Below are 72,089 nucleotides of genomic sequence, written 5' to 3'. Positions count from 1 at the left end.
ATATTTATGTATTAGGTTCTACATAAAGAATGACTGCCATGTGTTTTTCATCAGAGATCTTCACAAGTACAGAGAAATATTATATCTAGGCCATATACATAAACATATTTATGGGGTTTTTGGAGGGGTTTATCTTGAAAAGATTAAGCAATGAATTTAAAATAAACAAATACATATGTCAACTATTTTCTTAGTATATTTTTAATACATTTCATTTTTAAAAGTTTTTGTTTACAGAAAAATTGCCAAGACAGTACAAAGAGTTCCCATATACTCCACACCCAGTTTCCCCTATTTTTTAAAAAAGATTTTATTTATTTGTTTGTCAGAAAGGGAGAAAGAGAGAGAGAATGAGAGCACAAGCAGGGGGAGTGGCAGGCAGAGGGAGAAGCAGGCTCCCCGCTGAGCAGGGAGCCTGATGCAGGGCTTGACCCCAGGACCCTGGGACCACAACCCAAGCCAAAGGCAGACGCTTAACCAACTGAGCCACCAAGGCACCCCTCCTCTATTTTAACATAGTACATTAGTATGGTACATTGGATATAATAAATGAAACAATATTGATAAACTTTTATTAACTAAAGTCCATATTTTTTTCACATTTCCTTAGTATTTACCTAATGTCCTTTTACTGTTCCTGGATCCTATCCAGGATACCATATTACATTTAGTCTTTGTGTATCCTTAGGCTGGTCTTGGCTGTGACTAATTCTCAGACTTTCTTTGTTTTTAATTTTGAGGAGTACTACTCTGATATTTTGTAGGATACCCCTCTATTGGAATGTGTCTGATGTTTTTCTTGTGATAAAATTGAAGTTATGGGTTTGGGGGAGAAAGATCACAGATACAAAGTGCAATTTTCATTACATCATATCAAGGGTGCATACTATCTACATGATTTATGACTGTTGATGTTGACCTTGATATTGTGGCTGAAGCAGTTAATGTCAGGTTTCTCTACTACAAAATTACTTTTTATTCTCCTTTCTATACTGTACCTTTTGGAAGAAATCATTATCACAGCCCATACTTAAGAAACAAGAACGTACACTCCACCTCTTTGAGGGAAGAACATCTACACGAATTATTTGAAGCTATTTTGTATGGGAGGTTTGTCTCTTCTCTTTATTCAATCACTTAATTACAATTCTTTGAGATTTGTCTCTTCTCTTTCATTTATTTATTTATTCAATCACTTAATTTACAATTCTTTGAGACTAAGTTCTGTTTTGTTTTTTTTTTTTTTCCTCCAGTATTGAGAATGCGGGCTCTTACTTTCACAGCTACACCTGAGCAGGGCATGAAACTAGAATAAGTTAAAATGCCACAAAGTCCACTGTTCTTATGTCCAGCAGTTTGAATGTGATCAAACCGGCACGAAGAAAACAACTGATGGATGCATGAAATTAGTATCACGGTAATAGCTGGAATCTTGGGTAATATTATGAAAATATATGAAGAAGTTTCTTTGATAGGATATCTCCCCCACCCCCAAATTAAGCTCTTACCTTATTTTATTGTTCATGTGAGAACATATCTAACCAATAAAGTGACTGGTTTTCTTAAAAGTACAGCAGAACCTCAAAGTACACTTAACTTTAGGGGTTATAACAGCAAATGCTATAAAGTGCAGCAGAAATAAAAGATGGATATAAAAACAATTCAGACAAGAAATGCAGATAAAAAAGCAATGACATAATGTTATTAGAACCCAGAATTCCATCTCTCACCCAACCCTACGCTGTTTCCTTCATTCCATGTAACTCACTAGCTTAAATTTAGTTAAACTTTACAATTTAAAGGCCATGACTATTAAACCTCCTTAATTGGACAAGAGCTATTTGTCAATTTTTCAAATTTGTTGGGAATGTAAAGTCATGTTAGGGCATCAAGCCCTATTCAGGAGCTTGAGGACATCCGAATGAAAATTACATTCTGCTTGGCATCTGCCTATTTAGAGCAAGGAGATTTTGTATTTCCCTCTCCTTTGCCAAAAATCTGTTGTAGAGAATTTTCCAGGAATTTTCAATAGATGCACGTGGAGTCATAATAGATCAGTGGTTTTCCACCTGTGCCATGCATTTTAATCACCATGGAGCTGTAAATATTCTCATGCCAAAGTCCCATCTCTAGAGATGCTGATTTAATTGGACTAGAGTGCATTCTGGGAAATGAGACTTTAAAAGCTCCTAGGTTAATTTACAGCCAAGGTTGTGAAACCTGTGAAACTAAGGAGACTCTGAGAATAAGCCTGTTTATTCTCACCATTTCCCTGCCTCTAGATCAGATAATCTCTCACCTAGCTCAGATACCGGTTATCGGTCTTTATTAGCTCCCTTTCTGACCAGTTGTTTGCTATTAGCTAACCATTCCATTCCTTCTAGGGTCTACCATTCATCTAACTATGTTCTCTACATCCTGTTTCTGTAAACATATACATCTAACTACTTATCTTCCCAAGACATGGCCAGGGTAATCTTGAGGATGACAGTGAATGCACAGGTATAAAGAACTTCTACAAGGTATTACATAAATCTAAGGATTCATTTATTTATTTTTGGTAGGGATTAATGTCTTACATATCCACATCTCAGTAGACATGGCATTTTAGAGACAATTAACATATTTTAATCCTAAAATTCTTTATTTTGGGGGTAAGTGCACATGAATATGTGCATAATTTTTTTAGTTTTGAGTCTATAAATAGTAAAGTATATCATGAACTAGTAAATATTAATACGTTGACTGAAACTAACTTTATGACCCTTTAGCAGCTTCCTTGATGGCTCTAAAGTAGCAGATACCCAGCAATCATAAAGGTAAATTTTTGTTTACCAATTACCTAGGCGTAAGTTAGAAAGACCGCCCATATGGTCTCACTGATAATGAACCAACCCTAGTCTTACCAAGCCTAAGGGCACATTTTGCTTTGGAGATAGAAATTACTGAACCACTTTCCTTCAGTTTCTTTTTTATTCCATAAAAATCACTAAGCATAAAATGTCAACTATAAAATTTTATTTCTTTATGGCATGTGGGAAGAATATCCGATGTGATTTATTTTTTCCTCTCCAGGCATAATTTATCAACCTATTATTTAGGCCATACTAGGAAGCCTCTAGAAAGTCAATAAAAGAACTTAAGCAAGGGAAACACTGACAAGATTAAAGTTTTAGAAAAATACCTCACGTGGTTTCATAGTGGAAAGGATCAGAGAGCAAGAAGTTGGAGGCAGAGAAGATGGCCATATTCTGGGTGATAAATAGGAGGACAGTGGTAGCCAAAAAGGACAAAGGAGAAGGATTTGAGAAACACGAATGTGATAATATTGGCAGGAATTTGCGAGGATGTGGAGCAAGTAAAAAAAAAAAATCCTTCTTCTAAAATATTTGGTAGTGAAGAGAAAGACAGATCTAGGGAGGCTTCATTTTTTGGCAAATGGTTGAACACATTTTTAATTAGAGAGAAAGGAAACAGAGGAAGGAGACAATGAAATCCTATGTGAGAAATGTAATAATTGGTGTAAAGTCCCATAGGAAGCAACAAGGAATGTGGCCTTGAACCCAAGAAAAGTAGCTGAACAATGAAAGAAAAGACCTATTAGCATTAGAGAAGAGAGACAAGCTGACCAGGAAGAATAAAGATCTTGTAACTTTTGATGTAAACATCAAACAAACAAATAAAAAACTGAGATGCCAGTAGCCTGTATTTTCTCAGTGAAAGATGCATTTAGGGGAGGAGATTTTGACCTTGAGGACAAGACACTAAACATCTCCATATGACCCTCACCCCATACTAAACACTCTAACTTCACAATTCAAATCTTTCCTATAGTATTTCTCACTTCTGCTGAGTAGTTTTGCAACTTCTATTTTGCTTTCAAATCCTGAAAAATAGAATGCATGAGGAAGCACACTTGTTCCATAAGAGAGTGAACATTAGGGTAGGTAAGAAGTGATGTAATGAAATGTGCCTTCCAATAAGAGGTAGCAAAGAATCATAATCATAATCCCAAAGTGACACCCATTAAATTTTAAAATTAATTCAATACAAGCTTAGTAAGTTAAAATATAAACACTGAAAATTATGAGCAGAATACATTATGAGACTGAGCTTACCTGGAATTCACCACCTTCTTGAGTTCTCAAATACCTTCTCCTAAAGACAGGGGATGGTTTTTATTCTGATCTATACAAATAATATTGTATGTAGGTAGAGAGAAGCTAAAAGTGTTCTTTGAGTTTGGGCTGATGCTCACTTTCTGTTGTGCTGTGTGGCATTTGCAAGCTATATTAATGAGGTCTCACCTCACTATTCTAGATCCTGTTATACATCAAGCCCTTGAGAATTATGTTGGATTCTGTTATCAAATGCCTTTTCTGCTATGATACGAAGGGACTTAACATTAGTAGAAGGAACCTCACGCCAAGCAACATATAGAAGAGGTATAGACTTTGGAGTTTGACCAATTGTATTCACATCCTGTTTTCTGCTACTTCATCTCTGGGTATGTGAGATGTTGCAAATTAACTCAAAGTTTTGATTCATCATCTATGAAACAGAGGTGACAATACAAAATCATTGAATATAATGCAATGGGATTATATGTTGTAATACTTTTTTTTCTAAATTTCTATTTAAATTCTAGTTAGATAACATACAGTGCAATATTGGTTTCAGGAGTAGGATTCAGTGGTTTGTCACTTACATACAACACCCAATACTCATCACAAGTGCCCTCCTTAATACCCATCATCCATCTAGTCCATCCCCCACCCACCACCCTCCAGCAACCCTGTTTGTTCTCTGTCATTAAGTGTCTCCTATAGTTTGTTTCTCTCTCTCTCTCTTTTTCCCTTCCAATATGTTCATGTTTTGTTTCTTTTTAAAAAGATTTTATTTATTTGAGAGAGAGAGACAGAGTGAGCAAGAGAGAGAGAAAGAGGGAGAGAGAGAGAATGTGCATGCACCAGGGGAGGGGCTGAGAAGCTGCTAAGCAAGGTTGGATTCGATCCCAGCACTCTGGGATCATGGCCTGAGCTGAAGGTGGATGCTTAACCAACTGAGCCACCAAGGCATCCCATCTCTTTTGTTTCTTATATTCTACAAATGAGTGAAATCATATGGTATTTGTCTTTCTCTGACTGACTTACTTCATTTAGCATAATATACTCTAGCTCCATTCATGTCATTGTAAATGACAAGATTTCATTCTTTTTGATGGCCGAGTAATATTCCTGTGTGTGTGTGTGTGTGCGCGCACGCGCGTGCACGCACCACATCTTCTTTATCCATTTATCAGTCAATGGATATTTGGTCTCTTTCCATAGTTTGGTTATTGTTCATGCTGCTATAAACATCGGAATGCATGTACCCCTTTAAATCTGTATTTCTATATCCTTTGTGTAAATACCTAGCAGTGCAATTGCTGGGTCATAGGCTAGTTCTATTTTTAACTTTTTGAGGAACCTCCATACTGTTTTTCAGAGTGGCTGCATCAGTTTGCATTCCTATCAGCAATGCAAGAGGGTTCCCCTTCCTCCTCATCTTTGCCAACACCTGTTGTTTCTTTTGTTAATACTTTCAACTATTCTGACAAGTGTGAAGTGGTATCTCATTGAGGTTTGATTTGTATTTCCCTGATGATGAGTGATGTTGAGCATCTTTTCATGTCTTTTAGTCATCAGGATGTCTTCTTTGGAAAAATGTCTATTCATGTCTTCTGCCCATTTCTTAACTGGATTATTTGTTTTTTGGGTGTTGAGTTTGATAAGTTCTTGATATATTTTGGATACTAACTCTTTATCAGATATATATGAATACCTTCTCCCACTCTGTAGGTTGACTTTTAGTTTTGTTGATTGTTTCCTTCATTGTGCAGAAGCTTATCTTGATGAAGTCCCAATACTTCATTTTTGTTTTGTTTCTCTTGCTTATGGTGACATGTCTAGTAAGAAGTTGATATGGCCAAGGTCAAAGAGGCTGTTACCTGTGGTCTCCTCTAGGATTTTGATGGTTTCCTGTCTCACATTTAGGTCTTTCATCCATTTTGAATTTATTTTGTATATGGTGTAAGAAAGTGGTTCAGTTTCAGTCTTCTACATGTTGCTGTCCAGTTTCCCCAACATCATTTGTGAAGAGACTGTCCTTTTTCCATTGGATATTCTTTCTTGATTTGTCAAAGATTAGTTGACCATATAGTTGTGGGCCCATTTCTGGGTTTTCTTTTCTGTTCCATTGATCTATGTGTCTGTTTTTATGCCAGTACCATACTGTCTTGATGATTACAGCTTTGTAATAGAGCTTGAAGTCCAGAATTGTGATGCCTCTAGCATGTAACATGCCTAGTTATTAAGAGCAGACTCTAAAGCTATACTACCTGGTTTGAATCTTAGTTCTGCCACTTACTAGCTGTATATAAAAGAAAAAAAAAAACTAAATCAAACTCTGCCTTAGATTCTTCACTTGTAAATTGAAAATGGTAATAGTATTTTCTTGTTATGGTTGTTATGAAGATTGCATGAGTAAATACATGTTAAATAAACACTTAGAACAATGGAGAAGAAAAGTTTAGTTTTGACTGTGATTTCTATAAGGTGTGTGTGTGTGTGTGCATGTGTGTGTGATAAACAAAATTAACCAATGGCTTTCAGACTGACTATTCAACTTAATAAATGCTGCACTTAGTCCTATACAAATAAAAATAACAAGTCTTATAAACCTTTCCATGAGTGTTCCATAATGACTATGATTATCACTATCTCAGGCTCAGAACTTACTAAGAAAATACTGAACTGAATATATATTTAGCTTCTTACTGAGATAGCCATGAGGGTGTAAGAATTTGTGTGTGTGTATGTCTCTGTGCATACATCTCGTGTGTATGTGTGTGTGCGTGTGTGTGTGTGTGTGTGTGTGTGTGGTAGAGGCAAAGAGTAGAAAAAGAAGAAAACATGCCCAATCACAGTCATCATGCAAATATTTTTCAAGCATCTTCTGGAACTAGGAATGTAGGCCTTGAATTTACTTTTATTTGTTAACCACATTCAATTGGGCTACCAGGACCATTTTATCTTACACATCCTTAACATTTTTATACAATAAAAGTGTGGTATGAAGTCTCTCTCAGTAATGCTCAATAACCTTTTAAATTAGAACAACAAAGGAAAAGTCAAGTCTTAAAGACAAATAGCTAATATTTATGCTGGCATTCATTTTTAATGTGTACCTCTAGGTTTTCATCAGAGAATCATATTCATCCATATTAAATTGAAATTAACCTTATTGTTGTATCTGAAAATCGAAATTAAAGGGTTTATGTAGTTCCTAGAGCAGGGCAATATTTTGTGTTTAAATTTCATATTTTCAAATACATTTCATGCAAAAAGTCCAATATTTGAATATAGATAAAGAATAGAACATTTTCTTTCATGTCAGGTGATAAGCACCTGCATCTTCCCTCCCTAGTCAACCTCCACTTAAGGGACCTCTAACAACCCTGCATATATCCAGAAATTCAAAGAATTAAGTTTAAAAACTTCCTTATAGATCAGAGGTGTCTGGGTGGCTCAGTTAGTTAGGGGTCCAACTCTTGATTTTGGCTCAGGTCATGATCTCAGGGTCGTGAGACAGGGCTGCATCCTGGGAGTGGAGCCTGCTTAAATTTCTCTCTCTCCCTCTCCCTCTACCCCTCTACCTTCTCTTATGCACAGTGCTCTCACTCTCAAAAAAATAAAAAAAAAATCCAATAGACCAATATTCTTATCTCATAACTCAGTTAGTGTTTCAGTTAGAATTATAGTTTCAAATCTATAAGTGTGAATAGAATGTTTCATAATCATCTATGAGAAGTATCCAATTTAAAGTTCTAAATGGAGTTTGAACAATTAAAATTAAAAAAAAAAACCAAATCAAAATAATTCCAACTTTCCCCAAAAGAACTTCCCCAAATCATAAGAAGCAAGAGATGCTTGTATGTGTTGAAATTAATTACAGTTTTTTGGTCATGCTGATAAAATTCCAGTGAATTTGCATTACTGATCGATCCTGAAAGTAGTGACAGTCAAACCCATTTTCAAAGATAACTAGAACCTTGTTTTTCATCACTATATGAAGATGGTTGAATTATTCAGCATTTCATGAAATCATGGCAGTGTCTGTTAGGCTCTTTCACGGTGTTAGCTTTAGTGTATATTACATTTGTAATCATCTTTGGTCTTGCATTTATAAAAGCAAAAATATTTGGTGGATCTTGAAAAATTGTTAAAATCAATTGTATGTTTGCTAAACTCGGAAATTGTTTCCATCGGTTACAATCTTATCAGCAATTCTGATCTTATGCAGGCATTTGCTATATTCCTTCATGAAGAAGCAATTGTGCATGCAGTTACAACTTTTTTTCTGTGCCCTCTGCCGATTATGAGAGAATACCTCTGTGTGTTTGTGTGTGTGCATACATATGTTTTTCTTTAAGATACCTCAGTTATTACAAAATAGTAGCAAATTTAGTTTTTAAATTTTTTAAAAGATTTATTTATTTATTTTAGAGGGGGAAGGGAAGCAGTGGGAGAGAGAGAATTTCAAGCAGACTCCCTGCTGATCGTGGAGCCTTAAGCGGGGCTTGAACTCATGACCCTGAGATCATGACCTGAACTGAAATCAAGAGTCGGGCCCGTAACCAACTGAGCCACCCAGGCGCCCCGCAAATTTATTGTTTAATGTGATCAATATTACTGCATATTTTTACCACATAAATAGTACATTTAATAGATTAGACATCCATGATGTATTTGTAGTTTTTCAGACATATGAACTATACAGGAATTCTTTTTTTTTTTTCTAGTTCATGTTGGGAAATAGTTGATTGTTACATATTTTCCTTTATCTGTAATAATATCATACAGCATATGAAAATCTTTGTGTAGTCTAACCTGAACTTAAGTAGAAAACTGAGTTATTTTTTCTCTTTATATATATCTAGGACCTGAAATGTAGTGGATATTTGAGATGATTGCGCCTGAAGTAGGTTGTAATGAAGTAGATGAAAGGGAAGGAGAGTGAAAAGGAAAATTAATGACAGATACGTTTCCAAAATTACAAACTAATCATGTTTTGGAATTATATACTCAGTTTAACCTGTAAACTTAATTCCAGAATATAAAATTTATCTTATGGTATTTGAAGAGCATTGCCAACAAGAACTCAAATGCATAATTTAATTGTCATTTTTACATTAATTGATATGCAGTCCTAGAGATTTTAACGCCACACTTTGCTTTGCAAGTGTTCTAAATTATTAACAGTCTTTAAAATACCCTGGTCAACCAAAAAGCTATTGTAATGCTACTACGACTAATACCACTAATAACACTGATAATAATAATAATAATTATAATAGTAACAACAATCACATCACCCACAATAATAACAGGAATAATTATTTAGTTTATATGGTTTTTTGTGGTTAAAATATTTTATAATGCATATATTTTTAAGATTATCACAACAAAAGAGAGCAGATGTTATTATACTCTTATTCTAAACAAAGAAGAAGGAGGAAAAAGAAAGAAGAGAAGGAAGAGAAGGAGGAGAAGGAGGAAGATAATTATTAAAAATAATTTATTATAAATAATTACAATTATTTGTAATAATTATAAATAATTGATACAAATATTTATAATTATAGATAATTGTTATAAATATTATAAATAATAATTTAATAATTATTATTAAAATTTCATTCAACCAATTTCAAACTCACAGCGAAGTTGTAATACCAGTACAAAGAACACACATATATCTTTCACCCTGAGTTTGCATTCAAGCTTTGGCATTTGCCCCAGTGATATTAACTAGGAAGAAAAAAAAAAAAGATCCAGTCCAGCATCAGGTAACGCACCCAGGGCCATGCTTCTCTAGGATCCTTTCACCTGGAATACTGCCTTAATCTCTCCTTGACTTTCTTGACATTGAAATTTTTGAAGGTTTAAGCCAATCATTTTGTAGAATGTCCATCAATTTGTGTTCACCTGATACTTCCTCATGATTAGAAACCAGGTAGTATAAAGATAAGATGATGGAACAAATTTCATTTTAAGTCTTAAGGCATGATATTAAGAAAGTTTTCATGGTCCATTTCCCCCTGAGCTATAAACTATGCATTATTGAAAGATAGCTCAATGTGTAGAATGCAAAATGCCTATAACTCTCACACAAAAGACATTTAGTAAACCGAAGTGTATGACTATGAAATGTAGTGCGTTATATCCTCGTAATAAGAAGGCAAAGATTATGAGTTTCTCATGTTGCCCCAGTAGCTGCCCCAGTCAGCACCATCCAGCCTAATAGCCTTGAATAAGAATTCTCTGAGTCATGTACTTATAAACATTTATCAAGATATATCAGTGTGGGGGCACCCGGGTGGTTCAGTCGTTAAGCATCTGCCTTCGGCTCAGGTCATGATCCCAGGGTTCTGGGGTCAAGCACCACATTGGGCTCCTTGCTCCGTGAGGAAGCCTGCCTCTCCCTCTCCTACTCTCCCTGCTGTGTTCCTTCTCTCACTGTCTCTCTCTGTCAAATAAATAAATAAAATCTTAAAAAAAAAAAAGATATCAGTGTGCTAAACTCAGGCTTGGAATTTATTATATATTATCTTCTCTACTGCAGGCACTCTGAAATGAAGATATTGTTTTATATTTGTACACTTGGGGAAAATAGTTTACAGTTTTAGAAAGTTTCCTCCAAACTGTCAGACTATATTTTTACTGTCATTTCTAGAGATCCCCCGCCATTCCTTTAAGTTTTGAGATACTTGCCAGAATGTAACTTCAAAAATTACAGAGAAATCTCCCTCCATGTCTCTCTAGTTTGGTTTATCTCGGTTTTACTTGGTTCATAAGTTGCAGTTGCCGATAAGATGGGAGATTAATGGAAATTAACTTTGAGGTCCTTTATTGTTGGTTCAAAGTGGTATTAAATAGACTCCATATAGCTTGTCTGCCATATGAAGGCAGACCTGGCAGGCCAGTTTTTTTCTGGTCAAAGTTATCATGATAAATATGTTTCACACATCTTACCTTTTCTCTTTCTCTCTCTCTCTCTCTCTCTCTCACACACACACACACACACACACACACAAAGTTATACACACAAATCTTTAATGACTTTTCCCTTTTTCTAAATCTATACTTTAACTATGTATGTATCCATCCCTCCACCCATCCACCCAATGTTTTACAATGTTTCCTTCCTATATCCTTTAAAGGGGAAAACAATGTGAATGAAGCATATGGGTGTTTAGGGTCAGGTGAGACTGAGCATCTCAGCTTTGTAGACTTTAACTTTCAGGCTCCTACTCAAAGGAATGGGTCGGTGCCCTTGTTCAACTTGCTTAGCTCAACACTAGTATGTGAAATTTGCCTGAAGTCACACAATTGGTAGCATAGATGTAAACTAAGGTGACAGCTCTAAAGCCATCAATCTTTGTACTTTTCTGTGTTCCCAAAGGAGATGTAAATTATCTATTCCTGTTAATACTCAAACTAGTTATTCATTATTTCAAAAATGTAAAAATTTTCCCCTCCAGAAAATGAAAGGTTCTTTAGTTTTTATGATTTAAAAATAAGAGGGGACATCAGAGGGGGAGACAAACCATGAGAGACTATGGACTCTGAGAAACAAACTGAGGGTTCTAGAGGGGAGGAGGGTGGGGGGATGGGTGAGCCTGGTGATGGGTATTAAAGAGGGCACGTATTGAATGGAGCACTGGGTGTTATACGCAAACAATGAATCATGGAACACTACATCAAAAACTAATGATGTAATGTATGGTGATTAACATAATAAAATTTAAAAAAATAAATAAAAATAAGAGTGGATTTCTAGGTTCTAAAACATTCTCTTCCCCCCTTCCACTTCCCTTCCAATCTTCTCTCAATAAATATTTATTATCATTAACTGTGGGTAATGCAGTGTGTCAGGTGGTGATGATAAAGCTGTGAGCTTGATATAAACTGTTCAAATTGCATGGATTTCATGAATTAAAAGTCGTATGTTTTTTTTTATTTCAATCATGAGAAGTGCTGCAAATGAGAAATACAGTGTGAAACAAAAAGACAAAGTTGGAGACTTGACGAAATACGTGTTAACAGTCATGGCCAGGAAATCCTACTTTGATGTGAAGTGTCAGCTTAGCTTTGAAGTATGAATAGAAATGTATTGGGTAAAAAGAAGAGAAAGGTAAGGAGAGCAATACCTGTGAAGGCCTCGCATCTGGAAAGAGCACACTGTGCTCTAGGAAATGAAAGAAGACCCCAATGGATAAAGGGAGGAGGGAGAGAACCTAACCCAGAGGAAACTATTGACGGTTTTGAAAGAGGAGGCAACTTCATCAGAGGTAATATTTCTAAACTTCACTGTAAAAATGGGTCACCTATTTAATGATAAGTAGGAACTATGGTTTTTGAATAAAAAATGGTTGATCAGAGGCACTGGGTGGCTCAGTCAGTTAAGTATATGACTTGTGATTTTGGCCCAGGTCCTGATCTCACTGGTCATGGGATGAAGCCCCAGGTCAGGCTCTGTGCTCGTGGGGAGTCTGCTTAGGATTTTCTCTCTCTCTCCTCCTCCCTCTGCCCCTCCCCACACTTGCACATGTTCTCTCTTTCTCTCTCTCTCAAATAAATAAATAAATCTTGAAAAGAAAAAAGTTGATCAGTTTCCTCTCAAAAGTATTGACATGTATAATAAGTATGATATAGGGAAACAGCAGCATTTATTTTTTATGTTTATAATTTATCCTCAATTTTGAAATTGAGATATAACTGACATATAACATATTAGTTTCATATATACAACAATATGATTTGATATTTGTATATATTACAAAATGATCACAATAAATCGGAACAAGGGCACCGACCCATTCCTTTGAGTAGGAGCCTGAAAATTAAAGTTAAAAAATTAATATCCTTCACCATACATATTTATAAAATTTTATTTTCTTGTCCTGAGAACTTTTAACATCTACTCTCTTACTAATTTTCAAATATGCAGTGCAGTGTTATTAAACTATAGTTACCATGTTATACATTTCCATGGTTTACTTCTTTTAAATTGCAAGTTTATACCTCTTCTTCCCTACACCTATTTCTCCTACTCCATTCCCACTACCTGTGGCAACTGCCAATTTTTTCTCTGTATCTATGAGCTCTTATTTATTTATTTTTTTATAGATTCCACATATAAGTGAGATCATTTGTCCTTTTCTGTCTGATTTATTTCACTTAGCATAATGCCCTCATGGTCCATCCATGTTGTTGCTAACAGCAATATTTCTTTCTTTTTTATGGCTATATATATGTATGTATATATATGTATATAAATATGTATATATAAATATTCCATAGTGGCTGCACACATTTACATTCCCACCAACAATGCATAAGAGACTCCTTTTCTCCATATCCTCAACAATGTTTATTATTTCCTGTCCTTTTGATAAAAGCCATTTTTAAAAATTTTATTTTATTATATTATGTTAATCACCATACATCATTAGTTTTTTATGTAGTGTTCCATGTTTCATCGTTTGCGTATAACACCTACTGCTCCATGCAATATGGGTATTAAGACCCAGCACCGGGCTAACTCATCCCCCCACCCACCTCCCCTCTAAAACCCTCAGTTTGTTTCTCAAAGTCCATAGTCTCTCATGGTTCGTCTCCCCCTCTGATTTCCTCCCCTTCATTCTTCCCTTCCCAATATGATAATAGCCATTTTAACAGGTATGGGGTAATATCTTATTGTGGTTTTTATTTGCATTTCCCTGATGATTTGTAATGCTGAGCACGTTTTCATGAATGTATTGGCCATCTGTATGTCTTCTCTGAAAATACATTTATTCAGATCCTCTGCCCATTTTTAAATCAGATTGCTTGTTTTTGTTTTTGTTATTGAGTTGTATGACTCTTTTATATACTTTGGATATTAACCCCTTATCAGATATATGATTTGCAAAAAGTATTTTAGAGCCACATTTTCTAGAGTAAATTCTTTTAATATTTGGCAAAGTGTCCCTCCTCATAAATAATATGGATGGTATTGTCATTAATGTTGTCAACTTTTATTATTTATAGCCTTTTCTAAATGGTTTAATAAAATAGAATTATAATATCCACAGATATTATAGATATAGATTGCTCTAGGTAGCATTGACATCTTCACAATATTTGTTCTTCCAATCCATGAGCATGGAATGTTTTTCCATTTCTTTGTGTCTTCCTCAATTTCCTTCATGAGTATTTTATAGTTTTCTGAGTACAGATCCTTTGTCTCTTTGGTTAGATTTATTCCTAGGTATCTTATGGTTTTGGGTGCAATTGTAAATGGGATCGACTCCTTAATTTCTCTTTCTTCTGTCTTGTTGTTGGTGTATAGGAATGCCACTGACTTCTGTGCATTGATTTTCTATCCTGCCACTTTACTGAATTCCTGTATGAGTTCTAGCAGTTTTGGGGTGGAGTCTTTTGGGTTTTCCACATAAAGTATCATATCATCTGCAAAGAGTGAGAGTTTGACTTCTTCTTTGCCAATTTGGATGCCTTTGATTTCTTTTTGTTGTCTGATTGCTGTGGCTAGGACTTCTAATACTATGTTGAATAGCAGTGGTGATAGTGGACATCCCTGCCGTGTTCCTGACCTTAGGGGGAAAGCTCTCAGTTTTTCCCCACTGAGAATGATATTCGCTGTAGTTTTTTCATAGATGGCTTTTATGATATTGAGGTATGTACCCTCAATGCCTATACTCTGAAGAGTTTTGATCAAGAAAGGATGCTGTAGCGCCCCCATATTTGATTGCACCTCATTAATAGCCTTTCTGATTTCTCCTTGGTTAGATTTTAGTTCTTTTACTTCTCCAGAAAGGGTTTCTCTAATAACTTCCTTGCTTTTTTCAAGCCCAGCTAGTATCTTTAAAGTGATGATTCTGAACTCTAGATCTGACATCGTACTAATGTCTGTATTGAGTAGGTCCCTGGCAGTTGGTACTACCTCTTGTTCTTTTTGTTGAGGTGATTTTTTCCATCTTGTCATTTTGTGCAGAGGAGAATAGATTAATGAGAGAACAAAATGCTAGCAGGGTAACAACGTCCCCAGAAAATATACTCTAAACAAATCAGAAAACACCTGAAGCAGTGGGAAAAGAAAGGGAAAGAGAGAAAAAAGAAAAAGAAAAAAAAAAAAGAAAAAGGTAAAGATAAAAACAAACAAAAACGAACAAAACAAAACAACAACAACAACAAAACAGAATGTGATCAAATATGATCAGACTGGTATATAGATCAGTACCACACACTAGATTTTGGGTGTATTTTGGTCTTTTAGAAGAAAGTGCCTCCCAAAATTTTAAAGAAAGAAAAACTTATATATGTACAAAAATAAGGGTTGATATGATGAAGGGATGGAATATGACTGTAAAGATGGAAATTATAAAAAATTTTATAAAAGGAATTGATAAGAAGTTGTTTGAAAAGAGAAGAGGATTTAAAAAAAAAAAGAAAAAAAAAGGGAGAGAATGTGATCAGGTAGGGGAGTAGAAAAAAACCATACACTAGAGATTTAGGGTATATTTTGATTTGTTAGAAGAAACTATCTCAAAATTTTAAAGAGAGAACTTATATATATATATATGCGCCAAAAATAAGGGTAACTACTCTGAAGGGATAGAATATGACTCTAAAAATAAAAAAATAAAAACTTTTTTTTAAAGAAGGGATTGATAAGATGTTGGTTGAAAAAGGGAAAAAGAAAAATTCAAAAAAAAAGAAAAAAGACAGTTAAAAAAAAATTAACTTTGAAAGACTAAAGAATCATGGGAAAAAAACATGAATTCTATGTGCGGTATTCCCCTAGCGCTGGAGTTCGGCCGTTCTCATTGATCGGTAAACTTGGTCTTGGCTGGCTGTTCTCGCTGATCTTCTGGGGAGGGGCCTGTTGCCGTGGTTTCCAAATGTCTCTGCCGGAGGTGGAATTGCCCCGCTCTTGCCCCCTCCCGGCTAAGTAATCTGCTCGGGTTTGCTCTCCAGAGCTTTTGTTCCCTGCGAGCTTCCCGTACAGCTTTGGAGGCGGAGAGTGAAAATGGCGGCCTCCCAATCTCTGCCTCAGAGGAGCCAAGAACTCGGGGCCCCACTCCTCAGTGAGCCCCCAGAGGAAAGCCGTCAGTCACTCCCGTCTCCCCGGTCTCTGGCCACACTCCGTGCTCACCCGGCCTGTGACCGCGCGTTTCTATCTCTGGCACGTGACCCCGGGTGGAGTCTCCAAACCCGGCAGATCCCTGCAGTGCGCTCCTGCGCCTCTCCTCCCGGGGGAGGAAGGGGAGTCTCCCTGGATCTGCCGCTTGTTGGGTCCCTGCTGGAGGATCACGGTTTATGGCAACCCCGAGCTGAGAGCCTGCGCCCTGGCTCCGTCTCTGCAGCCGGCTTCCCCGCTCCGATACCTGGGAGCTCTGCCACACTCAGGCACCCCCGGTCTTTTTGTGACCCCGAGGGTCCTGAGACCACACTGTCCCACGAGGGTTCCACCCCCCACTTAGCCACTGGAGTGACGTCCCTCAGCGGAGCCGACTTCTAAAAGTTCCGAGTTTGTGCTCCGCGGCTCTATCACTTGCCAGAAGCGGCTTACGGAGGCCCCTCCCCCACCATCTGTCCTCCCAAATATCGCCTTGGATTCACTTCTCTGCACGTCCTACCTTCCAGAAAGTGGTCGCTTTTCTGTTCAGAGAGTTGTTGCTATTCTTTTCTTCGATCTCCTGTTGAGTTTGTAGGTGTTCAGAATGGTTTGATCCCTATCCGGCTGAATTCCTGAGAGGAGACGAAATCCAGGTCTCCTACTCCTCCGCCATCTTGCTCCGCCTCCCCCATTTTTCTCACTCTTAATTGGTTTTATCCCAATTCTGCCCACACATGGCTGCCACATCCTTTTGACAAGGGCTCTAATCATGTCATATCCTGCTTTAAAAACCCTAAGGGCTCCCATGATTGTTTTCAACTAAGTACACACTGTGTAGTTCAATTTCTGAACTCCTTGCTTGCCCTTACAGCATTATCTTCCATGACCACCTTATTTTACTCTACAGTACCAATCAAACCAGCTGACTGCTTTATTCCTGAAACACTTTGACAAAAGTGGCATGTCTTTGCTTACCATGTTTCCTTTGCTGGATTGTCCTTTCTCATTCTTTACATAATTCTTCCAAAATCCATCTCTCCTTAAATAATGAAAATATACATTTCTGTTGTTCTATCCCAAATAGATTTGATATCTATTACTTCATTCAAAATACATTTGTATCTTTGGGGTAAATACCCAGTAGTGCAATTGCTGGGTCATATGGTAGCTCTATTTTCAACCTTTTGAGGAACCTCCATACTGTTTTCCAGAGTGGCTGCACCAGCTTGCATTCCCACCAACAGTGTAGGAGGGTTCCCCTTTCTCTGCATCCCCGCCAACATCTGTTGTTTCCTGACTTGTTAATTTTAGCCATTCTGACTGGTGTAAGGTGGTATCTCATTGAGGTTTAATTTGGATTTCCCTGATGCCAAGTGATGTTGAGCACTTTTTCATGTGTCTGTTGGCCATTTGGATGTCTTCTTTGGAAAAATGTCTGTTCATGTCTTCTGCCCATTTCTTGATTGGATCATTTGTTCTTTGGGTGTTGAGGTTAAGAAGTTCTTTATAGATTTTGGATACTAGCCCTTTATCTGATATGTCATTTACCCCAAAGATACAAATGTAGTGATTCGAAGGGGCACGTGCACCCCGATGTTTATAACAGCAATGTCCACAATAGCCAAACTATGGAAAGAACCAAGATGTCCATTGACAGATGAATGGATAAAGAAGAAGTGGTATATATATACAATGGAATATTATGCAGCCATCAAAAGGAATGAAATCTTGCCATTTGCAATGACGTGGATGGAACTGGAGGGTATTATGCTGAGTGAAATAAGTCAATCAGAGAAAGATATGTATCATATGATCTCACTGATATGAGGAATTCTTAATCTCAGGAAACAAACTGAGGGTTGCTGGAGTAGTGGGGGATGGGAGGGATGGGGTGGCTGGGTGACAGACATTGGGGAGGGTATGTGCTATGGTGAGCGCTGTGAATTGTGTAAGACTGTTGAATCACAGACCTGTACCTCTGAAAAAAATAACACATTATATGTGAAAAGAAAGAAGAAGATAGCACGAAGGGAAAAATGAAGGGGGTAAATCGTAGGGGGAGATGAACCATGAGAGACTATGGACTCTGAGAAATAAACTGAGGGTTCTGGGAGGGGGATGGGTTAGCCTGGTGATGGGTATTAAGGAGAGCACGTATTGAATGGAGCACTGGGTGTTATATGCAAACAATGAATCATGGAACACTACATCAAAAACTAATGATGTAATGTATGGTGATTAAAATAACATAATAAAATAAAATTTAAAAAATTAAAAAGAAATAAAATTAAAAAAAGAAAAAACAAAACAAACCCACAAAATACAAATATCCTTATACTCCCTTTTATAATCTGAAACTTCTTTATAGTATACTTATTTCTGTAAATAATTAGAGTGCATACACTAAACACAAAGGCAACTCTTGCTCATTTTTACATCCCCAACATCACTATTTCAGTGCCCTGGTTTGTTTGCTGTTTTTAATTAAAGGCCAACTCCAAAAATGTTGAAAAATTTAAAATGAGAAGACAGAAGAAACTCCTATTTCCAATTTAATGTTCTATGAATTTAGGGGGTTGATACAATGTGAGATAAAAAGCAGGGACCTTACAGAAGGATGGAAATTATCAAAAAATAGAATGTGGGGTGAGACTTAGTGCCTTTTTTAGAGTCTGTGATTAAGTTAGCTCAGAAAAAGGCTAGTAGAAGAGGAATGTCTTTCATTTAGTTATTTTTTAACCCCAAAGCAAGCAGTTTGTGTGAACTAATTTATAATCTTTTGGTGAAATAATGTACTTTAGTTTATCTAGTTTCACTTAGAATTATTTTTATTAGTTTTTTTCTTAATAACGGCCCTTGAGCCGGGCGCCTGCGTGGCTCAGTTGGTTAAGCAACTGCCTTCGGCTCAGGTCATGATCCCAGGGTCCTGGGATTGAGTCCCACATCGGGCTCCCGGCTCAGTGGGGAGCCAGCTTCTCCCTCTGACCCTCTCCTCTCTCATGCTGTTTCTCTCTCGCTCGCTCTCAAATAAATAAATAAATAAAATCTTAAAAAAAAAAAAAACAGCCCTTGATTTTAAATTTTATCATAGTTATTATCTTTATAAAAATGTTTATATACTAACATATTTTGTTTATTAAAGCAAAAATTGTACCAAGCAATGTGAAACAGGCAAGGAATATTTTATCCAAGGCTATTACAATAGGCGACACAGGCCAGAACTAAAGTCTGAATTTAACTCAGCTCAAATAAGGAGGCTGAGCTAGTGGAAAAATACTGGAGAACTTTGGGAAACGTCTGTCAGTGGAAGGTGTGGAGCATACTGAGTTATTCCTAAATTTGCAAATGCTTTGCTCTGTGATTAAGCCGTCTGTGTTTGCTAATTGGTGCCTATCAAAGTTAGGTTTCTATTATCCCACAGGGCCTTAGAGATAAGGTGATATCTTGCTTGATGATCATTATTTCAAAGGGATGGCTCTCAGGTCCTTAACAAAGACATCCCGGAGTCTTAAAACTGGCAAGAGCCTTTAAAAAAAGTTTTACATAGGTCTCAAAGGGGCAGGGAAAGAATTTACAACTATAAGTTTTCTAAAGTAAAGGCCTGAAGAAAAAAGAAGTCTGGGGCCTAGAATCAGGAGGAAGCCTATCTAAAGTTTAGTCAGGCGATGAGAGATACTAGTGTTCTTTTGCCAAAGGCTGAGGGCACACCCTCTGATTCTGGGAACGTGCCTTCTTCTTTTTGCCACATGGAAAGAGGTTCAATAGCTGTTTTCCAAAGTTCATGGAATTAATTATTAAAAGTATTCAAAGCTAAGATAAAATGACCCCTTAATATATTGCAGCATCTTTCATTTGGTATTTGCAATTAATCTAGAAGGTGCTTACTACTATTATCCCAACCTTAAAAAGGACTCCTTTCATATGTTACAATATGGATGAAACTTGAAGATTTGGTGCTAAGTGGAATAAGTTAGTCACAGAAGCCCAAATACCATGAGGTATCTAAAGTAGTCGAACTCACAGAAGCAGAAAGTAGAATGGTGGTTGCCAGGAGCTGCAGAAGGAGGAATGGGGAGTTGCTGTTCAGTGATTACAGAGGTTCAGTTATGCAAGATGAAAAAAGTCTAGAGATCTGCCGTACAACAATGTGTCTATAGTTAGCAATGCCGTATTCTACACTTAAAAATATATTAGGAGAGAAATTTTATATAGTGTGTTTTTTAATCACAATTTAAAAAAAATAAAAAGAAATCAGCTCAGAGAGGGGTTTAAAAATATAGATACTTGCCTTTGGTGAACAATCAAATAAGTCAGATTCAAACCCCAGCAGCCCACAACAAAGCCTGAGCACTTAGCCATCAATTTTATTTGAAGTCCATTATACTCAGGGACTTTGGAGCACTCAGGATAAGGAGGGTGGGGTTGGGGAGGTGTGAGGTCACTTCAATAATCAAAATGTGAGGGGTAACGAGGGTGCCAACTGGATTCTATGGTATCTCCTAATTGCTATCTGTCCTAGGGCATAGCATTAACCTTTCTTTCTTTCTTTCTTTCTTTTTTTTTTTTTAAAGATTTTATTTATTTATTTGCCAGAGAGAGACACAGCGAGAGAGGGAACACAAGCAGGGGGAGTGGGAGAGGGAGAAGCAGGTTTCCCGCGGAGCAGGGAGCCCGATGCAGGGCTTGATCCCAGGACCCTGGGATCATGACCTGAGCCGAAGGCAGACGCTTAACGACTGAGCCACCCAGGCGCCCCTGATTTTTTTTTTTTTTAAAGATTTTATTTATTTGATAGAGAGACACACAGTGAGAGAGGGAACACAAGCGGGAGAGTGGGAGCAGGAGAGGGAGAAGCAGGCTTCCCGCGGAGCAGGGAGCCTGATGCGGGACTCGATCCCAGGACCCTGGGATCATGACCTGAGCTGAAGGCAGTCGCTTAACCAACTGAGCCACCCAGGCGCCCAGCATTAACCTTTCTGAGACTCATTCTTCTCATCTACACAAAGGTAATAGTGATACTTTCTCCATACTGTGTTCCATTAAGGTTAATATTAGACTATCCACAGCAAAGTTTTCCTAAGCTTTATGAATATTAAAAATTGGTATTCTAACTGTGGAATCTCAATTATGTGTTAATGCCAACCTTCATCCTTCACACCAGTGCAACCCCCTGCCATTGGAGATATTTAAGGAAAAGAGGAAACTTAAGGACACACAAATCTTAAAAGGTTAGTAATCAAATCCAAACATCCTCAGAACCAGATACACAAGGATCATTTACATTTGTCTTTCTTTAGAAGAACACTATCCAAAAGAAATATGACAGCCACAACTGTAACTTCAAATTTATTAGTAGCCACATGTCTAAAAAAAAACCTAAATAGCTGAAATTAACTTAATGCTAAACTTTATTTAACTCAGTTTCCAAAATATTGTCATTTCAGCATGTGGTCAATATAAATATTATTGAAGGGCGCCCAGCTGGCTCAGTCAGTAGAGCACCTGCCTCTTGATATCCGGGTCATGAGTTTGAGCACCACGTTGGGTGTAGGGATTATTTTAAAAATATATATAAGTATATTTCTCTGTGAAATGGAAATAATTATCTCAGTTGTTCAGATCGAGTCAATATTGATAATGGATTAAATGTTATATATATAAGTAAAAAAAATAAAAATAAAAATCAAAATATATATAAATAAATATTAGTAATGCGATTATTTACCTCTTTTTTTTCTGAGTCATTAAATCTGGTGTTTTTATTAGACTAACAGGACATTTCAATTTGAATGCTAAATTTCTATCTATGGACTTGATCTGTATTTAAATTTCATTAAAGTTAAAGTTGAAAAAGGCAGTTCAGATATCCAAGTTGCTGCAAAGATGCTTAAGTTTGTCCAACAAGTGAATTGAGCAGCAGTTTTAAAATTTGAATTCATTAAAATTAAACAAAATTTAAAATTCAGTTTCTCATTTGCACTAACTAGTTAAGTTGCAAAATAACCACATGTGCCTCGTGGCTCCATGTGGCTCGGAGGCCTATGTTCTCATTCCTGCTGCCACTGAGATTTTTCTGGGTGAGTGAATGGGGGAATACCATAAACAAAGGCCACATCTCTACATTATATGGTCTTGGACATTCTGATCAAGAGAAGACTTGAGAGAGGCCAAATGCAATCTATCTAATGCTCAAGTGAATCTTGGACTTCGTTTAGATCAAACAGTTTATTTTATACACAAAGTAAGAGAGGACTGGCAGAGAAGGCAACTTGCATGAGAGCACAGTTAATGACTGCCTGGCAGAGCTAATAATACAACCAGGAGTTTTGAGCCCCAGACCATTGCCTGCAGGACACAGGGCTAACAGCTGCTTCTGAACTAGGCAAAGGGCCATTGGAAAAGTTTTTGGAAGCATTTAGGTAAATGGGAGTTCCAAGATTAAGCTTCATAGGAAAACCTCTCTAGTAGGCTAAATATTTGAGAGCAGACCTAATACTGCACTCTGAACTGACTCTTCCAAGTCTGCCACTGGTTGAGACAAGGAAAAAGAGAGAATCTTACGGGGTAAAAAAAATCTGTCACTGCAATACCAGTGCCACTCAAGGCCTTTATAACTGTTCTGATGAGTCAAGGCTTGAGTGGAAAATGAATTGTAGTCATCAAGTCAACATTTTTCCTCCTACCTTCAGAAAAAAGATGAAGACCCAGGACCAGAAACTTGTAAAATAATACCTCTTATGATTCCTATGCCATACCTTCCAATTTCTACTTAAAGTCCTGAATGTTGGGATTAATCACAGATAACAGGGTTTAAAGAAATTTGCAGTGTTCTTTTTACTAAATGAAAGAATGTTGCATAGGGATAGAATTATGTGATGGTCTTTTGTAGTAGATCTATTTATTTCAAAGTCATTTACATTAATGATCAGTAATATTTGTTGTTTCACAACTCTTAGAAGGAGCGATCTATATATTTGATATTGCCCAAATCCTAGCATTAAGACTTCATCACATTTCCTTGGTGGGGATGGGGCAAACAATCTTCTGGAGGACCATGAGTTTCCCATTATTGTGCATTTGTGCACATGTACTTGCTGGGGATATGGCCCACTCCTTTTTTTAAAAATTAAAAAGTGTTTAAACAATAGACCTACTTAAGGAAAAAATCATGCTATTAATTTATACTTGGCAATATAACTGTGCATGAACCAAAACAGTGCACATAGCTAATGCATTCTTTCTTTTGAATTAATGTTATTATTATAAAAAGGATTATTTGTTATGCATGGGATGTGAACTAGCAAATTTGGGAAATCTCAATGTATTGTGTCAGTCTGCATAAGTCTGAAACAAATATTTTTACTGTATGCTAGATTTGCTAAGACAATACGGGTATTTCCACTCACTGATCATAACATACTCTCACTTAGAAAAGCTGAAAAATGTTGCCATTTTTTTCTTTAAGATTCATTAAGGGGATTGTGTTGTAAGTTACAGATTGGTTTGTTGGTGAAGCATAACCATGAAATAAAACAAATATATGGGATAGTTTGGGATTATTTGGGACAAAATTAATTTATGCAAATAATGCAATAATGTCATTTGGAATATAATTTCATTGAACACCAGTGGCTCAAATTTGAATAGGAATTCTATGACTTAATTTCAAAGTTAAGAATTGTAAAATATACTCCATTCAATGTCTCTCATACATATAATATAGACTTTGGCTTTGGTCTTTGTTTACAATGCTGCAATTATATCATATTTTAAACCAACCATATATATATGTAGTTGTTGAAACTAATTCTATTTTTTGTTCATTAATTTTCTAACTTTCTTTACTCAAGTCTATTACAGTGTGTTCACAATGGAAACAATGAGACCTAACAGGTTGAATCCATCATGGGAAGAAATCAAGTACTACCATATTTGACTCGAGAGATGTAAGATTAAGTTTTAAAAGGGCTTAATGGCACTCAATGTGAAATTGTGACATAAACATCTGCACAATGCTAATGCGTGCCACCATGAATCTTTCTATTTACCCATAATAAAAACTACCTAAACATTTTACTTTCAAGTATAGGAAGGCAAATGCTTTTTGGATGTGAAGTATGCAAGCACTCCTTTAGAAGGTGTAGCCAGGCTTTTAGAGCTTTGTGAATGTGAGCTGTCAGACACATGAATGGGTGACAAGCAGGCTCAGTAACCTGCTCATTCCTACTTCCACTGCATGAAAGCTGTTGAAATATAAGGAAAGTAGGATGTGATTCTGTAGTATTCTCCCCAGAAAGTAAATACAACCTATATTATAGAGGCATCATATTATATCACACTAAAACGAGAGGGTTGTTTTTTTTTTTTTATGTTAAAATGATAGAATTTTTTAAAATGTGAAGCTGAACCCTATTTTTTTTTTCCACACAAAGGAAATGTGATAGTTTTAATCCTAGGACTTAAGGAGATTCAAGGTTATAGTTCTACCCTGCTTGAACCGGAGAACGAAGGAATAATGATGACATTGAATAAATTCAGAATGAGAGCTTCAGTAGAGTTCACAAATTTCAAATAGTCTGCTAAAACTGTTGATGCTTGAAAGCAAATCAGGTTATGTCTAAAGAAATGAAGCAGAGAACAAAAGTAAATTAACCATTCAGTCTCTTTATCTCAAGCTGGCTGCCATGGAAGATTTTTAGAAAAATGAATGGATCAGAGCTCTCATCACCATAGCTCAGATATTTACATAAGTACACCAATGATACAAGGTAGAACCTTACATGGTTAACAAGAAGTAAACATAAAATATTCCACCATTTAAAGAAAGTGTAATTTACTTTTATGGTGTAAAAGGAAGGGGAAGACAGATTCAAATAAGAGGGGACATCGGTGCTGTACTTTGAAAGGTGGGTATGTCTTTGGTAGTGTGAGTATATGTGCAGAGGTGGGAAATTTTAGGATTACATTCAGCATGGCTGGAGTACACAGTACACAAGGATGTACAGTGAGATAGCCTAGGAAAAAGAGAATTTGACTAGTTTGTGGAGGACCCTGAAATGCAGGCTAAGGAATTATGGACTAATTAGGGAGACCACAGAGGTTTATCAAAAGTTGTGTGTAACTGAGTGACATGGCCAGAACATTGATTTTTTTCTTAAAGATTTTTATTTATTTATTTGGGGTAGAGAGAACGAGAGAGAGAGAGTGCGCATGCAAGGTGGGGAGGGTGGGCAAGGAAGAGGGAGAGGAAGAGGGACAAGTAGACTCCATGCTGAGCAGGGAGTCCAATGTGGGGCTTAATCTCAGAACTCTCAGGTCATGACCTGAGCCAAAATCAAGAGTCAGCTGCTCAACCACCTGAGCCACCCCGGAGCCCTGGCCAGAACACTGATTTTGGGAGTAAGGACAGTTCATATGCATGCAACTTGTACCTGTGCACAGGGCTCTCACTCAGAAGGGCCCCATGCTTCTGCAGTCACTATCTCAAAAACTGTAATAATTTTATCTTTGTTTTATAGGAGAAATCTAATGAGTTAATGGCGCATGTGTGGTGGGGAGAAAACAGGCTTGTAATATGCACCCTTGCTTATCATCCCACTTGTGATGCCCCATGAACACAAAATTCTGATTGAGCCAGGCTGCATGGAAGTTCAGCCAGAATTAAAGCAAGCATGAGATCAGCATGTTATGTCTAGAATGACTTCTAAGAAGGGGCAGAGGCAGACCTGAGAAGCCCCAATTTGCATTTAAGCTAGAATATGTGCATCGAACACAAAAAAGAAAGTAATTCTGTTTTAACATACGTGAACAACCAGGGAATCCTACCTTTCTTACTCATTATACTTTGTATTAAGTCAATTTTGTATTGACCTTTCTTACTCATTATACTTTGTATTAGCCAATCACTTAAGTTGAAAATGATGATACAGAAACAAAAGGGAAAGGTAGGACAACCCACAGGACCATTTCCTTTCAGTCTTTCCTTACTCGCTTAGTAAGCCAAATGTAGAGCATATAGGTAGACTGTTCATATATCAATAATTTAATGAAAGTAAAAACAGTTGATTTAGTTTTGTCACTTTTAATAAACACATCACTCCTATAGTACAATATTCAATAATAGGTGTTCCACATTCCCCTGCCCTTATATATTTATATCTTAAAGAGGTTCAAGCTCTAATAAGCTTAAGTTGTGGGTTTGTTGGTAGAGATGATAGACTATAGTTTTTAGACTACAGAACTTTAATAGCGGGTAAGTGGGATGGACTCCAGATGCTTCGTTTGTTATGTAACTACATGTAAGTTATGTTCCACTGTGAGATTGGGAGAATCGCTTTTTATCACTCAACTAATGCTTTCAGAACGAAGATCAAGTTTGTAGTGAGGGTAGTTCCTCCCGAGTAGGGTTGCAGCTGGCCTACTTGTTTTGTATTGAGCATGACAGAGCAACATATTCAGATCAGCCCTTACATTAATAAAAAACCATAATGGAATGGGGTAGAAAGGATCCACAAGACACCTGAAACACAGGGGAAAAGTAGCATTTATTATGTATCTGCTTTTTCCCAGGTATTTTGCTAGACATCTTATATAAGTCATCCAATTTAATACCCTTTTATCATCACACAGCCATGACAGATTTGTTATTTAATTTTTCTAAGATGCAACTCAAGCTCAGAGAGGTTAAGCAATTTACCCAAGGTCACACATCTCGTGCTAACTGTAATAATAACTGTACTAATAACACTATAACTGCTGCATGCTGAAGCTTTATTCTATTCAGCAATTTAATTTACACAAACTGTCTCCTCTGTGCCTCACAACAACCCCAGGGTGCAGTATGGGAAAAAGAGATGCTTAGATTAGGAAATGTGCCTAAAACCTCATATTACCAATGCTAGCAGTGGGAGTTGAATGCAGGGAGTCTGTCTCTGGAGTCTTTTTTTACCTACTCCCCATGATAATCACAAAACACATTTTGCATCTTCCAACAAGGCAAGGGATCTGCAGGTCTGTTCCTGACAAAGAAATAGGGATCAAAGAGAATCCAGGCAGGGAGACTCAGAGTAAGTGAATAAAAGCCCTTTTCTTGTAATTCCACTTGCTCTGTGTTAACTCCTAGTAGTTAAGTTTAAAAAAATACTCAATGGTATAAATATAGGGGAAGAATAAGGATTTGGAAAGCAGAAAAAAAAATCTTGGTTCAAATGTTGTTTTTTTTTTGCTGGGTAACCAAACCTTAGTTTCTTTATAAGTATGTGGGGGGATACTTCCAGTAGGCCATTGGAAAGTGGGGAGGGGGTTAAATGTGATGAATATGCCCAGTTCCTGTCACATGGTGGGCACTTGATAAATGTTCATTTTTATGTTATTTTTTGATCAGTGTTTTGTAATATGATTTTAAACGGTTGTTTTGAGTAGGTAAGTCAGCTAATATTTTGTCTATTTTTATTTTCTCGTATTCTGTGTTACTCTTTGAAGGGTATGTGGAGAGGCTGTAGCAAGAAAATGTACCAGTGAATGACAAAAAGAAAATACAGCACTAAGGGAGGTTTTCAGACACCAAAGCATTATTGAAGGAGGGAAGAACTAGGTAAGTGTTAAAAAGACTCAATCCCAGGAGTCGATGGCTATCAGAGACCTCAGTGAAAGCTGATATGAGCACATCAGATCTCTCAATGGAAAATAGTTGTTTCTGCTTCTGAACAGAAAGAACAAATCTGGCCCCTATTGCAAATTAAAATGATCATGGTTGTCTTCCCTCAAGATCACTCAGCTATCCCGTTCACCCTCACCTGGGAAAACAAACAAGTAAATACATACATGCATTTACTGAGGTTCAATATGAAGGAAATATCTTTGATGAAGAAAAAAAAAACAACAAATACAAATGCTAAATGAAATGACCTTGAGAGCTATGGATGGGCTGGTGACTACACTGGGCCCTTCCTCCTAGGAGAGGAGCCCACCTGAGTTCTCCATGAATGAGGAGCAAAGCAAGCCAATGTTGGTTACACCTGAGACTAAACCGTATCTGGGAGACGGCTCTGGGCTTCTAATCAAGAGGACATGACATTTTAATCGAATTTTTGCTGATTCCTAATTGTGTTACTTTGCGCAAGTGGCTTCGATATTCTGAATTTCTCTTCATTTATAAAATGTAAAAACATAGGTCTCAAGCTTTATGGTACTTAAAAATCCCCTGACAAACATGTTTTAAAATAGGATATACACAGGTTCCATTCTTTCCTATAAGGATGTGGTAGGTCAAGGGGTAGGGCCCAGGAATCAAAACCATTTTCAGGAACAGACTTAGAGTATTCTTTCATAAATGTTTAAATGTTTTATGTTCATGCTTTAGGGAACATTGACATTGATGCCTTTCAAGTTTATTATGATTATACATATATACCCACAGTTACTATTACTAGTTCTTTCTCAAAAAAATCATATTCTGCAATTTTAAAATTAAAATTTTGTGAACCATGAACAAGTTTCTTAGGTTGGTGTCAGGGATCATACTCATTCTCATACTTTTCCAGTTTCCATATGCTGCCCATACCCTCTTCAAGGAATTAGCCCTGGTCCTTTGATTCTCTTTAATAGACTTAATAGTTAGAAAATTTGAAATGGATCAGTGAGAGCTTAGGGAAATATTAAATTTTCAGTTTCAGGTATATTTAAATTACTTTTAAATGACTGGTTATTCTCAGCAGTTTTGCTTAAATGATAACATTGAAGTCAAAGGAAGGGAGAAAAGAATACACCTTCCCCTATCCCATTTCCTCCAGCTCGTAAATGTGCCTCAAATTGTTTAATAGCATATCTACAATTAAACAAATTGTGCATTTTACTTTAATTTAGGGATTAAGACTTAATGTTCAATTTAAATGGGTCTTGTAATGTTTCTAAATCCTAGAGGTAAAAAACATTTAATTTTTCTTAACGCACCGAGGAAATGAAAAGCAACAATGGGTTTTGCTTAGCACTGGGAGCCCTGCTCTGTTTTTCTGTTGTTACACTTGCTTGCCCATCCCTAGCCAGGCAGAGTTTATTCAACGGCATGGTATTGTCTAGGGACAACAAGAGGAGAAAATCTGTAGAAAGCAGTGGGTCCTAGAGCAGAGAAGAAAAACTTGTGCCAGATTTTCAAGTTAAAACTGAATTTTGGCAGAAATTTGCAAAATCCTTGGTTGCTACTATGCTATGTTTATTGTGTGACATTTTTAGGCTCAAATATGTTTTTGGTGGATTCTTGGTTAAAAAAAATTCTATTGGAGAAGGATTTGCAAATGACATATCAGATAAAAGGTCAGTAGCCAAAATATATAAAGAACTTGTAAAACTTAACACCCAAAAACCAATTAATCGAGTTTAAAAATAGGCAAAAGACACGAACAGACATTTTCCCAAAGAAGACATACAGATGGCCAACAGACACATGAAAAAAATGCTCCACTCATCATCAGGGAAATACAAATTAAAATTAAAATGAGATATCACCTCACACCTGTCAGAATGGAAATTAACAACACAGGAAACAACAGGAATTGGTGAGGATGTGGAGGAAGGGGAACCCTCTTACACTGTTGGTGGGAATGCAAACTGGTGCAGCCACTCTGGAAAACCATATGGAGGTTCCTCAGAAAGCTAAAAATAGAACTACCCTATGATCCAGCAATTGCATTACTAGGTATTTACCCAAAAGTTACAAAAATACTAATTTGAAGGGATACATGCACCTTGATGTTTATAGCAGCAATATCAACAATAGCCAAATTACGAAAAGAGCCCAAATGTCCATTGACTAGTGAATGGATAAAGAAGAAATGATATATATAATGGAATATTACTCAGCCATAAAAAAGAATGAAATCTTGCCATTTGCAACAGCATGGATTGAGCTAGAGACTATTATGTTAAGTGAAAAAAGTTAGTCAGAGAAAGACAAATACCATATAATTCCACTCATACGTGGAATTTAAGAAACAAAACAAATGAACACAGGCGAAAAAAAGAGGCAAACCAAGAAACAGACTCTTAACCATATAGAGAACAAACTGATGGTTACTGGAGGGAAGGTGGGCAGGGGATGGGTTAAGTAGGTGATGGGTATTAAGAAGGGTACTTGTTGTGCTCAGCACTGGGTGTTGTATGTAAGGGATGAATCACTCAATTCTATACTTGAAACTAATATTACACTGTGTATTAACTAACTGGAATTTAAATAAAAACTTGGAAAAAAAATTCCAGGAATGCCTGGCTGTCTCAGTTGGTGCATCATGCGACTAGATCTTGGGGTTATGAATTTAAACCCTACATTGGGTGTACAGATTACTTAAAAAAATTCCATAGGACTTTCACACTTGCTGTATTGGCCAGAGACCACATACCATCATTCCTTTGGGGAACACTTCATCAGGCCATCTGTAGGTTAACTACATATACAGCATTCTGAAAACTATGGAATTTTTTAATAAACAGGCTTGCCTCCAGGTATTGCAGAGCTGCTGTATAGCTTTTAAGGTCTTTGTATCAGTTGGTCTTTGTATATTTGTTATATAACACCTGAATTTAGAGTTCATAATGTAACTCCAATTTTTTTCTTTTTTTCTAATTTTATTTTCTTATCAGTAATGAGGGATAATTTATTAATTTGAGGGAATAAAATTAAAACTAATAAAGTATGCTAAAATTTATGAGAGGGAGATGGTCAAATCAATTATGCACAAATACAAAACTCAATCTACTCCATAATATTGTATCTGCTCACAACTTAAATCCTACCACCAAACTCGTAATGGTGTCTCCAGAGTACTTGGTTTATACTAGTAGACTCTTTATCATAGCCTATGTGGATACTTGCATAAGGCTTTCTTAGGTACTTTTAGAAGACTTCTCTTCTTGCATTAGATTATGAGCAATCTGTCACCAGTTTACATTACTCATCATCTAGCAAAATGTTTGCCTTCAACATATATTCAATAATATTTGTTGGATATAATTTCATAATTTTCAAGATAGCACTATAGATTGTAATACATGTACTATTTACTCTTCCACTTTTCAGATGAGAAAATCAAGGTGAAAAACAAAAGTGTTATTTGCCAGGAGCTACCTGGACAGGGAGTGGTTAATCTGTATCACAATCTGCAGACCTTGTACTGCCTATGTGTCTAACATCTACAGTACAAGCTCCACAGTTGTATTCAGGCATTGTTTAGTCAAGCATCTGGTATTTCACCTTGTGGTTTTTTTCTTCTTTTTTTTTCCTGAATAATAATGCAGTTTTAAAATATCGTTTTAATAAATGGACTGTGAAAATACAATTTGGTTCAAGCAGTACTATCATTGAAAAATTTGCTAAAAATGCAAAATCTTATTTTTAAGCAACATGATTCTTGATTCCAATTATTTCCCTTTAGAATATTCTAATATTATTCTTGTTTTTAGCCTCCAACCTTTCTCATTCTTATGCAAATGGTCCATGGGTATGGGAGTTGGTTTTTGAAAAAAAAATTTTTTCTCCCTTGTTATATGTTTTTCCTACATACTAGAACTTCTAGTTGCTTGCTTATATATTTAATTATCCTGAGTTATTTAAATGTATTTGAGAAAAGTTATAAGAGATTAAACTGTTCTCTTGCAATGTAGAACAAAATAATAAACAGAAAAACAGGATTGGGGGGTGCCTGTGTGGTTCAGTCGGTTAAGCATCTGCCTTCAGCTCAAGTCATGATCACAGGGTCCTGGGATGGAGCCCCGCATCTGGCTTCCTGCTCAGTGGGGAATCTGCTTCTCCCACTCCCTCCCCCTCTGCCTCTCCCTGCCTCCTGCTCGTTCTCTCTCTCTCTCTAAAATAAATAAATAAAATCTTAAAAAAAAAAGATCTATTAAAAAAAAGAAAAACAGGATTAAGACAATAGGCAGAGAGTATAAAATTGAATTCAAGTAAAAGTTGATGATGAAAACTTGATAATACACTCTATCTGCCTTATTATAAAACAAACAAACAAAATTATCAGTCCTTAGTTATTGAGATGGGAAAAATAGCTACAAATAAATGAAAAACAAACAAATGAAAAAAACAAATACCAATTCTTTGGCACAAGATCTTCCAAAAAATGGAGAATAAATGGAAAGAAAAAAACCATCTACTGAAGGAATATTTCCTCAAGAAGGCAAGATGTTTGAGGAAATTTTTCCTTGCCCTGTTGAATCATAAAAAGAAAAGCAATGAGAAGCAAAAAAACACAGGCTTGGAGGAAAAACAAGAGCAAATCCTTTGATAATCTCAAGGTACTGTAGTTAGTGTACTGACATTAGGGAGTGTAAGAAGTAAAATTCTCATACATTTATTATTATAGAACAGCTTTTAATAGAAGACTGAGGAAGGGGTAGGAGGAAAGAAACTAAGCTGATGAGCTCAACTGAGCTTAATTGTGCTCAGCCTTTTGCTTATGTGAAAAATCTTCATATAGGGAATCTATCATCTATCTATCATCTATCTATCTATCTATCTATCTATCTATCTATCTATCTATCTATCTATCATCTATCTATCTATCATCTAACATCTATCTAGTTTAACTTAATCTTTTAACAATCCTTCTAGAACATGATTATTTTGCTTGCTTTAAAGTTGAGAAATCAGAACATCAAGGGGATGATGTAATTTCCCCAAGTTTATACAACTAATAAGTGTTCAAGGAATTCCAACCTGAGAGAGCTTAACATAGATGTTTTCATTACACTGTGCTACCTTACTGAAGGGACTAGGAATTAATTCATGCTGTTGAGCAATTTCAACATGTACTTCCTGAGTTGAGTTGCATACATTATCTCATTTCACTGTGATATCAATGTTGAGAATAAGTGCCAATTTATAAATGAGGAAGAAAGGTTAAATCTGGGTTTCCCTAAACACTGATCCACCTATAAGTATTACTTGTGAAATTTTCCCACTCTCTAGATGTAGAAAAAAATGATGTAAAAAAAAATGAGAAACATGTTAACAAAGTGATTTTTCTATGAAACTCATTCTCTTCTTATTTTGAGATTTAAGAAGTAATTTCCTTTTCATTTTTGAAATTTTGGTAAAAAGGTAGCAGTATTATGTATGCTTATTGTTTCAATATGAAATTTCAAAGTTAGCAATTACAATATTATTCTTTTAAAATTTTACTGTGTTCTTAACATATATTGCATTATTTGTTTCAGAGGTACAGATCTGTGATTCAACAGTCTTGCACAATTCACAGTGCTCACCATGAGAGACAATGGACTCTGAAAAACAAACTGAGGGTTCTAGAGGGGAGGGGGGTGGGAGGATGGGTTGGCCTGGTGATGGGTATTGAGGAGGGCACGTTCTGCATGGAGCACTGGGTGTTATGCACAAACAATGAATCATGGAACGCTACATCTAAAACTAATGATGTAATGTATGGGGATTAACATAACAATAAAAACATTTTTTTAAAAATTAAAAAAAATTTTACTGTGTTCATTAACGTAGAGTTCCAATGAGAAATAGAAAAAAAATTTTAATTGATTAGACATAAGGGTAAACTTTTAAAGTTACAAGTTTTATTTAACATTTTATAGGGAAAAAAGACCTTTATTTTTTAATCTTTTAAAATAATTATTTATTTTGATAGAGAGCATGAGTGTGAGGGGGAGAGAAGGAGAGAATTTCAAGCAGACTCTGTGCTAAGCACAGAGACCTTGATCTCACAACTCTGAGATTACAATCTGAGCCTAACTGACTGCACCACCCAGGTGTCCTGAGAGACCTTTAAAACACTGATAAGATAATCAAAAGAACCATATTTCATGTGTGATGGTAGAAATGATTCTACTAGCTTCCATATCTTTTCTCAAATGAGATTTTTATTTATTTTTTTAGAGAGAGAGAGCACGTGTGGGGGGGGAAGAGCTGACGGAGAGGGGGAGAGAGAATCTTAAGCAGGGTCCACCCTCAGCATGGAGCCTGACGAGGGGCTTAATCTCACAACCTTGAGATCATGACCTGAGCCAAAATCAGAGTGGGACACTTAACTGACTGAGCCACTCAGGCGTCCCTCAAATGCGATTTTTATTCTCATTTGGAAAATGGAGCATTTACTTTCCTTTTCAATTTTCCTTTATCCCAACTTCAAAGCTTCAGTACCTAATAAATAGATTTTAATTCTCCTTCCACCACCATTTTTAAAATGATTGCTTATGGGGGCGCCTGGGTGGCTCAGTTGGTTAAGCGACTGCCTTCGGCTCAGGTCATGATCCCGGAGTCCTGGGATTGAGTCCCGCATCAGGCTCCCTGCTCAGCGGGGAGTCTGCTTCTCGCTCTGACCCTCCTCCCTCTCATTCTCTCTGTCTGAAATAGGTAAATAAAATCTTTAAAAAAATAAAAATAAAAAATAAATAAAATGATTGCTTATGAATAGAACCCTCCCTGATATACATCAAATTTTATTATTAGAAATAATTGAAGGAGGATTTCTATAGAACCGAACAACTCATGAAAGGTTTGGATCTTACTAAAATTCACCAAAATCTTAAAATTAAACCTTTTTAAACTTCTTGAATGACTATACTAACCCCTTAAATTGTCATTCTGTTCACCCCTTCTCCTAAGTCTACAAAGCACAAAATGACATAACTCTTTAAAAATATAAATGAAATCATGGCACCCCTCCCCCTAAAACCTTCTAATGGTTTCCCATTTAATTGATAAAATATCATCATCATGGTATACTAGACCTTACGGTGCCTTTCGTGGCCTCATCTATTATTCTATCTATGGCTCACTTGGCTCCAGTCACACTAGCCTCCCTGTGCCTGGAGGTTCTAAATATCCCTTGTCTTAGAGTCTTTGCACTGTTTTCTTTTTCCATGGCTGCTATTTTTCCAATATCACATGTCTTACTCCTTTTTAGGCTTCATTCAAATATCACCTTATCAGAAATGTGTGCAATGATTATCCTATCTAAAATAGTATCTCTATTCTATCACTTATTATCTCTATGTCTTTATTTATCTGTCTTCATATTTCTATTTCTTCTATAATATTTAGTACATGACCTTACATTATGTATTGATTTGTTGATTTTTTGGCTGCCCAAAATATAATCTACTTGAGAGTGGAGTTTTTATCTCTTTTGTCTATGGTTGTATTTGTGGGGTTTGGCACAAAGTAGTGTCTCAATAAATAATGCTGGAATAAATCAATGAAAAGCTAATTCTCTCATTGGTCTGATTGCTTCCTTGTCATAGCACTATAGTGAGAATCACTCTGAAATTAGCTTAATATATTTTCAGTATAAATCTTTTTCTGACCCTTGCAGGGTAATTAGCCTTGTGAACTAAGGCAAGTCATTCATCCTCCCTAAAATTGATCACCCTTGCCTATAAACTAATAAGATCCACACCTGCCTTCCTTACCTCACAAAATTGCTAGGTGGACCAAATGAGATAACAAAAGATGAAAATGCATTACAAACTTCCAAGTATAGTTCTAAAATGATCAAATTTAAAAGGGTGACTGAAGCATACCAAGTACAGCTATGGTATGTATATAAACTGGCCTAGTTTTATAATTTAATATCTTATTAATAGAAATACATGGAATGATGAACTAAACAATTTTCTTAGGATTGCAGCTTTTTATACTCAATTTTCTAGGTACAATTGGCAATACATTTTTTTTCTGGTGTAATCATTTGTTTACTTTGACATGTTTGGTATTCCTACAAGATTTTTACTGTGTGTGTGTGTGTGTGTGTATACCAACACCTCTTCTTCAGATTAAAAAAATAATGGTTAGATACACCCACTATAATAATGAACTGACACATTTAAAGAACTCAAGGCTACATGTCAACGGCAATACAGGGTAAGTTGAATGATGAGGAAGTGTTCAGAAAAGTAGGTGGGTGTTTGAAATAAATATTTAAAATTTAGTGGATATAAAGGTGTTCTCACTTTATTCTTCCTTTCCAAATTACTAGACTACCTCAGAGAGAGTATTAAAGAAATTAGATAAAATTAAAGAGTCTGAATACATAGAACACAAAGAAAGGAGAGGCATAAATTATCCTAATCAGAAATCGAAATAGTGCAAGGATTTGAAATAGAGATAGGTTGATACATAGATAGTAGATAAATGATAGAACAATTTATGCATATAAACATAGTATAGGTATGTTTCAGATTGGCCATATTATCTATGTTAGCCACAAAAGAATTATTCAAGGTCACATGAAAGTAGAGCTGAGATCAAAGTGAGATAACCAGTGTTGCCTGAACTATCTTAGCATTGAAATGTTAGATATGACACTTGAATTTGAATAATCAGAATTTAGTGTTAAAAATACAGATTTCTGTATCATACCCCAGATTTACTGCAAGAGATTTTCTCAAGGTAGATACTAGGAAGCTGCTTTTTTATTATGTATTCATAATGAATCAACACACTCAATTTTAAGAATCACTGTCATATATATGTCATACCATCTATGTAATTGATACTTTTTTAGATAGTTTCCCTTTATATGAACTCTACCTTGTTATCCAAATTTGTCTTGCTCCAAGGAAACGTAGTGGATTATAAATTCTTTACAAAGGAGGTATTTATTCCCCAACACTGGCTGTTTTTTCAGCAGTATTGCTTTTTTCCTCCTTCTTGATATACCTCTTGCATAGCAAACTGCATGCCAGACTGTGTCACTTAGTCTTCAGATTGGCAACTTAATGGGCTTTATGTCTTCTTCCTGCCTGAATGTATAATTATATTTTAGGTGGTAACTGACAACTGAAAATAATAATAATCATTCTAATAATCATTTAATCGTCCTCCATGTGGGATATCTGTGATGAGATCTCCATAGCAACAACCCCTTTTGGAAGCTACTGGTGTCAGTGTTTTTTGCTATATGCTTGTAAATCATAATCAACTGTGATATTATTTTTCCTTAAAAATAAGTTTTGATATTGACATTGTATTTTAAGTATTGCAGAAACCCGAGGATGTTTATTGGGGTAGAGATAAGAAGGAACTGGAGCTTTGATCATGAAAAAGGAAATCTGAGGGATGTTAAAGTATAATTTTCAAAAAGGAAAAAAAAATCATTACTCCATACAAATGTAAAATGTACAATCATTACTCCATACAAATGTAAAATGTAAAATCAAAGACTTATTTGATTCATTAATTAAGAAAAAAACCATTAAGATGTTGTGCACAGTTCAAAGAGCACTTGAGAAGCTAAGTGTCTATAGAAAATTTAACAAAGAAATGCCAGGTTGAGTGCTGATTTATACAGAAATCTAATTAATGTCCAGCAAAGCCATAAACCACAACCTCTCAGGTTATCTGTTCCACCAGAAAGACATTGTCTCTTGAACTGACAAAAAAATCTGCAAGTTAATTTCTGTCCTTACACAATTATAATATCCCAGTCAATATAAATTCTAGCAAAGTTGGAAGCCCAGAATTGCACTGAAAAAGAAAAAACAAAAAACAACAAACACTTCTTAATCTGTTTACCTATTTCCAAGTTTCAGATAATTTTTCCAACAGGAGGAAATAAGCTTTAGAAGTAACAAGTTTGTCTTCATTTAATTTGGAATTAGGCCAGTATCAATGGTTGTAAAAGGGCTCATACAGTGACAATTTGCGATGAGCTAGCCATTGGATAATCATTAAAGGACTTCAATTTCGATGATTTCTTGAATATAATATAGTGTTTGCTTCAGGCTCTTCTGTGTCTACAAGGAAGATTAAGAAATACAGTTGGGGGGCGCCTGGGTGGCTCAGTTGGTTAAGCGACTGCCTTCAGCTCAGGTCATGATCCTGGAGTCCCGGGATCGAGTCCCGCATCGGGCTCCCTGCTCAGAGGGGAGTCTGCTTCTCCCTCTGACCCTCCTCCCTCTCATGTGCTTTCTCTCTCTCATTCTCTCTCTCTCAAATAAATAAATAAAATCTTAAAAAAAAAAAAAAAAAGAAATACAGCTGGGATGAAATTCAGTGAAGAAGTTCTGTTTCATATCCCTTAAGAAAAAGCCAAATTCCATAGTGATTCTTATTTCAGTATCAGAAACTACTTTCTGAGGGCCCATACATATGGGCAATTCTGGGCTGAATCACTGAATTAAATCCTTAATAAAGACATGGGAGAACTAAAGAGAATAAAGTGAAAAATTCAATCATGTTACTCTTTGTTCTTATAATTCCAGAGGCTCCCAATGACTTATAGTCCAAACTTCTCCCCAAGGCTGACATAAGGCACTGCAGGATCTGGTTTCTGGCTATTTCTCTGACCTCTTCTCCTACCACTCATTGCTCCCACTGCTCTTTATACTCAGTCGCTGGGCACAGACTTTGAAAATATACTATGACCATTCCCAAGAACTGTAGTTATCATAGTTTATCTATGTGCCAGACATATTTCTTTATCTTTTTATTGTGGTAAACAAACAAACACGTTTCATGAGGTCTACCCTCTTAGCACATTTTCATGTGCACAGCACAATATTGTTAACTATAAGCACAGTGTTGTAAGGCACATCTCTAGAATTTTTTCATCTTGTATGACTGGATCCCTATAGCCCTTGAACAACTGCAATCTCACCCTCCCCCCATCCCTGGTAACCACCATTCTGCTTCTTGCTTCTATGAGTTTGACTACTTTAGATAAGTCATCTGAGTGGAATCATGTAGTATTGGTCCTGTTGTGACTGGCTTGTTTCATCTAGTTAATGTCTTCAAGGTTCATACATGTTATGTAATTACTATAGTTTTGTAATATATTTTAAAATCAGGAAGTGTGATGCCTCCAGACTTGTTCTGGCTCAATATCACTTTGGCTATTTATGGCATTTTGTGGTTTCATAAAAAAAGTTAGAATTGTTTTTTCTATTTTTATAAAACTGCCATTGAGGTTTTTATATGGATTGCATGGAAACTACAGATTGTTTTGGGTAGTATAGACATTTAATAATATTAATTTTTTTCAATCCATAGATACAAAATGTCTTTCCATTCCAAGCTCATAATGACTAGGTTATATATTGTTGAAAACAAGGAGTTTAAAAGTATCTTGATTTTGAGTAATGTGGTGTAACATTAAATCAGAGTAGAGTAGAAACTTCAATTAAAAATTAGTGTCAATGAATCAATTTAATTTATATCTACCTTACTCATTCCTTATGAATATATCATTCATATTATCATTTCATTTTTCTCAAAAATTGTCATTTTACAATACAGAGGCTCATGTCACCTACATATTAATCATGATATTACATGTTAAACATTGTCTGAAATTGGCATTTGTCCCTATCCTCCTAGAAACCCACACATACTGGAACACAAGTGAAAATTTCATTGAACATATTTTCAGTGGTCTAGAGAGCTTTCTTTCTTAGAGCTGAGGTGGCATTTATTTATTTATTTTTTGGTATGGAGAGAATAAATATCAATATTGATTATTAATCATTAAAATACAATATTAATCTCTTACCAATATTAATCTAATAATCTTGAATTATCAGTATCATCTATATATTAATCTATTTACCTATTTGTCAATCCACACATTACCTTTGAATTTAATTCTATATTATTTTGAATTACAATAGATTATGTATTACATTGAATACAGAATTTATTTTAAATGATGTAAACTAGTAACATGAAAATAGCCATTAAAAAATTTAATGCACAAATTGTTGGGGATTCACAGAGGAAAATCCCAGCTCAAGGACTCTAATGTTGAGTATTCCTGAAGGCAGAAAACAATTCCAAAAAGAATACCAACCATATTAGATGAAATAATTTAAAAAAATAATGATCGTCATCATCATAAACATATTTGTCAAGTGAACAGTCAATAAAGAACCCTGGCATGAATTAGCTATTCCTTTTGTTTCACACACATATAGAATATAAATTGAGCATTTATCAGTGCCTTAGGGATGTTTAGTAGGTGCTCAATAAATATTTTCTGAATGAATGAAATAAGGTTAAATAATGAAATGGAAATTTTTTTTTTTTTAAGATTTTTATTTATTTATTTGACAGAGAGAGAGAGAACGAGAGCCGGAACACAAGCAGGGGGAGTGGGAGAGGGAGAAGCAGGCTTCCTGCCGAGCAGGGAGCCCAATATGGGACTCGATCCCAGGACCCTGGGATCATGACCTGAGCCGAAGGCAGCCGCTTAACGACTGAGCCACCCAGGCGACCATGAAATGGAAATTTTATCCTGTTGTCTTTCTTGGGGTTATTTATTGATTCTTAAATAAAAGGTGATTTTGAGTGACCAAACTCCATTGCTACAGCTTTTTTTTCTGTTTATTTTGAGCTACTTTATTTAAAAGATTTCATTATAAAGACAGACCTCCAGTTTTGAAGCTAGTTAAAACCCTAGGGGAAATGGGCAAAATTAGGAAAGAAAGAAGACTATGTGGGATTTTATTGTTGTTACTGATTTGACACATAAAATTTAGGCAATTCAAGATTTTGACGTATGGCTTGAGGACACTAGGGATCAGGGACATGGGCTAAATGAAATATCAAAAATCGTACTAGTATAATGCATCTTTTTTTTTAAAAGATTTTACTTATTTACTTGAGAGAGAGAGAGTGCATGCAAGCACAGGAGCAAGGGGGGAGGGGGAAGGGCAGAAGGAGAGGGAGAAGCAGACTCCCCGCTGAGCTGGGAGCCCAATGTGGGACTTGATCCCAGGACCCTGAGATCATGACCTGAGCTGAAGGCAGACCCTTAACCTACTGAGCCACCCAAGCGCCCCTATAATGCATCTTTTAAGTAACATCTTCATTTATTAAGATATGCGTTATAAATTTATGTGTAGAAGCTTTTGGGAAGAGACTTATGCTAAACTCATTAAAACTATACTGTGTACAAAAAAAAAGAGACTAGACAATGAAAAAAAATAGTATCATAGACTCCTTATGAGAGCCAAACTGGGAAGATAATCTAGCTAGTCCTTGCTGATAATGTCCTTTCACTGAGAGTAGTTGTCAAATATAACAAGATTTTGATAAAAAATTCTGTGGAAGAGTCTTTTCTTGTACTGAGTTCCATTCAGATCTGATGAGCTTAGGGTAATTAAATAAATTACTTAGAGTAACATACTTATATGTAAATCATTGCCTCAAAACCAAAAATAGCCCCCAAAATACAGTTTCTTATTACTGGCAAAGGTTAAAAAGGGATACAACCCATTTTTTATTTTGTAGGAAATGATTCAATAGGCTCCAAATCACTGGGCCTGCAGGAGATATGATGTGATTTCATTAGACTTTGAGTGTGAAAATACAGAGCCACTACTGATTCACTCAGCTGGTATGGTGGGGAGGAATGGGGAACATCACTCCAGCAACATATAATTCACATTTTATCTTGATCTTTTCTATTGTTTTTCTAGTCTCTATTTCATTTATTTCTTCTCTAAACTTTATTATTTCCTTTGTCTGATAAATTAGGTCTTAGTTTGTTCTTCTAGTTTTTTGATGTGTAAAGTTAAGTTCTTTATCGAGATCTTTTTTGTTATTGTAGGTGTTTATCACACTAAACCTCGCTCTTAGAACTACTTTTGTTGCATCCCATAAATTTTGTTATGTTGTTTTTTTTTGTTTTTTGAAAAGATAAACAAAATTGACAACTCTTAACTAGACTAAGAAAAAGACTCAAATAAAGAAAATTATAAATGAAAGAGAGGACATTATAATGGACACCACAGAAATACAAAGAACTGTGAGACTACTATGAAGAACTATACACCAATTAAACTTGGCAACCTAGAAAAAATGGAGAAATTCCTAGAAACATACAACCTACCATAACTGAATCATGAGGAAATAGAATATCTGAGCAGACCAATGATGAATAAAGAAACTGAATCAGCAAACTGCACTTAGCAGCACATTCAAAAGACTATATACCATAATCAAGTAAAATTTATCCCTTGAATGCAAGGATGTTTCAATTTGTGAATCAATAAATGTGATACACAACATTAACAAATTAAGAATAAAAATCATACAATCACCTCAATAGATGCATAAAAAGCATTTGACAAAAAGTCAACATTTTTTCATGATAAAGAAAACTCTCAAAAATTAGATGTAGAAGGAATGTACTTCAACATAAGGTTTATATCTGACATACCCACAGCTAACATCATACTCAATGTGAAAACATAAAATCTTTTTATCCAAGATCAAGAATAAGACAAGGGTGCCCACTCACACCGATTCTATTCACCATAGACTGGAAGTCCTAGCCAGAGCTATTAGGTGAATGAATGAATGAATGAATGAATGGCATCCAAATCAGAAAGGAAGAAGAAAAATTGTCTCTATTTGCAGATAGCATGATATCATATATAGAGAACCCTAAATATGCTACCAAAAAACTTAGAACTAGTAAATGAATTCAGTAAAGTTGCAGGATACAAAATCAATATACACAAATCTGTTGTATTACTATATACTAACAGTGAACTACCAGAAAGAGAAATTAAGAAAACAATCCTATTAACAATAGCACCAAAAAGAATAAAATATTTAGGGATAAATTTAACTAAGGAGGTGAATGATCTGTATACTTAGGACTATAAGATATTGAAAGCAATTAAAGAAGACACAGTAAATGTAAAGATATTCTATGTTCATAGATTAGAAGAATTCATATTACTCAATATCCATACTACTATAAGCAATCTACAGATTCAACACAATCCCTATCAAAATCCCAGTGGCATTTTCCACAGAAATAGAAAAAAATGAATCTAAAATTGGTACAGAACTACAAAAGACCCCAGGTAGCCAAACAACCTTAAAAAAGAATAAAACTTGAGGCATCACATTACCGGATTTCAAACTACAGTTGACCTTTGAACAACATGGGTTTGAACTGAATGGATCCACTTGTATGTAGATTTTTTGATCAATACATCACTGTAAGTGCATTTTCTCTTATGATTTTCTTAATAACATTTTTTCTCTAGCTTACTTTATTATAAGAATGCAGTATATAATACATGTGACATAAAAAATATGTTTTAATTAACTGTTTATGTTATTGGTTAAGGTTTCTGGACCACAGTTGGCTACTTGTAGTTAAGTTCCATAAAAATGGTTAAAAATGGTAAGTTTTATGTTACGTGTATTCTGCCACAATAAAAATACAAAAATTAAAAAAAAAAGAATAGCCCAGAAATAACCCCATGCACATACGGTCAATTAATATTGACAAAGGTGCCTAGAATACAAAACAGGTAAAGGTTAGTCTCATCAATAAATGATGTTGGAAAAACTGGATATCCACATGCAGAAGAATGAAATTGACTCATATCAAAGACCATGCACAAAAATCAATTCAAATGCATTAAAGACTCAGAAACCTAAGACTGAAACCATAAATCTCCAAGAATAAAACATAGAGGAAAGTATCTCTTTGGATATGACACCAAAAGCACAAGCCAACAAAATCAAAAATAAATAAGTAGGGTTACATCAAATTAAAAAGCTTTTGTATCACAAAGGAAACAATCAACAGAGTGAACAGGTAACACTAAAGGGTAGAAAATACTTGTAAGCCATATATATGATAAGAGGTTATATCCAAAATTTGTAAAAAAAACAAAAACAAAAACAAAGCAAAACAAAACCTCCTATACCTCAAACACACACACACACACACACACACACGATTTTTGTATTGTCTAAAAATTGGGCAAAGTATCTGAATAGATATTTATCCAAAGACATACAAATAGCCAGCAGGTATATGAATAGTTGCCTAACTGCACTTTTCATCAGGTTTATATATAACCTCAATGAAATTAATCACAATGAGATAGCACCTCATACCTGTTAGAATGGCTATTATTAAACAAGCAAACCAATGATACAGAGAAAAGGGAACTCTGGTATACTGCTCTGGGAATATAATTTGGTATAGCCATTATGAAAAACAGTATAAAGTTTCCTCAAAAAATTAAAAATAGAAGTACTGTATGATCAACTAATGCTACTTCTGGGTATTTTTCCAAAGAAATCCAAATCTGGATCTTAAAGAGATATCTTCACTCTCAGGATCATTGCAGATTATTCACAATAGCCAGGATAGAGAAACAACCTAAACATCCATCAACAGATGAATATATTTAAAAAGTGTGGTATATTCATATGATGGATTATTAGTTGGCCTGTAAAAAGAAGGAAATCTTGCCATTTGTGACAACATGGATGAACCTGGAGAACATTATACTAAGTGAAATAAGCCAAATGCAGAAAGACAAATACTGTATAATCTCACTTATATATGGACTCTAACATAATCAAACTCATAGATGCAGAGAATACATGGTGATTGCCAGGGGCTGGCAGGGGAGATGATGATCAAAGGGTACAAAGTTTCAGTTATGCAAGATAAAGAAGTTCTGGAGTTTTACTACATAGCATAATGTCTATAGTTAACAATACTGTATTATAGGGCACCTGGGTGGCTCAGTTGGTTAAGCAACTGCCTTCGGCTCAGGTCATGATCCTGGAGTCCCTGGATCGAGTCCCGCATCGGGCTCCCTGCTCGGCGAGGAGCCTGCTTCTCCCTCTGACCCTGCCCCCTCTCATGTACTCTCTCTCATTCTCACTCTCTCAAATGAATAAATTAAAAAAAAAATACTGTATTATAGATTTTATGTTTAGAGTTCCTACCACACACATAATAACAACAATAATAATGGGGCAAAAGGAAACTGAGAGGTGATGGATTGTCTTTGGCCTTCATGGTGATGATGTTGCATGGGTATATACTTATCCCCAAACTCATTGAGTTCTATACATCAAAAATGCATAGTTTTTTTTTTTTCCTTTTAAATCATACCTCATAAGGTAATTTAAAAACAAAGGAGAGGGGCGCCTGGGTGGCTCAGTTGGTTAAGCGACTGCCTTCGGCTCAGGTCATGATCCTGGAGTCCCTGGATCAAGTCCCGCATCGGGCTCCCTGCTCGGCGGGGAGTCTGCTTCTCCCTCTGACCCTATCCCCTCTCATGTGTTCTCTCTCTCTCATTCTCTCTCTCTCAAATAAATAAATAAAATCCTAAAAAAAAAAAAAAACAAAGGGGAAAATATCAAAAAAAATAAAGTTTAGAAAATGTGTAATTCAGTTACCCTTTTACCTTTTCCAATTATATAACCACACATACCTAATACCTGTTAAGAAATTATGCTGTGTTATGAGCTTGGTAGAGATATGGGTATTGATTTGAACAAGTAATATTCTGGTTAGATATAGGGAAAATATTTCATTTAGTGTTTCAAATATGACTATGTAATTGAGTAAATGAAAAGAATCACTGTGAGAGATTTCAGGAGATATATTCCCTGTCAATGAAAAAGGTTGTTAAGACTTTTTTGAAAACAAATGAGCAGGTGATAAAACGATTCTATGCTGATCATATATTTAAATCAAGTTGGTATAAGAATGAGAGTTAATACCCTTAAAGGAGAGGAATCACACAATCATCAAGATAATCTTTATGAAGAATAAGCATTCAATAAATTTACCTATTTGGATAAACTTCAACGAATATGTCTATCATATATATTTTTTTCATTTCTACTCACTTCTATATTTACCTGTATCATGTCTTTTTCCTTTTCCTCTCTCCCTCCATTCTTTTTCTATACCTTATATACTTTCATATAATATGAGGCACTTTATTAGACAAATTAAAAAATGAGCAAATGGATGCAAATGAAACAATGGATGCAGTTTAGTAGATGCAGGTCAAAAAGACTGGTCATATAAGTTTAGTATATTTAAATTGTTGAGTATATTTTCAATTTGTTGAGACCTGACTTTGGAAAAGAACAGGAAAAGTTTGTGTTCTTTCTGAGGAGCCCGATGTGTGTTTTAGAATATTTAATACTCTCATGTGCATGTGTTCAATGTCACTTTTTCTACATACAATACTACTACTACTACTCATTCTGGAATCATTAATCAGGTATAACACCCACCTTGGAGACCTTCTCTGGTTCCATCAATCTATGTCAAGCCCCCTTACTATAGTCTCCTGTTTTAATTTATTTACTTATTATTAATAGCATATATCTTACTTTTGATTTACTCTTATATCCTGTGAAAAAAAATCTCCTTATATCCCAGTATTTTATCTGGGTCTTCATTGTCACCAATGCCCTAGAATATATTATCTTCCCGCATTTGGAGTTCTTTGAGGAACAATGCCTTTTTAATACTCCTGTGAATCTGTCTATGTAATTTTTATCAGAACCACAAGTATTTATTCATTTGAATTAAGGAAATTATTTTCTTCTGCCTTTTTTTTTTAAAGATTTATTTATTTGAGAGAGAGAGAGAGAATGTGAGCAGGGGGAGGGGCAGTAGCAGAGGGAGAGAGAATCCTTAAGAAGACCCCCGCTGAGCAGAAAGCCCAATTCTGGGCTCGATCCCAGCACCCTGAGATCATGACCTGAGCTGAAATCAAGAGTCAGCACTTAACCGACTGAGACACCCAGATGATCCTATTTTCTTCTGCCTTTAATGCTAAATCATAAACTCCAAATATTAACCCTATTTATATTTCATTAAAGTAATACTTAAAATACAGGTACATAATTTTGGAATTGTGGAATGTGATACTGTGAACTATAATAAAAATATATATATTTGGTCTTTGTCCTATTTCTAGCACAGAGCTTCTAAAAACCTTAGAATTTCCTAAGCGGTAAGAAAGATAAAGGTGTCTTTTATTATGTTAATGAGATGACTTTTGGAATTCCCCTAGGTCACCTAATGTTAGAGGCTGGTTGCCAGGGGAACCAACCCTGTGATCAAGGGTAGAATTTTAAGTCTCACCCCTTGACCTCTGCGGGGGGTGCTGGGGCTAGAGGTTGAATCTCTCTACAATGGTCAATGATTTCATCAATCATGCCTCTATAGTGAAGCTTCCGTAAAAACCCCAAAGGATGAGGTTTGGAGAGCTTCCAGGTTGGTGAACATCTGGAGGTGCTGGGAGAGTGGCATGCCTGAAGAGGTCACAAGAGCTCTGTGCCCTTTCCCCATACTTTGCTCATGGCATCTGTTCCATCTAGCTATTCCTGTGGTATATCCTTTTATAATAAACTGGTAATCTAGGATGTAAAATGTTTCTGAGTTGTGTGAGCCACTCCAGCTAACTAATTGAACCCAAAAAGGAGATCATGGGAACTTCTGATCTTTAGCCAGTAAGTCAGAAGTACAGGTAACAACCTGGACTTGCAACTGGCATCTGAAGTTGGAGGTGGGGCAGCCTTATAGGACTGAACATTCACCAGGGGAATCTGCTACTATCTCTGGGTATCTGAGCTGAGTTGAATTCTTGGACATCTGCTGGTGTCCGAGAAATTGCTTGGTGTTGTGTGGGAACATGAGCTGCCACATTTACATGCACATTGGAACTGGATCCAGAAACCCCCAAACTGGGATCATACTACTAGGGGTAGGTATAAAGCCATGCTAAATTTATTTGAATATATTTTTGATTTTTTAAAATATGTTGCATATGAAAGAATATTGAATGATACATCAAAAACATCGGTACCTACCATCAGTTAAAAAGTAATATAGTAATATATAATAATTAGTAATATAGTAATAATATAGCAATATAGTATATAAATATAACTAAAGCTTACTTTACTTCTCATCCTGAATTAAACTCTATCTGTGGGTTCTTTTGGTTTTTTTTTTTTTTTTTTGCTTTGTTTTGCATCTGTCTCTAGGATTATTGATTACTACAGTTAGTCATGGTCCTCTAGCAGGCAGCAATTTTGTAAGCATCAGACCAAAAACTTGACATTTAATAAAGGTTACTACACGATAGAAGCCCATTGTATAACCATTCAACATACTTCAAGAGTAGTTAGATTATTATAAAGTAATACTTAAGACTGATGGATACATCAGAAATGTTATACATTAAAGTGAAAGAAAATACATTATTATGTAGTATTATGGAAACATTAATGGTAGATTAAAGTTTACTTTATATCATATTTGCATATTTCTGTCACATCACATTTTTTTTGAAAAGACATTATTTGAGCAGTTATTCCCATAGCCTTTCTCTCTTCGGCAAGTTTGCAAATGTGTTAGACAGTGTGACCTTAATTGAACAGAATGTAATTGAACAAAACACACAAACAAGTAAATCTACTGTATCTAGAGGCTACACAAATCTATTTTTGCTTTTGACTTAACTGCTTTTTGAAAATATTGTTTTCTCTAACTTCAATACACTTAGAATTTCTACATGCCTGTCTTCCGTAATATTTTCTCCATCAGTGGTCCCAGGTAAGTTCACACAGAGGCAAAGGATACATCACATCAAAGACAAAGTGAAATCTTCTTACCTTTCAACAACTCTGAATGACCCCTTCTATTTCATTTATCTCACTTCATTTATTCAGAAAAATAAGCAATTAGAAAAAAACTGGTCTATTATTTATTATATGATTGAAAAGGTCAGAAGGAAGTGGGGATTCTTTATCCAAACCATTCACTATAGAGTAATGATACTGTCTGAGTCACTTCCAAAATTCTGAATAATCTTCTTGGTCTTCGCAGAGAGATCCTTCTATGGGAGACTTTTGTTGTCAATGTGTGACATATGTGATATCAGCCTTCCACTCATGTAATCCCTCCTTCAGTACATTTTTTGAGCAATTCCCCTGTGTCCTTTTCCTATGTTAGGCTCCAAGCAACCTTACAGATCTCACTGTAAAGCAAGGAGTTAGATGCTGTTGCCAAAGCAACAGTACTAATTTTGCTCTTTGTGTTTAATTTTTCCTATATTGATGGCCCAAATCCCAGGGTTTTATTTTTTCCTCATAAACAGGGCAAGATTTAAAATATAAAGTTGTTGCGCATTTTGCATTGTGTTTTTAGCAACTTGCTCATCAGAATCAATCTGATACATCCAAAACCGTGCCATGTCATTTCCCTCTGTCTTCCCTTTCTGTGTTTTATTTCTGAACTCATCCCTCAGGCTGCCTACTGTCCCATCATCTAACAAGGCATCTATGAGGGCAGTTTGCTCAAGGCTCCTGTTCTCTGAAAAACACTTCCTAAGTATAGCCTTAGCAGGATCTCTGGGAAGGCTCTGAGACTCGATGTTTGGTGTTCATCACTGGAAAGAGAGGTAATGAATGAACTGTAGTTCCTTCAGGCCATTCAGTTGTTTTATGCTCTCTTGGTGAAACCAACTGGAACATTTTAAGAATGACAAAGCATACTGGACTTGTCAGAGCCAGGGCTACTGGTTGTTTCTCTGACCTCTGGAGAAAATATTGTCATAAATGATCAGGGCTTAATGCTTTTCAGAACCTTTGCACTTTAATGAACCCCATCCTCCCTTACCAGCAAAGCTCTTTATTCCAGAAAAATATATCTACATCTTCCTATCTCTAGCTCTATATTCTCATAGATATCTCTATTCCTACCTCTATTCCTATTAATTGCTCCATAAATATTGCCACTTATCAAAACATGTTATATGTTAACTATATATTTAACTTTGCAAAGCACATTTATTATAAGGGCAATTTATAGATAAGAGCCATGTGTCTTATTGCCCATGGATGCCCTCATTGCACGGGAGTCAAGGACCCAAACCAGGCTTTGCTGGTCATAAACTGCAGGATCTTGGCCAAGTTTCTTCACTCTTGGTTTCTGGATCAGCCAAATAAAGAAATGGACTAAGTGATCACTAAAATCCCTTCCAACTCTAATCATCATTTCATTACACTGATACAGTAGAGAGATTATAGCAGCTCAATAATCATGTTTGGCAAATATATAAAAAGAAAGATATTTAAGAAGGAAAATTTTTCTGAGAAAGGAAAGGGTCCATGAGGCTAAAGTAACTCTAATTTTTATACTCTATTGTCCATGGGGACATCATTTTCATTTTTTCAAGAGTAAAATATTTAACCACATCATTTTCAGTAAATCTTTTCTTAACTGAGTTTGTTATTTAATTAAAATTTGTTTTAGGAAATCTTACCAATAGCACAGGCTAAAAGTACCTTTTGAAGAAAAGTTAAGTCTAGATGGAAATGGACAGAGGCTATAGGAGAAAATATTAGTAGGAAGGTGACAAGTGTTGAGAAAAACCTCACTGATTTGTGTAGTAGTCAAGTACCCAGCAGACAACACAGAGTATATCAAAGGTTTTCTCTGAAGAGGGTTTAATGGAGGGACTGCTTACAAAGGTATAAAACAAATGTAAGGGCTTAAGTTAGGTACTCACACTTTGTGTATTCAGTGTGAAGAGGACAGTAGCAATCATGAAGACACCGTTGCCACATCTAGACCTAAAATTAAAGAGGCATGAGCAAGATTACTGCAGCCAGGAGAGAAATAGTGGAAAATAAGCCACCCACCAGAAGCTGGTCCCTTAGAACACGGCCACTATCAGATGTATAGTAAAGCAACAAGGGAATGACAAGGACAGGGCATGGGAATCATTACCTCAATTTTTCTCTTCCTTTATTTTCTGATATCCTGCCAGTCCCTTCCATTGGCTCTCTGCACCTCAGAGGGTCACAGAACCCAAATGACATAGGTTATAGTGGTAAGAGCAAGTTAAAGAGGGTGGTAGATAAATATGTAAAAGAAACAGAGAGTAACTAGCATACCCAATCAGTTCTGCCATCCAGCATCCATTCACATCCTCTACTTGAGGAAGAAATTCACATTCCACCCCTCCCATCACCACCACCACCAATAAACACAGTTTTATAGAACTCTCCCAGTAATGGCAGGATGTTGTCAATTCAGTCATATTTTCAGCAGGAATTTAAACTGTAAAGAAGGGAGGTACCATGGGTACTCTATATAAAACTTAAGAGAGAAGAATTATAATAAATAACAATACCAACAAAAACATTGCTGTGATTTTTTTTCTCTAGCAGGCATTAAACTGAATTAGATCATCATAGCTTTTTTTTCCATCACTCATTTCATTTTATCCTTACCTGTTCCAACAACTCAACAGGTTGACTTCATTATTTTTCTTGGAGAAATATTTCTCACAGAAATATCTTCCTTATTGAATCACTTCAATCATGTATTTCATTATTAGTAAATGACTCTATCTTCATTATTTTTCAGTGAGAACTGTAGTTCTCATTGACAATTGTTATTTGGGAGTAACATGACTAGTGAATCCTATAGATTCTGGACATGGGTCTCCTTGCCAGCATTGTAGAGTGGTAACCCCATTTCTCTTTGGTAATCAGAATCAGTTGTCCCAGTCAGTACAGCAGCTCCTTCAATGTTTGTTGGTTCAGCTACCTGAAGGGACTAAAATGGTTTATATTGCACCTCATATTAGATAGAGATTCTATTCAACGATTAGGGTTTTTTTGCCTTGGTTTTATATTATTCCTATGAATTCCATGTAAAACATCTATATGTACTCTGCTAGGCATTTCCCCTCTAGCTCTTCTTATGAAAATAGAATTCCATCTTTTATAACTATCCCCAATAGAAACTTGAGATTGCTTCTTAGACTGTTGATAGTATGAGAGGAATCAACTGAGCTGATAATATTATAGTGCCTCTGAAACAAAAATACATTATATGTTAAAAAAAAAAAAAAGAAGATAGCAGGAGAGGAAGAATGAAGCGGGGGAAATCGGAGGGGGAGACAAACCATGAGAGACGATGGACTCTGAAAAACAAACTGAGGGTTCTAGAGGGGAGGGGGTTGGGGGGATGGGTTAGCCTGGTGATGAGTATTAAACTGGGTGTTATACGCAAACAATGAATCATGGACCACTACATCAAAAACTAATGATGTAATGTATGGTGATTAACATAACATAATAAAAATATTAATAATTTATTGAGCATCATTTTATAAATTAAAATGTCCAATCCTGAGTAGACAGCAACAAATCATTAACACACGCCAGATGAATGAGTGGTATATACATAAATTGTGACCCTAAGCTGCAAGGGAAATTGTATATTAACACTTTTGTGCCAGGAACAATTTTTAATCATTTGATTACAATTGTGATGAATTAATTACATTTTCTTGCAAACTATATATAATACTGATATATCTTTGTTTGTAAACAAAACTGAAATGCAAGACAGCAAATAAATTCTCATGGCCATCACACAAATGGCAGAATGGTGACCTGAAGGTAGAACATCCTATTATAAAATTCATTTTCCTTTGAATACAAAATGGAGTTTTCTATCTGCCAAAGTACTGACTGTTGTTTCTTTAAGTTCTGCACATAATAGAACTTAGTAATTTAAAGGAAATTTTGTTTAAAGATATCTGTATTCCACTTTCAAAGTGGAAATTTAGGAAGAGAAATTAAGGCAAATGAATTTGAGTATCATGTCAGACTGAGGATCTTTAATCACTATCATTTCACACAAAGGAGCCTGAAATTGCCTGAGAAGAGAAGTTAAGAATTGAGGTATGCTCTATAAAAAAATGCTAATGCTATAAAAGGCAATTCAGATGTGAGCCCATTAAGAGAAAGTAATGATTTAAAACGGTATTTTAAAAACTACATTTAGGGTAATTTCTTAAAAATTGAAGCTACTTTTGGGGGTAATAACTTTTATACAATCAGTTATTTTGAAAACTGCAATTGAGAAAATGGTATCAGTGTGAACTTCTTTTATTCAGTTTTAAATGAAAAGTGTGAAAATTAATATTATTTGGGAGAAAAGGACATTATATGAAATAATTCTAGCATGTATTCAATAAACTGTTGAATCTGATGTTTGAATCACCATCCACACGATATGGAACAATCTAAAGCTATTCCTACAAATAGAGCACATTCAAACAGAGTGATGACGATGATTTACTTTTTCAGGTGAGCTGTATTTCTTCATTTGTTTTCCTGGCTTTCAGCAGTCAAGCTCTCTCAAAGTACCTACATTACCTCACTGGCAGAATCACCCTGAAGGTAAATGTGGATAAATTACCAGGTCACAGATGATAAATGCAAGAAAACTCCTGGGCGGTAATTTCACTTCCCCAAAGATTGTGGGTGCCCAGAGAACCAAGATTATAAGTGGCTGACTGGAGTCTTTCAGCTGGAAGACACGTTCCAACCAAGTGACTGATTTGTCACTGAATCTTCGCTTTCATCAAAAAGTTACTACTGTGTCCAGACAATCAGGAGAATAAAGTGTATTTAGTCACAGAGAATATTCCATGCTTTTTCTATGTGCAGTGCTGTGGAGTAAAAAGGATACTATCTCAATATAATTGTAATAAAAATAATAATAATGGACAATTTGCTCTGAATGTTTTCTATGTCCCACTCACCAGCTAAGAACCTATAATAACCCTAAAAAGAGAATCCTCTTTATTATCATTATTTATATATAGATTAGAGAGGTTAAATGGCTTCCTCAGGTTTCCTGTGTACCAAAAGAGCCTCTTCCTTCAATTGGAATTATATATATAATTATATATTATATAGAAATATTTTATTGTATATAAATATTTTATAAATATTATATATAAATATTTTAATACAAATAAATATTTTAAATATATAAAATAGTTTAAGTAAGTATATTTATTTATAACATATAAATCATATGTAATTAATTTAATATACATAATATTTATATAATATGTTATATATATTTTTTCTTTATAATTCTGCCCAGATTATTTCATTTGTTCCTCACAGCTACCCATTTTAAAGTAGAGGAAACTATGTCTCAAAGAAGATATTTTTCCTAGCATGGAATTGTAATTGCCCACTTGAGATAATTTTAATCAGTGATCTGAAATGTATCCAAGAGGGCTCCCCATCCCTATAAACAACTAGTTCACTTCTTCAAAGAGGATCTTAACTGTTCAGATAACTCATGTTTGCAGTGGAAGTCCTCTTAATTTTTAGATATTGAATGACCAGTGAGCTGCATAGAGAGATTCTCTAGGATCGAGGGTTGTGAATGGATTTTTATTATAATTAGAGCACATCACATGCTCTAATTACAGGACATTTTTCAGAAATTATTTTAGTTTATACATTTCAGCTAATTAGCTTTAGTTAGTGTACATTACACTGAGCAATCCTATAATGTGAATTTTAAGTGTTAGCTACATATTTTCTGATGATGAATGCTACAGATTACAGAGTAGACTAAAATATAAATAACATATGATAAGATGCATCCTGCAGGCCATGGGAAAATGGGTGGCCTATACTCTATTCAGGTGATATAAAGAAGACTAAATTGCAGGTGTACAGAAAATACAATGAAAGCTAGAATAAATACAAGTGCCCTCTCTGGTAGCGAAAAAGCCCTTTCTTACAAGGATTTTCTCTTTGGTCTGGCAGTTTTAAAATTCTACACCTTTATTACCCAGGGAACGTTCAGAAAATGGGCTTTGGGATTCTGTGATTTCTTCAAGAATAAACATATCAGTGATTTGAAATATGCCCATAATTTTAGTGGCGGTACATTCAAAGGGTGTATCATTGCAAATATAGAACCCTATCGCATATGTAACATAAGTGAATTTGAGAGAGGAGGAATAAGTAACTACATTTTATTGTTCAGATGAGATACCTAAGGCTCACATTAAGTTGAGCTGCCCCTCACTGGTAAAACAGGACATCTGATGCTGATTTTTGTCAGTTAGATTAGAGTCAGGGCACAAAACCACTCTGTAATTTTAATGGAAAAAAATAATATAATATAGCCCTAAGTAGAAATAGGTCATTAATTTTTAAAAGATAAAAAAACTGCAAAGATTACAGGAATAGCAGATCTAGTGAACAGCCACTATCTCCATGGCTGAGGCAGAGGGTCCAAGAAAGAAGTACATGACTACCCTCAACACACCAAATTAAGACTTTGTTGGATAGGCTATGCCCACTAAATAGTGACATTTATGAAGATGCCACAGGCTGGGGCTGGCAAATGGGAAAGCACCCATTGTGATGCCAGAGGAACTCTCTAAGAAGTGGCCACTGGGGTGTTACTGAAATCCACTGGGAGGCATTACCCTAGATGTTCCACACACCTGGTTGCTGAATCATGCAGGAGCCAGAAGAGAGGAGCACACTTGAAGCAGTTAAGGAAACACTTTTCTCCTTCAATGGTCATCCTGCATCATCTAAAAAAACAAAACAAAACCACAATATTGTGCCAGCTGGCAAAGAAGAAAGCTTTACAGGTTCTAGCTGTGGTATCATAAAACAGGGCAAAGGAGATTAAATTTAAATTGAAGAATACATTGATAACTGGCAGATCACCTCATAAGGATGTTTTATGTATGAAAGATACTAAGATATTTTGAAAAAAATAGAAGGGGTATAAATATAAGATGGCACTGTCAATTTGCCATTAAACTGCAAAATCTATGCAGCATAATAATACACTGCTTTCTGCTTGATATGGCCAGAGTATATCAGCAATTCATTTATCTATGTGATGCTTATTTTTTTTTTTTTTTTTTTTTTTTTTTTTTTTTTTTTTTTTTTTAAGATTTTATTTATTTATTTGAGAGAGAGAGACACAGCGAGAGAGGGAACACAAGCAGGGGGAGTGGGAGAGGGAGAAGCAGGCTCCCCGCAGAGCAGGGAGCCCGATGTGGGACTTGATCCCAGGACCCTGGGATCATGACCTGAGCTGAAGGCAGTCGCTTAAACAACTGAGCCACCCAGGCGCCCATGTGATGCTTATTTTTATGTGTCAAACTGACTGGGTTTTCCAGATACCTGTGAAAACATTATTTCTGAGTGTTTTTCTGAGGGTGTTTCTGCAAGAGATTAGCATTTGAATAGGTAGACTGAGGGCAAAGGAGATTGTTCTCACCAACATGGGCAGGCATCATCCAATCTATTGAGGATCTTAAAAGAAGGGGAAAAAAAGGAAGAAGAGTGGATTTAATCTCTGCTTGAGCTGGTACATCCATCTCTTCCTGCCTTTGGACATTGTTGCTCCTGGTTCTCTGGCCTTTGGACTCAGGGCAGGACTTACATCATCGCGTCCCCCACTCCCCCCGTTTCTTGGGTCCTCTGTTTTGAACTGGAACTACACACCAGCTTGCAGATGGCAGACCACGAGACTTCTCAGCCTCCATAATCACATGAACCAATCAAATCTCTTCTTATATATCTCTATATATCTCATTGGTTCTGTTTTTCTGGAGACTTCTTATCAATATAATCCTTTTATATATATTCAACCATTTATTCATTTATGTATCAACCAACAAATATTTATTTACCAACTACGTGAATATTAATGTCATTGATTAACCAGTACATTCATTAATCCTTTAAGTCAATAAATATCTCAACCCTAACTGTTTGCAAGTTAGTGTTACGGGTACTGAGTGTTCATTTATGAACAAAATAGATATTTTAAAAATCTAGCCCTCATGGGCACAAAGAGTTGGCATTCTGACAGGGGTTGTGGGTGAAGCAAGTAGTAAAAATAAGTAAACAAATAACCATATAACATATTAATTGGAGCTAAGTGATATAGGAGAAAATTAAGCAGAGACAGCGGATAGGAATTCCAGGGGATTTTGCAATTTTAAATTCAATAGTCAGAGAAATCCTCACTGAGAAAGTGACACTTGTGCATCACATTAAAAGAGATGGTAAGAAAGCCATGGATATATTTGCAGAAAGAATGATGCAAGAACCCAGGAGAGGAGTATACCTAGTATATTTTAGGAAAAGCAAGGAATCCACTATGGCAGGGTAGAGGCACAGCAGTAGTTTCTTAGAGGACCATAGAAGAGTCTTAGAGTCTTAGAGGACCATAGAAGACATTACTAGGGCTTTTAAAATTTGCTTTGAGTGAGCCAAAGCAAATGTTTTGAGAAGAGTGACATGATTCATATTCTAAAGCAGCTAACTTCATATACTCTGTTGAGAAAAAACTATCTGGTAACACAGAAATGGAAAAAACAGGAGATTATAACAGTAATCCAGGTAAGAGATGATAGACAGTTGGACTATGTCAGTAATGAGATCCATAAAAAGTATTATTTTTCTTTTTAGTTAAATTATTTATCTTGCATTCTTGTTATCCACTCAATGCTTGGGTCTCCTCCAAATTCATATGTTGAAATCATAACCACCACTGTGCTGGTGTTAGAAGGTGGAGCCCCTGGGAAGTAATCAGGTCATGAGGGTGGAGCTCTCAATGAACAGGATTAGTGCCCTTATAAGAAGAGAAAGGAGAGTGTGCTTGGTCTCTCTCTCTCTCTCCCAGGTAAGAAAACAGGGAGAAAGCAGCTATTTTCAAGCCAGGAAGCAACCCTTAACAAACACTGGATCTGACAGCCCCTTGAACCTGGACTTTCCAGCCTCCAGAACTATGAAAAATATTGTTAAGCCACTTAGTCTAGGTAATTTGTCCAAACTGACTAGGACAACTCTGAATCAAGATTTGAAATGTCATCATCAGATAGGTATAGTCAATCACTCTGTTAAGTAAACATTCAAAACTTATTTGCCTAAAGAAGTACTAGCTTTCAAAGAAAGCTAAATTTCATACGTGAAGTGTCATTCCTCATAAGAATTTTAAATCTTTTTTTCCCTCTGTAAATGGATTCAGAATCTAGGACCATTATTAGAATAATAAATTCTAAATTTTATCTAATCCAAGACTGTATTTTATAAATCAGAATGCTGTGTTACATATGGCAAATACTCCTCACAAATGAGCTTATACAGAAAGGGGAGAGAGTATTGGTGTATGTCATAGAGGATTCCAAGGTGATGACCACCTGTAGGCACTGCTCAATTTCAAGTCCCAGGGGTGTCAAAAGAATATTTTTGCTTTCATCTTTTTATTCATTTTCCCCTCCATGGCTGTCCTTTATTGACTTGATTCTCAGACATAGTGGCCCAGAGTTTTGATAAAGATGTGCACTAGCATTAAGCTTACTTCCCATTAATTTTGTAACCTCAGTAAAAGCATATTTCTCTCCCAACAATTCTAGCAAAATTTCCAGAATCAATTTGGTTTGGCCTAGTTTGGGTCACTTTAACTAGTGAATGAATAACTGTGGCAATGGAGATATAATAACTATTGGCTAGATCTGGATGATTTCCATCATCAAATAGTTGAGTTTCTGTCTCATCAGAGCCAAATTAACTGAGAATGGAGTGGATTCCCCAAATAATGCTGCATATGTAGTAAACCGATGTGAATCATAGATGCTTTAATTTTATATACAGGAAGATTAAATAATTGGTGTCAGATCACAATGTGGGTCTACTAAAAAACCTGGCTGACCTCTTTAATATCCGAGGCATTTATCTTTTCATTAGCCCCAAGTTGTCTGTGGAACAGATTTTTTTTTTTTTTTAATTTTATTTATTTGACAGAGAGAGATACAGCGAGAGAGGGAACACAAGCAGCGGGAGTGGGAGAGGGAGAAGCAGGCTTCCCGCTGAGCAGGGAGCCCGATGCGGGGCTCGATCCCAGGACCCTGGGACCATGACCTGAGCCGAACGCAGACGCTTAATGACTGAGCCACCCAGGCACCCCTGTGGAACAGATTTTTAAACACATAATATCACACACAAAAAAATCATTGTTTGGGAAATGTGCAAGAGTTTGTAAAGTAACTAAAATTCACCTAAAGCCCTCCCCCTACCAAAAAGAATTAGGCTTATGTTTAATCTAAATAATTCATAAGGTAGTGGGAAAAAGAGTTCCTTTAATTCAATAAAAATATGTTTTTTATATCTTAAAAACATCTGAAAGACATTTCAAAGATATTGGCTAGACAGAAAGTATGCACATCATTTTTGGTATGTTTAACTCAAATATGTAAATATTTTGTATTCACACTCATCAATCTTAAACATAATCTTGTTGCCAAATAACCTTTATCTGTCTAATTTACATACATATGCAATTTTGTCATCAAAGATAAAATATGTCAATGCTATTGAGTTAAAAATGCAAATAATTTCTTTTTGTAAAGAGATATTTTAAACTGAAATGATTAAGACTGTCCCAAAATCTGGGGCACCAGGGTAGTGCAGTTCTGTTAAGCCTCTGACTCTTGGTTTCAGCTCAGGTCATGATCTCAGTGTCCTGGGATCAAGCCCTGCATTGAGCTCCCCATTCAGGGTGGAATCTGCTTGAGATTTTTCTCTCTCTCCCTCTGCCCTTCCCATTCATGCTCTCTCTCTCTAAAATAAATAAATATATCTTTTTTTTAAAAGGCTGTCCCAAAATCTAACTTCTTAAAACTTGTAAAATGATCTCCCCTACGTGTATTTATAGAGAAATCTCAAATAAAACGTTATCAAATAGTATGGTGGTCATTGGCAATATAAATTAAGATACAAGTATTTTAAGAGGTTTAAAGAATGGAAAAGCATTTATGTTCCTGGAGGAGAAGGCTAATTACTTATGTTTATAAATTTCTTCAGGTTTCTTAATCAATTTCAACTAATACAAATATAATCACAATAGGATTTTTTAAAAAATTATTTATTTTTCTAGAAAGAGAGAGAGAAAGCACAAGCATGAGGGGCAGGGGAGGAGAGAAAATTTCAAGCAGACTCCCTGCAGAGCTGGACGCAGGGCTCCATCTCACCACCCTGAGAACATGACCTGAGCCGGAACCAAGAGTCCAAGGCTTAGCTGACTGCACTACCAAGGTGCCCTCACAGTAAGATATTTTTAATTGACTAACAAAAAAATTATAACAACAAGGGGCACCTGGGTGGCTCAGTCAGTTGAATATCTGACTCTTGATTTCCACTCAAGTTGTGTTCTCATTGTTGTGGGATCCAGCCCCACATAAGGCTCCGGGTTCAGCATGGAGTCAGCTTGAGGTACTCTCTCTCCCTCTGCCTCTGCCCCCCCCCTGCTCTTGCATTCTCTCTCTGTCTCTCAAAATAAATAAATAAAATCTTAAAAAAAATTATAACATCAATTAGAAACTACAGTGACAAAAAGTCAGTGAATATGAAAACAAACAAAACAAAAAATGTTTAAAATGGAAGACTAATCACAGTATAATTTTTAGTTAAATAATAAAGGAGAAACAACAAAAGTATTTGCAAATGGTACAAAAAGAGAAATGTAGGATACAGATCAGAATAGAAATACACAAAGTATGCAAATTTATATGTGAAAATAATAGATAAATAACAAGATAAATAGAAAAAAAGATATTTGATGAATATATTGGTATAACCGGATGAACTGAGGAAAGTCATTTTAGAACTATATTTTATCATATGTGAAATGATTTAGGTGTGTTAGAAAATAAATACTTTTTAAAGATAGATAATAGATGCTAGATGCTAGACAGATAGATAATAGAAAAATAGATGATATATAAGTAGATACTGAAGAGAAGAATTTTAAAATTTAGAATACTAGTGCTAATTATTGCTTTATTAAAGCAATAATTAATATTAAATATTCTATGGAGAAGTTTTGGAAACACTACTATAATTCTAAGAGATTCCTAGTACATGGTAACATATTAAAGAACTGGAGAGTACAAATAAAAAAAAAACATTTGATTTTGTTTAACTTAACATATTTGTTTATGGGACACATTCCTGTAATATTTAATGTATCTCATTTTGCCACAAGTATCTAGAGAAACGACATTTGAGACATATTGGACTAGGAGATTGAAAAGATTTAAGTAATATTTATTTGATTTGAATGTAAACTTTTTTTTTTAAAAGATTTTTATTTATTTATTTGAGAGAGAGAATGAGATAGAGAGAGCATGAGAGGGGGGAGGGTCAGAGGGAGAAGCAGACTCCCAGCCGAGCAGGGAGCCCGATGCGGGACTCGATCCAGGGACTCCAAGATCATGACCTGAGCCGAAGGCAGTCGCTTAACCAATTGAGCCACCCAGGCGCCCCGAATGTAAACATTTTTAAACCTTGGAATGGAAGAGCTTAAATCAACAGAAACTCCATGGAGACAAGGACCATACCTTTTGCTCCATACAGATACATAGAACATAGCTCAGTTGATAGCTATTTCATGAATCAAAATGAATGAAGCAAAACTATTTAATTTATTAAAAAAGAGATAGGAGAATGAGGATTTTTTTATTTAAAATGGCAAGTGTTGATATTAATATACTGGCAGGTTCGTTCCTTTTCAAGATATAAAATGCTACAAAACTTACAACAGACAAACAAAGGGAATGAACAGATAATTTACCCAAGATTAATAATAAAAATAAATATATATGAAGCAATATTTATCCAAACTGAGAATTAAAATATTCAAAATAGTAAATAATGAACTACTATTTTCCCCACAGTACTTTTGGGAAAAATATACAGTAATTAATAACAATGAAATCAAGGTAAATTGGTACACTCATACATGGCATATGACCTTGTTAAATATATTATTTAGACTTTAGCATGCAGGCATATACATATTTATTATTTATATAATATACTCAAAAGCATATCTCTTAATGAGATAGTTCAAAGGAAAAAATAAGATGCTTATAATGGACATTATTTTTTTCTCACTAGTCCTTGGTTAGAGTTTATTTCCAGATTAACTTTGGAGAACTAATAAAAAGTATTCTCTGTGATTCTGGTAAAGCAATCTATCATGAAAAATTCTCTCTACTCCAACTCACAAATTGGATGGGTATTTAATCCAGACTACTTTATGAGAACTTACATCTCTGTGGTCCCAGGGATCATAGTGAGAATGAGTATGTGACCTCAACTGAGGTCATGAATGAATGAGAGTCATTCTTGATCCCAAGACATAAATGGTCATCTTTACTGGAGTTAGTAAATACATTTGAGGCTGACGTTTTTCACATCCATCTTTTCTGGATTCAAAAGAGGAAACTGACCGCATATTTTAAGCAATGCCAAGAGAAGAAAGGAAAGTTAAAAAGCCCTATATCACTTGAGCTCCTAGATCTAGCAAATGACTTGGCCAGCTGGCGTCATTCTACTATCTGAGAACTGGAACAATGCATATGTGTTCAGTTATCTGAGTGGCAGAAATCGAAGCTGCACATAGACCAAAAAGCATGGAATCCTTCTTTTCAAGGCCAGCTTAGCTACCCTTGTCTCTGAATAGCAAATCCACCAACAGTAGTGATCAATCTTGCATCTCCAGTATGGTACTATTTCCTGAGGAAACCAACTAGCTGCTTGATGACAAATCAATTGCAGTGTGCCCTCTCCATTCTGGAAAGAGAAGAAACTCCATCTCACTCCTGATATGGACTTGCCTTTCCTGACTGAAAAGTCTCAGCCAATACCATTATACAGGGGCTCATGCAATACCTGATCCAGGAGTATGGAATACCACACAAATTGGCACTTGACTAGGGCATGCCTGGTTGGCTCAGTTGGTTGAGCATCTTCCTTCAGCTCAAGTCATGATCCGAGAGTCCTGGGATCAAGTCCTGTGTCGGGCTCCCTGCTCAGCAGGGAGTTTGCTTCTCCCATTCCCTCTCCCTCTGCCCCTGCCCCCGCCCCCCACTCATGCTGTCTCTCTCTCAAATAAATAAATAAAATCTTTTAAAAAATATTAGCATTTGACCAGGAAACTGACTTCATTGCAAAGGAGGTATAGGAGTGAGTCCATAATCATGTGATTCACTGGTCATACTACATATTGCACCACTTAGAAGCAACCAGTCTCCTAGAGTGTTCAAATGATCTTCTTTTCTTTTTTTTTTCTTTAGTGTAGCTCAGAGGGAATGCTTTCTGAGTATCAGATTCTATCCTGCAGGATGTGGTAAATACACTGAATATGAAACCTCTACATGGTGCTATGTCCACAATAGGAAGAACACAAGAGTTCAGACAGAAAGGGATAGAAGAGTAGCTTCACTTACCATGATTTCCAATGAGTCACTGAGGGAAGTACTTTTTGTTCCTACAACTCTGGGGTCTGCAGAATTCAAAGTTCTGATCCCAAAGGGAATATACTTTTGTCAGGAAACACAGCAAAGATTCCTTAAACTGGAAATCCATGGTTATTGCCTGAGCAATTTAGACTCCTTTGGTCACTGAACCAGCATGCAAAAAGAGTAGTCACCAGCTTTGCATGGGTAATTGACCCAGATAAACAAGAATAGTTAGGGTTGCTATTATATAATTGGATCAGAGAAGATTTTATGTATAACACAGGTCATCTACTTGGGTACATTTTAGTAATCCCTTATCCAACTGGGACTATGAAGAGTAGGTATACCAATGTGGCCTGAGAAAAGTATGGTTAACAGGGTCTCAGACACTTCCAGAAAGAGGATTTGGTCCACAGTACCAGGCAATCCATTGAGATGAAGAGGTCTAAATGGTAAGAGAAATTAAGACTGTAAAGTGGAGGAGGAGAATAGTAAGTACCAATTGTGGTCCAGAAATCAACTGCAATGAGGGGGCTGTAGTTCAGCCCACTAATTTCTGTCTCTTCAGGAAGAAAGACCCAGAAAAGTTTGGAGGAGCAGGTCCCTGAATATTTATAGACAAGTTGATTCATGTGGCACAAAAGATGTTCTGTGACATTCAAGGTCATCTACTATTTTTATATCCTTTCAAGAAGAAAATTCTGTGCTATTACAAGAATAGAGTTAGTTGACTATCTCCAGCTGGAAGTGCACTGAGAATTCACCTCATGTTCAAGCCAATGCCATGGTCATACCAGACAGCCCTAAATCAGTGACTGATTTCTGTCCTATGCCTGACTTTTCTGACAATCTTTGCTCTGTTGAATGGCTCCATGTTGAATTGACCAAGACATTGTCAGACTGACATCATTACGAAGGCTTGCTCTGCCCATTTCTGATTTCTCTTCCCTGTCTTTCACTGATTGCAAATCCACATCATACCCTGAAGACTTTTTTTGTTCAATCTGACTTTCTTTCACTTCTATCTTTCATGGGAATCACTCACCAAAACCCTTTTACATTCCTAACATTGTCTCAATGTCTACCTTCTGGTGACCCAAATGACATAGATAATGACTCTTAAGGGAAAAAAGAAATTACTGATTCAAAAAAAGATAGAGGATAATTGTTGCAGAAGAGTCCATGAATAAAAAGGAAGCAATAGGGTTTAGTGTACATTTAGACAGAATAAGCAGCAAGACATCAGGTGGATAAGTATAACAGTAGGGATAACTGTTGAGGGATAATTGTAACAGCAAATAAATTATGATAGAGAAACCAGGTGAAATGATATGAATTCATTAAATTTTAAAATGAAATTTATAATATAAAACTGAAATACAAAAATAAAAATATGTGTATATTTTGTTTAAAGCTATGTTCAGTGTGCATGCGTATGAACAAAGGCTGTCAAGACAGACAGAAACATGCCTATTTTATTTGTCTGGAAGCTAATTACATGAATTAATTTTCCCTAGAATTTGCGTCATATCTTACTCTTCCCTAAGTACCCTCCAGAGAACTCTTTATAAGCTATTTTAAGAATGAATAGTTGTAGGAATAGTAACAAGAGTCTAAGGAGTTCAGTAAAATTGAAATTAATTTTTCCATAGTGTGACTGACATGTAAAGCAGTTCATTTCATAGCAGGAAATGAGATCTATATCAGCAGTGTGTGTTTATTTCAACTTATAGAATGAGTTGCTTTAATTAATACAATTTCTAAATATGAAATTTCTTCTGAGTCGGTAAAATAAATGTAGAAGTTTACAGTGTCCTTGGTGCTAATTTCTAACTTTTTCTTTTTTTATGACAGAGAATTTCCCTTTATGACTATCTAGATTAATTTATGATGAAGTCAGCTTATAAATACTGTTCATCTATTTCCATTAACCCAAAGCTGTTTTGTTGTTTTGACCTTCCCCAGCTTAGTGCTTAACTTTTCACAATACACTTAATTTCATTTGGTAACTAATGCAGCACATACAAATTACGTCAATTCGTGCACTATTTTTTAAATTCATGCACTTAAAGGGCTTCTAATAATGAGTGAAATCAATGTTAGTTAAAATGCATACACAAAACACACATACAAATGCATATACAGTTTCTCTTTTTTCTTTTCAAATCCCTTATATTATCAAATGGAAGCTATGATTCTCAATCCAGAAATAATCTTTGACTTTTCCCCTAAGCCCATATTCAACAGACTAGGAAATCTTGTGGAATTCGTGACTTTCTCGTGCATTGAATGTTTCCCCTCCTGAATTTTTTCACAATCAGTCCCTTTGATCAGACTCACTTCAGTCATCATTAGGAAAGCAAGAATAATATCCCATTGCCTCCTGTCCAGTGCTTCTCCAAATTCTACTCCTGAGCTCTTAAAATTCAAGAATTTTTTTTCTAATTTCACATTCACATGAGTTTCAGTAAGTGAAAAGTTTTTAATAAGCTCTTTCTACACAGTGTAGTTAGGGATGTCTGTGAAGAATTGAGGTTCAAGGAACAGAAGGAGGCAAGGGGTATCTTCAGGACACAATGCAAAACAGGCATTATTGAAAGAAGTGAAGGATGGAAGAAGAGAATGGGAAGAGCATCAGACTGCAAGACAACTCTGAGAAAGTTCTGGCAAGGCCTGTGGAAGTCTCTGAACAAAAATTGGCTCTTTAAGGAGTCCTATTTTAGTAGAAATGACCTGGTTCTTGTATCTTCACCATACTCAATATTAGGCTGGCAGTATCCTGAGGGGAGGTGTCAAAGGTAAAAGTTGTCAATCAACCATATTCCTTAGAACATGTTTTCTTGTACACCTAAGTGATGCATCTACAAGGTCTCTTCAGACTGTATAAGAGATTCAATTATTGTTCTGTAAATATCATTCAGAAATATTCACTCACTCTCCTCTCTCTTTCACTGCATCATATATCTATTGTTGAGTATATGCACTATGTTTATTGCAGCATTATTTAAAATAGCCAAGATATGGAAGCACCCTAGGTGTCCATCTATAGAAGAATGGATAAGGAAAATGTAATCTATCTATCTATCTATCTATCTATCTATCTATCTATCTATCTTCTATCATCTATCATCTATCATCATCTGTCTATATAGAGAGAGAGAAAAGAAGGAGAGAGACAGGTAGACAGACAGACACAATGGAACATTACGAGCCATAAAAAAGAATGAGATTGCATCATTTGAGACAACATGGATGGACCTAGAGAGTATTATGTTAACTGAAATAAGTCAGACTAAAAAAGACAAATACCTTATAATTTCACTCATTAAGTGGAATCTAAGAAAATGAATAAAAAATGAAAAACAGAATCAGACTTATAAATACAGAGACCAAACTGATGGTTGCCAGAGGGGCGTAGCGGGGATGGGCAATATGGATGAAGGGGAGTGGGAGATACAGGCTTCCAGTTATGTAATGAATAAGTCACAAGAATAAAAGGCACAGCATAAGGAATGATAATGTAATAGCAATGTAATGAGATAGATGGTAGCTACACTTGTGGTGAATGTAGCATAATGTATAACTTGTCAAATCACTAAGTTGTACACCTGAAACTAGTGTAACATTGTGTGCCAGCTATATTAAAATTAAGAAATATTCTACCTCAGGATCTTGTGGACCAGGACTTTGGGCAATATCCTTGTGCCTTTCTTTGATCAACTACTTGACAATATGCTCCAAGAAAGTAAGGATCCTGTCTCAGTTGTATACTATTATAACCCATAAATCAGTACATCATCTTATACAAAAAATAAATTATTGTCTTATACAAAAAAATAAATAAAACTAAATAAACAAACAAAAAAGGCTTAAGTGTATCACTGTTTCATAAATTAATATAAAATCTGATGCATTTGGGTAAGAAAGCAGACCTGAAACTTTCCTAATTCATCTGTCTTAATGGATCAAAGTAATTCTCAAAAATCATTTACATGAGTTCTATGAAAAAGATGAGAACTGACAACTTCAACTTTTATGAAGGATGAAAGTCTTAAAATCTTTCCAACTTACCTTAAAAAAAAAAGTAAGTGGCTTAGATACCTGGTCTCTTATTTCAGACATTATTTTTAGTACCAAGGAATACATTTGATATTCTTCCATTAAAAAAAAATGGAAAAGGATTTTTGACACAAGCTATGCAGAATAAATACACTAGTTTGGAAGAAACATAGTAGAGAACACATTAAAAATGGCAGCAAAGCATTTCTATAACTAGAAGTATTTTATTTTTTTGTGATAGTTAAGTCCAATGTTGCTGATGGCTGCCTCACCAAATTACCTAATTTTTCTGGGTCTTGGATTCCTTGCCTAACAGAAAAGATGTTATATAGAACCCCTGTAGTTCTGAGACTCTAATTATTAAGATAACATAAATTTATCACTAGTGGCAAGTAGCCTGCCCTTGTCATTCGTGTGTGTGTGTGTGTGTGATCTAAATATACATACATATAAAGTTACGATTTTATTTCTGATGCTTACCATAGGACTTTTTGCTCATAAAATGTGTGTCCAGGTCTCCTTTAGATTAGAAGTAATTTTCTAATTTGATGTTTCTGCATTAATATGTATCACTTTTTTTTAAAGTCCAGGTGAGCCTATCAGAAGCCAAGTAATTCACCCTAAATAAGAATGTACCTTCCTTTATTATTCTTTAACAGTAAGTTTAATCTTGTAAAATACCTCATTAGCCAATGACCTTATTCATCCTTATATACAATGCCACCAAGAAAAAATATATATATTGGTGAATATTATATTAGCAAAAAACTGGCAACTGTGACTTTTAATAGAAATTATTAGTAATATTGATATATCAGTAATGGTAGATCTCTTTCCAAGAAAACAAACATGAGTGATTTATTTAACCCTCAGGCCCCACAATGGATCCATCTTTATTCCTCCAGTGAAAGTACAGAGAAAATCATCCTTGGCTACTGTCTTGAAACGGGAAAGCAGAATCTGTGGTAGGTCAGAGACTATATATTAGATAATATTTTGCGGTCACTGGCTAGTGGGAGATATGGACAAGAAGGTAGGCAATTACAGTGTTAGCGTTATATGCCTCCTGAAAATTTCAAACACAAATATATAGAAAATAAGACAGTTATAATATTCTCTAACAAACCTTAACATTTACCATGTTTTTACAGGAATGGATTAAAGAGACAGAACAATGGCAGCCATTTGCAGGACTGTCATCACCTGGGACTGAGCACTTCCTGAGAGCTAGCTTGTTTTGTTTGGGGGAAAAGCAGAGAAAATCTTGTTTTCATGGCTACAAAGTTCAATATGTGTGAATCTGTCCATATCTCAGCATTTTCAATGCTGTCACTCAAGCAAAGGCAGAATCTCATGTAGATGTTGATAACTTTCTAAATTGTCCTATTTCGGGAACTTAATGCAATCTATTTACTTTTCCCAGTACACTCCTCTCCAGCTAACCTGTGTATCTCTTCTCTTGCCTTAAATCTGGCTTCCTTGAGAAGATTCCCCTGACCCTGGGCAGATTAGTCATCTCCATCATCTCAAGGCTACCCTGTATTTCTACAGAGCATTTACCACACTTATAATGAACTAGTTGATGACTTATGTGAGGATCTATCTAATTTCTGTATTTCCCTTCACCTCACCTGACAGCCCTATGAAATCACATTTTCTCATTCCTGTTCTCTGCTATATCCCACATGCATAACATAGTAAGTCGTTCTTAGTAAGGGAGGATTTCCAGTGATGGAAGAATCACAGACAGCTGCCAGATTGTCCTTGACTCTGAAATACTATTAACCATCACTTTTTCCTTCCTAATCCCTTCTTCGCTATAAATTCTTTGGTAACAGTTCCCTTTTATCTGTGAAAGAAGAAATCAGGCAATCTGAGAATAGCACCTGGCTTATAACAAACACAGACACAGTCCCTGTGTGCTTAGTAAAGACAAGAGTTGCTATGAATGCAATACAAAATATTTATAGAGATTATGGGTGAATGTCTTCTTTAGAGGTGGAAGATAAGACGTAAGCTTGTGAATAAATGCAGAACAAACACTTTATATTTCAAATTTCTTGGGGATGAGTTTTTCAGATAAAATGAGTATACTCTGACTACTCCTGTTAACATTCTATTCATCTTAACCACAGAACTGTCTTATTTACATTTGTCTGTACTGCGATATATATATTTTAGAATCTGTGGGTTAATACTAATCTTTCAGGCCATCATTTACCTGAGGGGCAAAGCGAAGAGCTGAATAAATTTACACAAGTGCAATTAATTTCTGGTAGAAGAAGTGAACATCTGCTTGTTTTCAAAGATCCTTCTGGCATTTAACAAGTGACAAAGCCTGGCATAAACAACTCAAAACAAAGGAGCTAGTTTACCTGACTTTAGCTTCCATTTCACTACCAAAATGGATGGGACAAGTTTCACATGTCACTTGTAGGAAGATCTTATTGGACCAGTTGGATCATTTAATCACAAAAAAACCCCAAAAAACAAACCAAAAACCCCCACCTTTGTCAACTGGCCTAAGTAGCCATAAAATGCTTTGTGTTGCATATATCACCTCTTTTTCTTTTCTTTCTCTTTTTCCTTCTTTTGATTCTCTTTCACTCTCTCAAGGAATTTTTCTGTCTCATCTCTCAGTCAGTTTTCATTTCATCCCGTAAAAAAGTGTAATCACTTCTAGTCAAATCTCCTGTAGGCTGAAAAACTAAATAGCTGTAAGAGTTAAAATTATTCCTAAAATGGAGTAAATGGGTTAACAGTAACAGGTTGGGGGAACTCTTCAATTGTTCAAGGACATGATTTTTAGTGCATGACCTTCATGACATCTATTGATTGGTCAGAATTATTTGGGAAACAAAGGCAGAAGAAAAATTATTAAATTTCCTTACTATCTATAGCCCATTGACAAGTCCTTGAAACAGGCAGTGATATTCCTCTAGGGACTCAGCAGCCTCAATGTTAATACTTGGCTAAGGGCAAAAGGCAATCTTAGCCCAACCCCCAGGATCCTGTAAGTTTACTCTAACTTATAAAAATTCCTTTGGAAACTTCCTTTATCTCTACCCCTCAAGATACATGTTGGCAGTCATCCCTCAAGCATAGGACCCACCAACATACATCTGAAGGATCTCATGACTGAGTTTTTTACTAAACAGTAATAAATAACCTTTCCTAAAAATAGCTAGCCCCATCAGGATCCTGTAAACCCTGTTTCCAAAATACCTGGGAGGTTTACACTATCCCTAACCCCCTCCCAACCTGAAAGTATATAATGGGCCACTCCTCAGGACCCCATTGCAGCTCTTTCTGCCCCTGGGTCCTGTCCCCTTGCTTTAATTAAACCACCATTTTGTACCAAAGACGTCTCAAGAATTCTTTCTTGGCCATTGGCTTTGAACCCTAATGTCTTTCCTACATCAAGAAGACAATTTTACTACTTTCTGGATTTAATTTATATTTAAGAAGACAGATGTAGTTGGGAAACTGATTTTTTTCTACATACATGGGTAATTGTATATGTAATTGAAGGGGTGCAAGATGAGACACCCCAAATTGTGCCACTTTGACAGAAAGATTATTTTAAGTTAAAAGTAATAAAAACCCAGCAGATGAAGGAAAAGCTCTCTGATGCCCCCACAACTACCTAAATTTACATGGGAAAGGAGAGCCTGTCCCAGGAAGAGAGCTGTTAACAGAGACTCCCCTTTACCTAAGATACTTATCTGCATAATAGAACAACCTTATTTTTCCAAACATCTCCTTTCACCTTCTTGCTAATGAGCTTTCTCCCCTTTGTGTCCTCATGTTCCTCCCCTCTACTTAGCTCATATAAACTTCATGTTGCCCCATTTTCTTTGGAATCTCCTTCTGTGTGGACTTCCCATACATGTGCCTATTAAATTTGATTTTCTCCTGCTAATGTCTCGTGTCAATTTGATTCTAAGTCCCGCTAGAAGGACCATAGGGCAGAAGAAGGTCTTCCTCCCCAACATAACACACACATGTATTATATTTTTTTAATAAACGGACATTTTTATATCACACACAGACGTACACATTACACAGTGGAGTCCATCTGTGAACAAATTAGTTCACTGTTTATTTTGTGATACCTTTTTTTCTAAGATTTTACTTATTTATTTGACAGAGAGAGACACAGCGAGAGAGGGAACACAAGCAGGGGGAGTGGAAGAGGGAGAAGCAGGCTTCCCGCTGAGCAGGGAGACCAATGCGGGGCTCGATCCCAGGACCCTGGGATCAAGACCTCATCCGAAGGCAGATGGTTAATTACTGAGCCACCCAGGCACCCCTATTTTGTGATACCTTTATTCTGATTCTAATTATTTAACTAATGGTTATAGTTCATCACAATTTTCTTCAAACAGAGAAGTCATTTAATACAACAATTAAATAATAATAAAATGATTATCAGAAGTTAATTTATTCAATTCCATCGTAAAAATTCATTTTGCAAAATGATAGCTGGTTGTAACGAAATACTTTTCATTTAGAGTTTTTTATCTACTACAATTTAGGCTTTATACTAGTAGTAGCTGTAGGGAGTATATTCAGGGATTAGAGTCAAGAAAACTACATAGAGGAGTATCTTTTATGCAAGTTGAATATGCAAGAATAAGTGGGGATATGTATTTTGACACTTGTCTTATAATAAGATGGGCATCCTAGCAATGGGAATTCTCCTGACCAAGACACTCAAATAAGAAACACAAAGTACTCACTTGAATGTAATAAAAGTATGAGTTCACGTTAAGACTCCTATATGAGTTCATGTTGAGACTCCTTATTATAAGTTCCATTTATATAGGTATTTTAATGAAAAGGATTTGGAAGAAAGAAAA

General features: G+C 35.8%; 1 long non-coding RNA gene across 1 annotated transcript; it reads left to right on the top strand.

The window, feature by feature from the left end:
• The first annotated feature begins 23,948 nt into the window (after nucleotides 1-23,948).
• Nucleotides 23,949-53,566, top strand: LOC135362347 (uncharacterized). Its single transcript, XR_010406919.1, has 3 exons — nucleotides 23,949-24,170; nucleotides 27,706-27,817; nucleotides 53,165-53,566. It is a non-coding gene; the product is annotated as an uncharacterized LOC135362347 (long non-coding RNA).
• Nucleotides 53,567-72,089: the final 18,523 nt, after the last annotated feature.

Source organism: Mirounga angustirostris, unplaced genomic scaffold, assembly GCF_029215605.1.
Source record: "Mirounga angustirostris isolate CCGP_5_RB_7025 unplaced genomic scaffold, mMirAng1.0.hap1 SCAF_13, whole genome shotgun sequence".
Lineage (NCBI taxonomy): Eukaryota > Metazoa > Chordata > Mammalia > Carnivora > Phocidae > Mirounga > Mirounga angustirostris.
The sequence above is the reverse complement of the archived record's forward strand: the minus strand, read 5'-3'. Positions and strand labels throughout refer to the sequence as shown.